Source organism: Hirundo rustica, chromosome W, assembly GCF_015227805.2.
Source record: "Hirundo rustica isolate bHirRus1 chromosome W, bHirRus1.pri.v3, whole genome shotgun sequence".
NCBI classification, from domain to species: domain Eukaryota; kingdom Metazoa; phylum Chordata; class Aves; order Passeriformes; family Hirundinidae; genus Hirundo; species Hirundo rustica.
This window is the reverse complement of record NC_053487.1, coordinates 30,699,924-30,768,572: the sequence shown is the minus strand read 5'-3', so window position 1 is coordinate 30,768,572 and position 68,649 is coordinate 30,699,924. Positions and strand designations below refer to the sequence as shown.

The 68,649-nt window shown below is 49.2% G+C and overlaps 4 protein-coding genes across 9 annotated transcripts; 1 reads left to right on the top strand and 3 right to left on the bottom strand.

Annotated features, from left to right (window-relative positions):
• Window positions 1-3,471: 3,471 nt before the first annotated feature.
• LOC120764956 (uncharacterized) lies at window positions 3,472-14,916 on the top strand. Of its 2 annotated transcripts, XM_058423954.1 has the most exons (7): window positions 3,472-3,615; window positions 4,068-4,124; window positions 4,378-4,476; window positions 4,562-4,622; window positions 6,174-6,717; window positions 9,948-10,996; window positions 11,950-14,916. In XM_058423954.1, exons 6-7 carry the CDS (start codon window positions 10,012-10,014, stop codon window positions 12,063-12,065), a joined length of 1,101 nt encoding a protein of 366 aa, XP_058279937.1. In that variant the 5' UTR covers window positions 3,472-3,615; window positions 4,068-4,124; window positions 4,378-4,476; window positions 4,562-4,622; window positions 6,174-6,717; window positions 9,948-10,011; the 3' UTR covers window positions 12,066-14,916. The 2 variants fall into 2 exon arrangements, with proteins under 2 accessions (XP_058279937.1, XP_058279936.1); XM_058423953.1 differs by having other exon boundaries at window positions 9,948-14,916.
• Window positions 14,917-18,161: 3,245 nt separating this feature from the next.
• On the bottom strand, window positions 18,162-35,799 carry RAB41 (RAB41, member RAS oncogene family). 3 transcript variants are annotated; one of them, XM_040088933.2, is made up of 9 exons: window positions 35,632-35,772; window positions 34,216-34,274; window positions 32,515-32,568; window positions 29,810-29,909; window positions 26,160-26,268; window positions 25,771-25,882; window positions 22,719-22,812; window positions 21,011-21,077; window positions 18,162-20,192 (listed from the first exon to the last, which is right to left on the bottom strand). In XM_040088933.2, exons 2-9 carry the CDS (start codon window positions 34,239-34,241, stop codon window positions 20,128-20,130), a joined length of 627 nt encoding a protein of 208 aa, XP_039944867.1. In that variant the 5' UTR covers window positions 34,242-34,274; window positions 35,632-35,772; the 3' UTR covers window positions 18,162-20,127. The 3 variants fall into 3 exon arrangements, with proteins under 3 accessions (XP_039944867.1, XP_039944868.1, XP_039944866.1); XM_040088934.2 differs by having other exon boundaries at window positions 26,160-26,265; XM_040088932.2 differs by lacking the exon at window positions 29,810-29,909 and having other exon boundaries at window positions 26,160-26,265; window positions 35,632-35,799.
• Window positions 35,800-36,328: 529 nt separating this feature from the next.
• Window positions 36,329-44,102, bottom strand: ARR3 (arrestin 3). Of its 2 annotated transcripts, XM_040088930.1 has the most exons (18): window positions 43,973-44,102; window positions 42,683-42,732; window positions 42,256-42,286; window positions 41,868-41,928; window positions 41,465-41,509; window positions 40,973-41,172; window positions 40,804-40,863; window positions 40,490-40,557; window positions 40,055-40,190; window positions 39,888-39,972; window positions 39,708-39,780; window positions 39,060-39,197; window positions 38,544-38,627; window positions 38,264-38,287; window positions 38,134-38,186; window positions 37,737-37,746; window positions 36,915-36,917; window positions 36,329-36,623 (listed from the first exon to the last, which is right to left on the bottom strand). In XM_040088930.1, exons 2-18 carry the CDS (start codon window positions 42,697-42,699, stop codon window positions 36,524-36,526), a joined length of 1,188 nt encoding a protein of 395 aa, XP_039944864.1. In that variant the 5' UTR covers window positions 42,700-42,732; window positions 43,973-44,102; the 3' UTR covers window positions 36,329-36,523. The 2 variants fall into 2 exon arrangements, with proteins under 2 accessions (XP_039944864.1, XP_039944863.1); XM_040088929.1 differs by lacking the exons at window positions 36,915-36,917; window positions 37,737-37,746.
• Window positions 44,103-50,458: 6,356 nt separating this feature from the next.
• IGBP1 (immunoglobulin binding protein 1) lies at window positions 50,459-60,662 on the bottom strand. 2 transcript variants are annotated; one of them, XM_040088989.2, is made up of 6 exons: window positions 60,469-60,662; window positions 59,641-59,940; window positions 58,284-58,479; window positions 57,320-57,405; window positions 56,566-56,669; window positions 50,459-56,228 (listed from the first exon to the last, which is right to left on the bottom strand). In XM_040088989.2, exons 1-6 carry the CDS (start codon window positions 60,657-60,659, stop codon window positions 56,086-56,088), a joined length of 1,020 nt encoding a protein of 339 aa, XP_039944923.1. In that variant the 5' UTR covers window positions 60,660-60,662; the 3' UTR covers window positions 50,459-56,085. The 2 variants fall into 2 exon arrangements, with proteins under 2 accessions (XP_039944923.1, XP_039944924.2); XM_040088990.2 differs by having other exon boundaries at window positions 50,459-56,225; window positions 60,469-60,658.
• Between the last annotated feature and the right edge of the window lie 7,987 nt (window positions 60,663-68,649).

The following is a 68,649-nucleotide window of genomic DNA, read 5'->3' as shown; positions in this document are numbered from 1 at the left end:
CGCAGTCCCGCCCTCCACTACCGACTCAATCGGGACTTGCTGTTCTCCCGGCGCCCCCCCCCGCTCCCTCCTCCCCCCGCCCGAACTGTTCCTGCGCGGAATAGGAAAGGAGCGGTGGGGTGCTGCTGCGCGGTGACTGTGGGGGGGTGAAGGGACTCCAAGGTGGACTTTGTGTCGGACCTGTCTCCCCCCCCTCTTGGGATAAAGGCGTTGTGTCCTCGGGAACTGTTTCAGAATAAAGCATGTCCAGCTCCTCCTGGTCACTGGGATGGATTAAAAGTTTCCTCTTTCCTGGGACTGGCATTTGATCGGGTTTTGGGGATTTTGACAAACTTTTTTGTGGCGAACCCTGGGAGAGCTGAGGGCTCTCCCCTCCCCCATCTCCCAGAGGTGGTATTAAACCTGGGGAAAGTAGCTGTCTGTCCCCTCCCTCTGACTGGTCGACAGATAAAGCGCTACTTTCTCCCCCTCTGCTACTTGGCACCTGCCCAATTTTGGGACTTCCATCGGTATTCTCCAATATAGCTTCTAACATAATTCTACCTGCGGACAAGAGCTTAGCAGCTATCTTGTCCTTCTTTGTGGCTCTATCATACAACTCCCTATTTGCTTCCTGCCAAAACCCTGGCTCAAATAGGACATGGGTCTCACAATGAGGATAATTACAACGGACCCAGAGCATCAACGCCTGAAGCTCTTTTTCCTTGAGAGCCACACCGTGTGTTGAAATCACCCCCCTTAGGGCAGATAAAATAGAGATTTGTTCCTGGGAAATGGCTCCCCCTGTAACGGGTTAATGCTTTGTTCATTGAACTTGCAAACACAGGATGACTCATGACTTTTAAGAGAACCTTTAAACTTGCAAACACAGGATGACTCATGACTTTTAAAACTTGCAAACACAGGATGACTCAGGACTTTTTAGACACATGTGCTATTGCTTAACAAGGCTTTTGAGTTCCAGGAGAAGGAACTGTAACTGTTTTCAGAAGATAGAAGACGGTCTCCTAACAACAAGATAAACCGACCGATAACAGAAGAAAAGAACTGTATAAAACAGAACTGAAAGACCGTAACCGCGCGGCAGTTGGCGGAGTGCAGACCCCCTGTTGCCCAGCGCTGTATTTGCTTATGCCCCGCTTGCTGTAATTAATAAAATTCTAATTGGGACTAAATCTTGAGTCATGCAATTTATAACACCCCCATGATCTGGATCCAACTGTTCTTACCAAAGCTCAAAGGCTTGGGTGCAGCTGTTGTCGAATTCGCCTCAGAGGTGTCCTGATCGCTGACCAGCAGGTTTCAGGGTGACGGATTCCAGGGCCCTTGGAGATCTGTCGGTCTGGGACGAATTTGAGATTAGCTGCTCTGGCCAGAAGTGTTCCTCTTATCTTCTCCTGAGCTGACCATCTGGCTTTTTATCTTCAGAGGGCTTGTGGTGTTCACTGCAGAAGGTTCACTGTGACCCTTTCGGTGCCCCTTTCCAGGGGCCCACCCAGGGACGCCAGTTCTTGGTTTCTCTTCTGAGATTCAGGTGGTTTTAGAGTCTTTTTGCCTTCTGCAAAGCCCTGAGCCAGACGCAAGAAAGAGACGGAGTCTTCAGGTTCTGATTTTTCAAGGTTGCACGCTCTGTTTATTGTTTCTTATCTTACAATTCTCTCAGTGCCCAACTAAGGTCTGTGCAGCTGCTCGGGCATCTGGTGACTCCTCCACACTGGGCTGTGGCATTATCTTTTATACTAATTGTTACATGTTCTTTATTTATCATTATTTGCCAATACGTATCACTTATACTAAACAGGTTATCCCTACTTTGACCCAATCTCCTTAAACTATTTTGTGCCACCGTCACTACAGAAAATGGAGTGAAGGAAGAAGAAGGAAGAAGCAGGAGACAACGCCCCAAATCCTCCATCTTGCTCCCATTCACTTCCATATTAAAAACCCAAACCTACTTTTTTTCACCCTGTGATAAGCTAAACTACTATTGTGAAAAACGCCAATCACTTGTTTTAAAATTTTGAAAGTTTAATAGTAAATAACATGGCTATAAAAATAGAATTAGAATAAAAAATTTGAACAATTAGTGTTAGGACAATATGAGACAATAAAAACAAAGTCACAGATATCTGGGTGCCTTCCCGAGCAAAAAGCTCCGAAGAAGGACCCCCGTTAACAAAGGATTATCTCTTAAAAGCAATAGCCTGTTGAATATTCATACATTTCATACATGATGCATAAATTCCATTCAAACAAAGAATTGTCTCTGGTTAGTATCACTTTTTTCCTTTAATCTCTATGGCGTCTTCAGGGCTGAGCAAGGCAGGAGAAGTTGGTCTCTTCTGATAAGGAAGTAGTAAATTCTTTTTCTCTGAAAGATTTACGTTTTCCTGTGGTTGGTATATAAAAATTACATTTTAACTACAAAACTACATTTACCATACTATCAAAATATTAATACAACATTAACAATCAATACAACATAATACATATAGTAAATATCTTGCGTAGAGCCATATAATATGCACTTTTCACACTATCTTTCACACTCTTGTGGCCTGCAATCCATCCCGCAGTGCAGGAAGCCTTTCCCATGGACTGGGATCAAAGTCAGTGTCCCTCTGGGCTCTGTGCCAGGGTCCCAGACCCCCCTGTCCAGGTCTCTGACCCTCCAGGGCAGCCAAAGGAATGCCCTGGACTCCAACAGACACGAGCGCCGTGAGGCGAGCTGGGACACAAGAGCGAGGGTGGCGCGGGAACTGCTGCGGCCCTGCCCGGGATGGGGGTGGAGCGGGTGTTAAGCAGCTCTGCCGGAGCTCTGGGCTGGAGCGGGGGCAGAGGGGGCAGAGGGGGCAGAGGGGGCAGAGGGGGCAGAGCAGGCAGAGCGGGCGGAGCGGGCGGAGCGGGCGGAGCCTGGGCCTCCCGGGGTTGCGGGGCGACCACAGGACTAACCTGGAACCGCTACTACCTATTCCAATAGCGGCGCCGCAACGGCCGCGATTCAAACCGGGCCGTGTGCCGCCACGGCAAATCACCGAGCGGTGCGTCAGGCTGGGCGGAGCCGCGACCAATCGCGGGGCCGTGCGTCACCGAGAGGTGGGGCTGCAGCCAATTGCAGAGTGGTGCGTCAGGTGGGGGCGGGGTCGACCGAGGGTGGAGGTGGGACAGCACGAAGGGCGGGGCGGAACTAATTGCGTGTGTGTTCGTCAGGTGGGGGGCGGGGCGAGGGTTGGGTCGAAGCCAATTGCAGCCTATCACAGCCCATCACAGCCGGGTGTGTCATGCGCGGGGCGCGTCCCGGGCTGCGGTGGAGCGGCAGCATGGAGGGCCGGATAGCCTAGGGCAATTTCCCAGTGGCTTTCCTGTCGCCCTACGAGAGCCCGCCCACCTGGGCCCCGCCGCACGAGGTCAGCCCGGGACGAGGGGGACGGCCCGGGGACAGCGGCGGCCGCAGCCGCGGGGTCCCACCGGGTAGGGGAGCCCAGCCCAGCCCGGCCCGGCCCTGGCTGAGCCGCCGCGCATCCCCCGCAGCGCGTGTATCACCCCGACTACAACAACGAGCTCACGCAGTTCCTGCCCCGCATCATCGTGCTCAAGAAGCCGCCCGGGGCGCAGGTGAGGCAGGCGGCGCCGGCCCGGCGCTGCCTGGGCACGGTGTCGCGTTCCTGGACGCAGTTCCCAGAGCGTTTCCTGGTAGAAAAGGCGCTGGATTGCGATATTCCCGACTGGCAGCGTCCTGGCACAGAACTGCTGTGACAGGTGTGGGGCAGGCAGGGTGGCAGATTCCAGGGCTGTGGGCAAGGGGAAGGTTTGTTCCCGATGTGGTATCTTGGGATGTGGAGCTGCTGGAGGATGGGAGCGGGGGCCCCTCAGGTATTCCTGGTGGCGGGAATTAGGAGAGAGGGTGAGCAGTGCAGCACCCAAACCTTGGATCCATCCGGGAGACAGAGCAGGGTTCTGGGGAATTGGAAGGGCCCTAGACAGGGAGAAGAGTCGGGGAATGGAAAGAGAACTTGCCCAAGGGAAGGGTCCTGGTGACTGCATTTCCCTGCTGGTTTTTCCTACAGCTGGGCTTCAACATCCGGGGAGGAAAAGCCTCGCAGTTAGGAATCTTCATCTCCAAGGTGTGTCCGTCCTTGGGCCATTCCCACCTGGATCCTGCCTGTGCTGGTGGGAGCAGCTGAGCTGGCCGGGTGTGCAGGGAGGCTCTGGCTGCCTCACACCCCCTGAGCTCGGGGCTGGGATTTGCCACAAAGTCCTCAGAACATCCTGCACCCCTTCCTGATCTCTTCCCAGCCCCTGGAATTGCTCCCTGGGGTGGTGTGGGAGGGGAGCTGTGCGAGATCCACTGCTGCCATCCCTGCTCTCCCTTCCCAGGTGATTCCCAACTCGGATGCTCACAGGGCCGGGCTGCAGGAGGGGGACCAGGTGCTCTCAGTGAATGATGTGGATTTCCAGGACATTGAACACAGCAAGGTGAGCACTGGGATGGGGAATCCACCTCCTTCCAGCCTCTCAGCCCAGCACAGAACCTATGGAATGCCATTTCCTTGTTTTCTAGGCAGTGGAGATCCTGAAGACAGCACAGGAGTTTATGATGTATGTCCAGTACTTCCCCTACAGTAAGTGCCCAGTCCTGGAATGTTCCTTGGGAAACAAACTTCCATAAATCCCTGCCCATTCCACCCAAGTTTAGCAGCCCAAGGTCACTGACTCTTGATTTGGGATCAGGCACCACATCAGGATAATGAGGCCTGGCCTCATCTGCCAACGTAAGAAAACTCAGAGAGCAGGAAGGTGGGATGGTTGGGGAATGGAAAAGTTATTTTAGAGCTCATAAATTTAAGCTAATTATCCTTGAATAATATAGGAATGAGCTCTGGCACAAGTGCCAATGGTGGATATCCCTCCCTAAAGATGTTTGAACTATGAGTGAAGGGAAGGATTGGCTTCACTCCCAATTTCTGCTTCTGCACCCATAAAGTTCCAGGATTTAAGGGATAAAAAAGGGGAGAAGTCAAGCTAAACAAGGATTCTTCATAAAATGGAAAGTGGCCATGAAGAAGAAGAAAAAAGGAGTAGGGGAAGAGGGGGTTTCAAACAATTTTGTCCTAAATGCCCTAAAATCACTTGAAATGACTGGTGGGGGTGCACTTTTAAAGCCAGAGGGTCTCAAACACTGCCTCCACTTGGGAATGTGTTTTCCTGAACATTTTAGGTAATTCCCCCTGGCCATCCTCTCTTTGTCCCTCCCTCCCAGATTACCAGCAGCAGAAAGAACGGACAGTTCACTAACAGGGAGCTTCATCCTGCCAAAACATCTCCACTTCTTTTTCCCAACATCTGAGATGACTCCTTATGTTTCAGCTTTCAGTGGAGGCACCACTGTCCTGCACAGGATCAGCTCTTTCCCACATGGAGAGATGCCAAGGGGCCTATTTGGCTGGAAGATTGATGGGGATTGAGGCTGTGCTCCTGGGAATGGATGTTGGGAAAAGCTGGTGTGAAGTGGGTCCTGGGGGGTAGCTGCTCCAGCAGGATCCAGATTTTAGCAAGACTTAAATTAAGTGAGTTCTGGGCTGGTTCTGGATCCCTTGATCCTGGATCCCTGGTTGTTGAGCATTCCTGAGCAGAGCACAGGCATTGTCTTCCAGGAAATTCACCTGTTCCACCCTCTTGTGCCATGGAATTATTTCCTTTTCTGTCCCACCTCTGCTCTGCATTGCTGGGTTTGCTGGGAACTCCAGGAGTAAAATCCAGCCCCAGTCCATGCACAGCTCTGGCTGTTGGTGGCTTTTTGCTGATAAAACCCCCACAATATAGGGCTGGGATGTTTGGAAATGTTAATTACCAAGGAAACATTAATTATCAGCAAATCCAAGGGCAAATGCCTGGTGGGATCATGTTGTAATGGCTTCAGAATAGCCCTGGCTCTAGTGAGACAGAGAAAATAAAGCAAGGGTGCCTGGCATTTGGCCAAGAGCACACTGTATTAACAGAGAACTGTTCCTTAAAAGCACCAGTCTGTTACATATTAGTTTCAAAATCCCCCAGCAAATCAATCTTCTCTCTCTGGCCCCAATGGCTCTCCTAAATTCCTTCTTTGGGGCTCTGGTCACTGTTATGCTCACCTGGTACTGATTATCTACTCCTTCTTTGGGCCCCAAAACCAGGAAACACGATATCAAAGTTTGGAAGATGGCCAAAAGAACAAAAGAGCATGCGCAAGGAGACGAGGTGAAAAGTTCAGCTCAGAGGATGACTATGTGCTTCATCCCCAAAGACCCCCGACGACCACCAGAGTGATCAATAAGGAGCAGTGCGCAGCCGCAGATAGCCGTGGAACTAATTTTAATACGAAGCGGGGACAGGCGGGGTTAGGAAATAAATATGTATTAGGCGTATCGTATAACCCGAGTTTGTAGAGATAAAAAGGGAGAAACAAAGCTCCCAGGGGTGCATGTCTTTGAGGAGTTATCCCCATGCACCTCAGCGCTGAATAAATTCATACCTACTCTCAGAACCACTCTGTGAGTTATAGAGTCTTCTCTCCACACATCATTTTGGTGAGCCAGCCAGGAGGATCTCTGTCCGGCTGTGGGAGCGGCCGAGGAGCGGATTCCCTGGCGCGCCCCCAGGACCTTCCCAGGAGGGACCCCGGACCTCGGCTCGCTCACCGCGGGGACAGACAACGACCTGCTGGCCTTGCGGATAAAGGTATGAATTAAATATCGGGGAAGGGGCAGCTGATAAGTCGTGCAGAGACGTCTGACGCGCAGCACAGTCCCGGTGGGCTTGCAAGCAGCCGGCCAGGGAGAAGCCGGACACAGAGGGGGAGGGATCGACCCCCGGCTGATAGCGCGGCCGATGAGAAGGGGTCTCACTGAGCTGATAGAGCAGCCCGCTAGCGACTCAGGGGGTGAGTCGAGTGAACCCTTGTTTTGCTGCTATTTTGTGTGAATGCTAAGTCCGGACACGTTGAGTCATTGAGCATGATCAGTGAGTGAGTGAGTGAGTGAGTGAGACGCACCAGAGGTGCGGAGCGATTGTGGAGCTCTATCCACGTTTCCGACCTCGGGCGACTGAGGCGGCCGGAGAAAGGCGAAGCGACTGGAGTCAGTGTGGGGCAAACCCGAGTGTGAACGAGGGGCGTTATGTTTGAGTGGGAAGCGGTTAACATTTGTTCCAACCGTGGACAGACAAATTGATGGAGTCTCTCCTCAGCAGTGGTTTGGGCTTGATCCCTGGGAATCGATTGATCCAGTGAATTATTGGCTAGAGAGAGGGAATGAACGGGTCTATCTAGAAAGAATATACAGAACTTCTGCAGGGAGATTGGTGGCCTTGGACTGGGAACAACCTGCAGTACAGACCCTAAGTATTCCAGGGGAGGTGAATGGGATAGCCTGTTCTTGTGGGAGACTTAGAGCTGTCAGAGAATCAGGACATTGGCATCTGGCATGGATATTATTGCAGTGTAGAGATTGTGAAAAACGTTGGTATTGTTACTCTAGTAACCAGTAGGGCATATGCCCCCTGTGTAAACTGAAATATTATCTTAATCAGGTTGATGTTGAACCTAAAACTCTGAAGGTTGTGTGTGGAAAGTCACATTGTGTGCCTGCAAATTGGGGCTGTGTGTGGGAAGAGAATTGGGAAGTGACTCTGAAATTGTGTGAGGAAAAGTTTGGGCGAAAATGGGACGGAACAAGAAGGAGGAGATAATGGGTATTGAACAAACCAAAGCAAGTCTGCTAGGTTGTATTATTGCACATTGGAAAAATTGCTGGACGTGGGGGAACTGAGAACAAGAGAGATCTTAGATTTTGCAGAGATTGGTGGCCACTCTATAAATTGGATGATGGAGCGAGGTGGCCACCTAGCGGAAGTTTGGATTATAACACGCTATTGCAACTCGTGCTATTTCTCAGGAGAGAAGGCAAGTGGACGGAGGTGTCGCATGCCGATATGTTTTTCTCCCTTTGAAATCACCCCGAATGGCAGAGGGATTGTGGGATCAGGGCTCCATCTGACCCTCTGGTGTTAGCCCTGGAGAAAGAGAATAAGACTAAGAGAGGAGGGCTTAAACAGTGTTGTTCAGCATGTAGCATAGGGCAAAGATGTACAAAATCAGACAAGGTTTACCAAACTGTGGCCCAGGAACAAGAGCTGGTGGATGATTTGCTTAAGAGATGCTATGTGTCGTCACACATCACTGGACCCTGGGTCTGAAGTAGGGATACAGCAGCTAGTTAATCTATTCCTAGGGCAGTCTACAGGTGACATAAGGCATAAACTTCAAAAGCTTCGGGGAACAGATGGGAGGAACTTAGAGACTTTGTTGGATGAGGTGTGGAGAGTCTTTAGTAACCGGGAAGAAGGATATAAACAAGGAATGAGGAAGCTTGTAGCTAAGTGAGAGAGAGAGGGGAAAACGTGGGCAGAGACCACCTAGGCAAGGCCCGTCCCGGCTGGGCAGAGACCAGTGTGCGATCTGTAAGAAATATGGTCACTGGAAAAATTAATGCCCAGAACAAAGACGGGGTGGCTTTCAGGACAAGGGAAACCGAGAGAAAGGAAAGGTGACTGCATATGTGGAAGAAGACTGAAGAGGACCGGTAGATCTCACCCCAGAAGATCCACTGGTTATAAAATTGGAACTGGGGGAAAAAGGGAAAGAAGTAGAATTCCTGGTTGACACAGGAGCAACATATTCAGCCTTAAATAAGACTTTGGCACCTGTGGGGAAGAATTATGTTACAGTGATAGGAGGAACTGGCCAACCTGAAAAAGCATATTTTTGTAAACCATTAAAGTATAAGCTTGGAAAGCAATGGGGCATTCATAAATTCCTATATCTGCCCAGCTCCCCGAGACACCTTTTGGGGAAGAGCCTTGCTAGAACAATTACAAGTAACCATTAAATTTATAAATGGGGAGGTCATTCTGGAGGTAAATGATGAACAATATATAGAGGCATTAAGTTTAATGTTGACAACCGTTCAAACAGAGGGGGAAATTAGCGAAGAAATAATAAATCAAGTGTTTCCTGGAGTATGGACCTCCAATGTACTAGGGAGAGCGAAAAATGCACTTCCTATATTAATCAAACTTAAGGAAGGGAAACAACCAGTTGGAATTAAACAGTACCCCCTGAAAAAGGAAGATAGGGAAGGAATTAGTCCCATAATTGAAAACTTTTTGCAATTAGGGTTGTTAAAAGAGTGCCTGTCTGAGTTCAACACTCCCATTTTGCCAGTCCGAAAACATGATGGATCATACCGGATAGTACAAGATTTAAGGGCTGTTAACAAAATAACTGAGGACCTCTATCCTGTGGTAGCAAATCCATACACTCTGTTAACATGCCTGACACCTGAGCTAACTTGGTTTACTGTTTTAGACTTGAAAGATGCCTTCTTTTGCTTCCCTATCCATGAGGACAGCCAGAAAATTTTTGCATTTGAATGGGAAAACCCCAAAAGCGGGCGCAAATCCCAGCTCACATGGTCAGTTCTACCTCAAGGTTTCAAGAACTCTCCCACTCTGTTTGGGGAGCAACTTGCCAAAGATCTGGAATCCTGGGAGGCTCCCCCGGAAGAGGGAAAGTTACTGCAGTATGTGGACAATATCCTCATAGCTACCCGGACGAAAGAGGCATGTGTAGCCTGGACAGTAAGCCTTCTAAATTTCCTGGGACTACAGGGATACAGGGTATCAAAGAAAAAGGCCCAGGTTGTGAAGCAAAAGGTAATCTACCTGGGTTATGAAATCAGTGCAGGACAGTGGACCCTAGGGCAAGATCGCAAAGAAGCGATATGCCAAACCCCGAGGCCTCAAACGGTAAAGGAACTGCGAACATTCTTAGGAATGACGGGATGGTGTAGGCTCTGGATACACAGCTATGGGTTGCTTGTGAAACCTCTGTATGCACTCATTACAAATAGGAACAGAAACCTCCAGTGGACAAAAGAGGCCACGCAAGCCTTTCATCAACTGAAGAATGCTCTAATGTCAGCCCCGGCTCTCGGACTCCCGAATGTAAGTAAACCGTTTTTCCTGTTCTCCCATGAAAAGCAGGGAATCGCCCTGGGGATACTGGCCCAGGACCTGGGTCCATACCGGAGAGCAGTTGCTTACTTCTCCAAGCAACTAGACACAACAGCCAAGGGATGGCCAGGATGTCTCAGAGCTGTTGCAGCTGTGGTGCTGAATATTCAAGAGGCACGCAAATTCACTCTGGGCCAGAAAATGACCGTATTTGTGTCTCACGCAGTGTCTGCAGTCCTGGAAGTAAAGGGCGGGCACTGGCTTTCCCCACAAAGGTTCCTGAAGTATCAAGCCATCATGGTAGAACAAGACGATGTAGAGATAGTTGTAACTAACATTATCAACCCAGCTTCTTTCCTCAGTGGGAATCAAGGGGAGCCAGTACACCACGACTGCTTGGAGACCATCGAAACCTCCTACTCCAGCCACCCAGATCTGAAGGACACCCCTTTGGATGACGCAGAAACCTGGTTCACTGATGGGAGCAGCTATGTCATCAGTGGAAAGCGACATGCTGGGTATGCAGTTACCACCTGCAGAGAGGTAATAGAATCTGGACCCTTGCCAACAGATACCTCTGCACAAAAGGCTGAGATAATCGCTCTAACCCGTGCTCTAGAGATCGCGAAAGGAAAGAAAGTAAACATTTATACAGACTCGAGATATGCATTTGGGGTTGTACACGCACATGGAGCCATTTGGAAAGAAAGGGGACTGTTAAACTCACAAGGGAAAAACATCAAGCATTCTCAGGAAATATTGCGGCTACTGGAAGCAGTCCAGCTACCTGAGCAGGTAGCAATTATGCATATCAAGGCACACCAGAAGGTGAGCTCTGAATTGGAGGAAGGAAACGAGCTGGCGGACAGAGAGGCAAAAGAAGCAGCAAAAGGTGAGATAACGATCGAGGGAGCCTTAATTCCTGATGGACAGGTCTCCCTGGAAGGTAAGCCAGTATATACCAGAAAAGATAGAAAATTAATTCAGGATCAAGGAGGAAAGTATAACCAAGAGGGATGGGCTATTACTGCAGGTGGGACAATAGTCATCCCTTCTCATTTGTTATGGTCTCTAGTAAGAGAAGAGCATCAGAAAACACACTGGGGAATAGAAGCCCTGTATAACTATCTAATTGAAAAGATTACTGCCAGGAATTTATATTCTACTGTCATCCAGGTAACCCGGCAGTGTGATATTTGCCTCCAGACCAAACCCAAAAATACTCCCAAACCAAAACTAGGTCAAATTGGAAAAGGCCACGGGCCTGGACAACAGTGGCAAATTGACTTTTCAGAACTCCCAAGAAAAGGGGGGTATCGATACTTGCTGGTTTTAACAGATACCTTTTCAGGGTGGCCAGAGGCTTTTCCCACCAGAACTGCCAAAGCCCGGGAGGTAACCAAAGTATTACTACAAGAGGTAATACCACGCTTTGGAGTTCCAGCCACAATATCTTCAGATAGGGGGCCACACTTTATTTCAAAAATAGTACAGCAAATCAGTCATCACCTGGGCATAGACTGGGAGCTCCATACCCCTTATCGCCCCCAATCAAGTGGCCAAGTGGAAAAAATGAACCATTTAATAAAACAGCAAATTGTTAGGCTGGGACAAGAAGCTAATTTACCCTGGCCTCAATCTCTCCCACTGGCATTGCTGCGGATCCGAACCAAGCCTAGAGCTAAAGAAAAATTAAGTCCCTTTGAAATGCTTTACGGGAGACCATATGGCGTGCAAAAGGGATTGTCCACCCAGGTAGGGGAGGAGAGGCTGACTGCCTATATGATAGCCTTAAGCAAACAGCTCAAAGCAATTGAGAAACATGGGGCTGGAACTCGGAGCAGAGGGCTGGATGGGCCAGTGCATGACATACAGCCTGGAGATTATGTGTATGTTAAGTCTTGCAGAAAAAACTTTGGAGCCACAGTGGGAAGGACCGTTCCAGGTGCTTCTCACCACCTTCACTGCAGTTAAAATCAAGGAACAGAGCACCTGGATTCACCATTCTCGAGTGAAGAAGGCTCCAGAAACTCCTTGGAAAGTAATCCCAGGTGACAATGAACTGAAATTAAAACTTACTCAGGCATAATGAATACACTGTGGTTGAGAATATTCCATAATTTAGCATGCAGGAATCCAATCAATAGAATTGTTTTGTTTGTTTTGCCTGTAGCTATAAGTGCAACCCAAGAACTGGAAAGCGTCTCTAACCAGAAAAATGCTGAATGGCCTTGGTCCCAAGCTTTCACTCAGTATACTGGAAATTTCCAAAATACTACCGAAGGGGAAAGAAGCTGGGGACCAGGACCATAAGCTAATAATAAACACACTAAATATAGCCCAAAACAATGTGTCGTTAGCCCTCAGCTGCATACAGGCACAATTATGGATACAATCAATCATTGCTCTAGTAATAAGGGAGGGAAATGAAGGTGCTTTTCCAATTGAAATTCGGAAAACTGTCTGGGACAATGCAAACAACCTAGAAAGAAAACTTCAGTCTTGGTAGACTCTGGTAAATTTTACCTATGACCCTACCACCGAAATAGCTACTACTTTTGTACTGACTATACGCAATGCCACAATTTATAATATCCACCCTATTACTGCATTAGGATTAAATCATGAAAGAGCAGTGCTCTACCCCTCAGAACATAGAGCATGGGCCCAGATAATGAATGAAAAGTGGCAAACTGTGAATTTGGAATCGTGTGTTACCCGGGAACAAGGGTTCATCTGTGACACTAACATGATTGATGTACAAGATATATGCCTAGACACTGAGCAAAACATTTGCCACTTTGAGATTCATCCAGATACTAGTCAAAAGACTATGCTTGTATATATTGGCCTAGGCTGTGTATGTTTAAGAACTGCATGTGTTTCTGTAGAAATAGATGATAACAATGTAATCTTGACTACTAGGAACTATTCCAATTTTTGTATTTGTAATTTTGTTAAGATTGTAGGGTGTGATTTTTCATATTTAGCACCGGTTACATCCCACCAGTTGATAAGATCCAATTACACAATGTACCATCAGTTATCACCAGCACCCATTGGAATGAACCTTACATTAGTGAGACAACTAATGAACCACCAAGACCTGACAGAAATCCTGAAAGAGATTCAGGAAAAAGGGCAAAAGACTCTGGTTACTGTCTATCATGATGTAAAAGAAATAAGCAAAGTATTACAAAGGGTAAACCGAGACACAAATCACCACTGGTGGGATGCACTCTTTGGATGGTCGCCGACTGCAACTGGAATTTTGAACACACTTTGCCACCCCATCATTGTCATACTGACATTAGTAGGTATAAGCCTGGTGTTATCAATTGCAATGCTTGTTTGGAATGGGAGAATGTTAAAACGGATAGCTGTACTGACTTCCCTAGCAGTAGCCTATGGTAATGCAATGAGGGATATGTATCGAGATGGGCGAGCTGCGGAGGTAGATTGGGAAAGGAAAAGGCATCAGTATTGCTAAGTAAAAGAATTTACTGATTTTCTAGAAAAGGGGGGATTGAGACAGAGAAAATAAAGCAAGGGTGCCTGGCATTCGGCCAAGAGCACACTGTATTAACAGAGAACTGTTCCTTAAAAGCACCAGTCTGTTACATATTAGTTTCAAAATCCCCCAGCAAATCAATCTTCTCTCTCTGGCCCCAATGGCTCTCCTAAATTCCTTCTTTGGGGCTCTGGTCACTGTTATGCTCACCTGGTACTGATTATCCTCTCATACTTCGGGCCTCAAAACTGGGAAACACGATATCGAAGTTTGGAAGATGGCCAGAAGAACAAAAGAGCATGCGCAAGGAGACGAGGTGAAAAGTTCAGCTCAGAGGATGACTGTGATATATGTCCTAAAGTTAATTCGTGTTGATAGATAAAAAATGTAATATCATCTCAATAAATGTAAGTTTTGTTTTAATCCAACAAACTATGAGTCAACTCAAAGGAAAGCAGCTCAGAAAAGGTGCAGGAATTTCTCTCGCTTGAAAGGACAAGGGAGGGGGAAGCACGAGACATAACATGATTAAGAATTACCAGGAGAGAGACACAAACATGCTTTGGCTACAAATCGTTAAAAAGGAATGTAACATCTGCTCTGAAGTTACTTCATGTTAATAGAATATAAATTGTAATACTGAATGTATGATTATAAGTCCTGTATAAACTAGCATGTTAGAAGTTAGGTTTTGTTTTAGCATTTTGTGGGTTAACTTGGGAAGAAGGGGATTTAATAGAATACAAAAATGTCCCTAGCCTGAAAAGGTTTGGGAGGGACACGGAAAGAGCTTGATTGGAATTACCAGAAAGGAGGACAGAAGACTGTCACTGCCAGGAATCGCTGAAAGGAAACAAAGGGCAATGGAACACAGAGATGATAGCCCGGAGAACCTGATGATAGTTTCAGATCCGTATCTAGATGGTCTCCGGCCAAAATTAGCATGTCTACACCACACCTGGAACCGACCATCGACAGCATTGTCCTCCTCCGATGATCCATTCAGACTCTTAGAACTGAAACTTGCATACTTAATGAAGCTGCCTCGGATGGAGGACTTTCGACATCTCAGGCCTCTCTCCGCGATCCAGTGTATAAAAAGAGGCTGCTGCAAACCACAGATGTGAACTTGGGGATAACAGACTGGCAGAGTGTGTTATCGTTGTTCACCCGGCGCCGACCCCGGGCTTGACGCTGTCCTTTTAATTGTGGCTGTCCGAGACTGTCATTTTGTCTCTCAATAAAATTCCAAATTTTGATTTATCGAATTTGGCCTTCTCATTTATAACAATGACTATGTGCTTCATCCCCAAAGACCCCCGACGACCACCAGAGTGATCAATAAGGAGCAGTGCGCAGCTTCAAATAGGCGTGGAACTAATTTTAATACGAAGCGGGGGCAGGCGGGGTTAGAAAATGAGTATGTTTTAGGCATATCATATAACCTTAGTTTGTAGAGATAAAAAGGGAGAAACAAAGCTCCCAGGTGTGCATGTCTTTGAGGAGTTATCCTCATGCACCTCAGCGCTGAATAAATTCATACCTACTCTCATAACCACTCTGTGAGTTATAGAGTCTTCTCTCTGCACGTCACTAGCCTTCTCTTCCTTGTGGTCTTTTCCACTTTTTCTGTAAAAACGATCAATAAATCAAGTACAGCAACCTGAATTCAGCTTATTCCCACTCAGGAAGTCTGTGGAGGTTGGGATGTACCCACCATGAGCACCTGTATTGGATTATGTAACCTAGAAATGTGTATTCTACTTCATCTGTTGAAGGCTGGGGTTTTTTTGGGAGATGTTTTGTCCTTCTCTTGTCCCTCCAGGGGGGAAGGAGGAGGATGCCTCCTGATAATGGCCCAGCCATTAAAACCAAGTAGGGCAGTGTTTCTTATCTCTTTCACCACCCCTCCATCCTCCAGGGGGACATCTTCTCATAATGGGCCATTAGGCCCCACCAATGACATGACACATTCCATCATCCCATTGTGAGATGCTGCACCCAGTGGGGGGGGAGCCAGCTGTTCCTAGCTAGATAAAAACTGGGACTGAAGGACACAAGGTATCCTGTTTTTCCACTGGATTCCCAGAGGAAGATTGGACCCATCTTGTCGCCACTGGACTTTCTACAGGACCATCTCTACTCTACAGAACCACATCTGTTACTCCAGGAGGACTTATTTGGACTGCTTCCAACACCCTGATCACCAGGGTGTCAGGTCATATCCCTGACTCTGTCAGGGTTTTTTCCAGGATCTTTGTTTGCTTCCCTGCTTGTTTTTTTGTACTACTACATTTGTATTTTCCTTTTTTTTTTTTTTTTAAATATTCCTAGTAAAGAACTGTTACTCCTATTCCCATATATTTGCCTGAAAGCCCCTAATTGCAAAATTATAATAATTTGGAGGGAAGGGGGTTTTCATTCTTCATTCCAAGCGAGGTTCTAGCTTTCCTTGGCAGACAACTGTCTTTCAAAACCAATACAGATTTGCACCATTCTAAGGAAATGCTGGGACAAGGCTCAGCTCCAGTCACCCTTGCAGCCTGCAGGAGCAAATTTGGGATCTGCAGCTGTTTCAGGGGCTTTTTCCACTGGCTCTGCTGGAAATCAGCCCCTGATTAACCTGGAGTGTATTCCAGCACTGCTGGGAAGGAGCAAGGCAGGATTTTGGCTGTGGTGGCACCAACACAACTCCAGGAGCAGGGCAGGACACTGAGCCAGGCTGGGAGCGAGGAAAAGACACTGGAAAAGCAGTTTTCACTCAGAATTAAAAATTAGCTTTTCCACCAGGGGAATGAACATCCTTTGAAGCCCCTGCAACACCCTGTGAAGGGGAAGGAGACCTTTTGTATCACCTCTCTGGTCTTACACTGGTTTCCCAGAATCTCTGTGTTCCATAGGGAAAGAGGAGTTCTCTCCACAGGGAGCTGCAGATACAATTTTGATGTCGATTTTGTCCCTCCTGCTTCAGAGCATTCCCTGGCAGGAGCTCCAGGAAGGTCTCCCCTGCCCTGGGCAGTTCTTCCCAGGGAATGACTCAGGTGTTTTCCTGCTGACCTGGCTGACAGGAAAGTGGATTGTCTCCCAAGGTACATTCACGTCTTGGGTATGTTAATTAGCAAAGCATTAAGACCACCAGAGTTGAGCAGTTACTGATTCTTGGTGGGAAAACAACACCTCCAGCAACACTGGATCTTTTTAGCAACTGACAAAACTGAGAGGCACAAATTTATAAAATAATGGAATGGTTTGGGTGGGAAGGACCTTAAGGATCATCCAATGCCACCCTCTGCCATGGGCAGGGACACTTCCCACTATCCCAGGTTGCTCCAAGCCCTGTCCAACCAGGCCTTGGAGACTTGCAGGGATGAAGGAATCACTGCCAGGGGGGTCAGGCTGCAGGGAAGCAGCACTGACAGAGGTCCTGCAGATCCTTCTGGAACAGCAGGATCAGTCCCAGGTGTGTTGCAGGGCAGACCTCACCTGAGGACTCCAGGAGCCACGTGCTCCTGGCTCCATTGAGAGTCATGTTTGGATCCACAGGGTCCTGTTATCCCAAAATAGGGATCCTTCTTCCCAAGCTTTGGTAACCTCCCCCAGGGCTGAGATCATTGAAGCATGTCCAGCCCTAACCCTCAATGAGGCAATTCCACCCACAAGTCACTTGTCCTTCCAACATCTGGACATCATTTCCAGCTGCTCAATTTCTTGGATTAAATCTCATTTTTTTGCTGATTAGGGTTGAAAGTAACAAAGATCAAATGTCAAAGAGACTGCCTGAGAAAACTGTTACATATTCCATGTTTTGCAACAATGTCAGCAGTCTCTTTTTCCTCTGTCCTTCCCCCTCCTCCTCCATCCTTTTTCCCTCCCTCTTCCCTCTTTCTCATTCTGTCCCTCCTGCTCCATTCTTCCTCCCTCCTCTGTCCCTCCTCCTCCCATCCTTCTTCCTCATTCATCCTTCCTCTTCTATTCCTCCTCTTCCTCCTTCATGCCTCCTGCTCTATCCTTCTTCCTCCTCTTCCTCCTTCTCCTCCATTCTTCCTCCTCCTCTGTTGCAATGTATTTGAACAGCTTGGGCCAGAATGTGCCCCAGCCAAACCACCTGGAGTTATTGTTATCAGAACCCTCAGGAGTTTGTCAAGGTTACTGAGAAAAAACAGGGCTAAAATAAGAGCCTGATAAACAGAATACCAAGAATGCAAAACCTAGGTAAAGGAGGCTCACAGAGCAATAACCTGGGACCAATGTTTCCTGGAGGGTGCGTGCTGGACATGTGGACAAGATGGAGGAACCAATCAAATAATGCATGATCATGTGAACAAGCAGCCTTAGAATCTATAACTGTAGCTTAATGTAAACAATAAATGGCTTCTGCTGAAATCATATTGGTTCTGTCATTCAGAGATCCTGAGCTCCTGCACTCCTCTGTCCTTCCTTTCTCCTCCATCCCTCCTCATACTCCTCCTCCATCCTTCCTCCTCCTCTGTTCCTTCCTCCACTCCTCCTCCTCCATCCCTACTCAGGACAGGAATGTCACACCTCGGAGCAAACCATTTTTAGCCCCCCAGCCCCCATGTGGCAGCAGGAGAGCACAGCATTGGTGAAATAATTATTTATTTTGTGATACACTGTGGCTGTGTCACACAGTCCTTACTCAGTTACAGTCACACTTAGTCGCTACAGCTACAAGACAGCAGGGCCGGACACACGGCAGGAACACATCCAGAAAAACAGTGGGAAGGGAACTATTTGGATTCCACTAATTACCCCCCACCCCGTAATTGGGGTGTCCCCCCCTCCCGCCCCGGTCCGTGACTCGAACAACATGAAGGGACAGCAGGGCTGCCTGTGAGGAGGGACAGCAACACCTGTTCTACAGACACGGACACCGACACCGGCAATTCCCACAATGGGCTATGTACAGGGAATGGGATCAGCTTCCCGAGGGGCGGGGAACGGGGAGTCACATCCCAGCTTCCTCCTGCAGCCAGCTCGCCCGGAGGGGAAGGGACTCTGGGGACCTCAGTGACCTGCTGCCAGGCCAGGGTTGCCACATTTCAGCCCAGGGCTGTCCCTTCCTGCCCCCAGGTGCACACACAGTGTCAGGGACTGAGGGACACCCTGCCAGAGAAGGGGAGGGAGTGTCACTGACATCCCCCAGCATGGTCACACTGTGACCACTGTCCTACCACAGCATCCTCTGTGTCACACAGGCCAGGTGGGGAAAGGACAGTGGAATTCTCCTCTCTTCCAACTAACAAACCAACTTTTTGTGGACCCAAAACCCCAGGAAATCTCTGAAAAGCTCTATGAAATGATTCAAAACCAGGGGCTGGGGGAAAGGAAGCAGTTCCCAATCTCTAAGGTTGGGGAGTGACACCAGAATTCCCTTCAGCAGCGTCCAACCATCCAATCCTTCACCCACTGTGACAGGAATTCCCTGCCACTGCTCCCCTCAGCTTTGGCAAAGGTTAAAACTCCCCCACGAGTCAAACAGCTGCTGGTCCCACCCAGAGCTCTGCTCCAAGGGCAGAGGCAATGGGAATGATTCCATCAAGCAGCAACCTGGCAATGAGAGTGGAATGTTGCCCTTCCCTCTGCTTTGGCTGTCCTGCTCTGCATGAAGCAGCTCCTGTGATGAGGAACAGGAAAATGGCGATCAGAGAAGGAGCCTGAGGAGCATCCATGACTCTCAGGGCAGGTATTGCCCCTGCAGTGATGGATTCCATGTCACTGTTTGCTTCTAGAATCCCTGAGGATCTCTCCCCACCCAGCCTCAGGCTGCAAAGCCTCTGTTCTCTCCTCCTCCCCCATGTCTGCAGCCAACACTCACCAACATCCTCTGGATGGGAAGAGAGTCCAGCTAAGGGGAACAGGCTCTGGGATGTCCTTGCTACACAAATGGGAGCAACAAGGCCAAAGCTCTCAGAGTTTGGGGTTTTCCAGGGCCCTGTGTGACACGAGGGGCAAAACTGGGAAGTTGTGAGCAAGTTAGCCAGGATCATCCACAGAAAGGCGAAACCAGGGAACTCATGGGGCGTGTGCCCTGCGGGAAGCAAAGCCTGGGAACAGGGAACCTGCAGAGTCCAAAAAGGCAAGTCCAAGTGACTGGTTTAGGTTCAAGGAGCAGCCTTTTACCAGAGGAAGTGGGGATGCAGGATGGGGCTGGAGAGGGCAGGGGGAGGATGCAAAGCAGGAGGGAAGGTGGAAACCCCCCCCCCAACCCTTCATTTTTGTCTTCCCTAACTCAGCAGCTTTTCCATGGCATTCACAAGATACATCTGAGCAGGGAGGCTCCAGGTGGGAACAGGGGGAGAAAGGGAAGAGAGAGAGAGAGGGGAAGAGAGTGTGAAGGGCACCATGGTGCCAAAGTGCAACAACATAAAAAATAAACTCAAAGGACAGGACACTCATTCTGCAGTGAGTGGGGCAGCCGGGACTGCTCCCCACCAGTACACAGGGATTCGCTCGCTTAGGAATGGTTTTCCAGCCCCAGAGGGGTGGCAATGAGCAGGATGTTCTCCGGGAGCCCGGCCGAGCGGGGATACTGCTGGCAGGGGCTGTTAGCAGGAGCACCCACTCTCCGTGACTGGCTGCTCGGGGGGCTTCTCTAGTTTGATGTCAATCACTGCAGGGACAGTCAAGGAATCACCTAGAACAGGATCTGAAAGGGTTGTTTGGTGTCTCTCCATGGCCTGCCTGCACAGGGTAACTGCAAAGACAGGGACATGGTGAGACCTTTCAGAGGATGGACAAAAAGAGTAACAAACTCTGGCATTTTAAAGCAGTGGAAATTCCAGCCTCAGTTCAAGTGGAGAAGGAAAACTTGTGCTGGCCATTAGTTGTGTACATTTATATCTGGCCCACAAACAGGGTCATACAATCCCAGGATGACTTGGGTTGGAGGGATCTTAAAGATCACAATGCCACCCCCTGCCATGGGCATGGACACCTTCTACTAGTCCAGGTTGCTCCAAGCCCCATCCAACCTGGTCTTGGACACTTCCAGGGATCCAGGGGCAGCCACAGCTTCTCTGGGCACCCTGTGCTAGGGCCTCCCCACCCTCACAGGGAAGGATTCCTTCCCAATATCCCATCTAACCCTGCCCTCTGGTAGCAGGAAGCCATTCCCCCTTGTCCTGTCACTCCAAGCCATTGTAAATGTCCCCTTTCCATTTTTCTTTTTGGCTTCTTCAGGTCCTGAAGGCCTGAATTAGGTCACCCCAAAGCTTCTCTTCTCCAGCCTGAACAATTCCAATTCTCCCAACCTTTCCTCATGGCAGAGCTGCTCCATCCCTCTGCTCACACTCCAACAGCTCCATGCCCTGTTTCAGCTAAATCCCTGCAAAAGCCCAGTAAGGTCTGTCCCCACAAGGTGCCAAAGAAAGTCAGTAAGCCCATCTTAACATCAGATAATTGCCCAATTCCATGGTAAAACAAGGATACTGTCTTCTTTGCTCTTCTCTGATGTGCCGTCCATCCCAGGTAAGGCAGCAGCCACACGGCGGAAAAGCTGGAAAGCAGCAAGAGAGAAGCTCAAGGGTTGTCAGAAAAAAGTTCCTGTTAAAAAGATTGTTTTACAGCAGGACTCGGAGTCTGAGTTGTACGAACTCATTAAGTGGGTACTTTAGCAGGCAGAGCAGTGATCAAAAATGCCATGAGAATTTTATGTAGGAAATTTAACAGGTTTTAAAGAACTTATATTAAAGAACTACAAAAAAACAGTTTTATTTTACCTGTTCCTGCTTGAAGAGAACATGGAATTAATTAATAACATTCTTCCAGGGATTCATGGAACTCCCTCCTGCACTCACCAAACATCATTTACCATGTCCAGCCTCTGCTTGTGCACACAGGGTGCACATTTGGGGATTTCTGATCACTCAGCTGGCACTGAATATTCCTCTGTGGAATAACTGAGCTTTTAGAGCCTGGCCCTTCAGGTCAGTCCTGCTGCCAAACAGCCATTCCTCAGCAGAAGTGCTGCTTCCAGGGAGCTGCAGTTACACTGGGAAGGATGTGCTGGAGCTGGGAAGGGCTGTGATATCCCCAGAAAACCCGGTAAATGGGTTTGCATCATTCCTTGGTCAATGTTCAGAGCTCACCCTGCTGCCCTCACACAGCGCAGACACTGACAGGCTGCTGAACTATGCTGCACCAAACACCAGAGCAATCTCTGCTGATGATGATTTCCCTCCGAGCAGCTCCCCAGCCACCCCTCCAAAGGGTGTTCCTTGCAAAACCAAGGTCCCAGTGAGCTGCTGGATTTTGCAGCCTTCAAATCCCAGCTCTCCCTATGAATACCCGCTGGGCAAAGAAGGCAACACGAGTCAAAATCAAACACTAAAGTGGGTTCAATCCAGAACAGCCACAAAAACTGAGCCCAAAGCCTCCTAATTCCACTGTGAGGTTGTACCAAGCTGCTGGTGTGCAGCAAACTCCTGAGGATGTTTCCCAATTTCCTCCAGAGCTCACAGCTCTTTATTCCAAGCTCTGTCATATCCAGAACAATCCCTGAACCAGTGGAGAGGGGACTCACAAGCACAAGGCAAAGGGCACAAGCAGAAATCTGAGAAATTCTGCTTAAAACAAAAATTTAAAGGTTATTTTGCTGTTTGGTTGATCAAACACGTACCTGGACAGTCCCTATCCTTTCAGAGATTCCAAACTCAGCTGGAGTCAGCTCTGGGCAGCCTGCTCTGAGCATGAGGGTTGGAAGGGGTGATTTCCAGAGATCCCTTCCAACCTCAATTCCCCTAAAATATTTCAAGATTCTCTGGCTGGCAAACAGAAGGAGGAACTTCTACTCCAGTGCATCAGCAGAAACAATTCTCCCCACTGATATCAGCAGTGATTTCAGCAAACAGTGCATTGACTGAACCAAACCAAATTCCAGCTGACTAGCTGCACAAAACAATGATTTTTTTTCCCCTTTCCCATCCCTCAGCACATTCTGGAGTGAGTTCTCCTTTGTTTCAAGGTTTAGCTTTGACAGGGAATCAACAGGAAAGGAGCTTGCACTACATAAACCAGGAAACATCATAGGGGTTGGCATTAAACAAGAGGAAATTCCTGCAAGATCACAGAGCCACCCTGGAGCAGAGCCTGAGCAGTGAGGGACAGATTCCTGACTGAGAACACAGCCTGGACTTACCTGTTTCACGTTGTAGCCAGTCTTTGCACTGGTCTCAATGAACATCACATTCAGCTCTTTGGCTCTCTGTTCCCCTTCCTCTGTGGTAATTTGCCTGCACAAAGGTGGAAAAGAGACACAAGGAACAGAAGGAAGAGTTAGAGATGGCTGGGAATGAGTTGCTGCTCGCCCTCCAAGAGGGTACAGCCCACCTCAGGACCCTCAAGGCTTCACCACCCCCAGGTCTTTCAGTTTGGAGTGAAACCACCTCAGGGAAGCTCCCCAGGGAACACCTGGAGTTGTGGCAGATGAGCAGCACAGGATGAAGCTTGTGCAGAACATCTGAGTCTCATCCACAGCATTCCAGGGAAGGAAAAATCCCCACACCCAGACAGGGAGTTTCCCAAATCTAACAGAGGGAATGTTGTGAGGTGACACAAAGACTCCAGAAAGGCTTCAGCAGCAGGGACAGTGCAGCAGCTTGGGGACAAGCACCTGGAATTGCCCCTCTGAGCACCACCCTGTGTACTATTAAGTCCTGCTTTAGCACTGCTTTCAAACACACAGCACATTCAGCTCTTGGGCTTTTTCCTCACCCTCCTCTACAGAAACCTGTCTCCAGTAATGAAAACAAATCACAGAGCAGAAAGACCAAACCAAAGCAAAAGAGTCCAAAAATGAGAGAAAGAAAGCTGCAGGGAGAAAAAACAAACAAACAAACAAACAAACAAACCAAACCAACAACAACAAAAAAACCCAAACAAACAAACAAAACAAAACAACAAAAAAAAAAAAAAAAAAAAACAAACAAAAAACCCCCCAAAAAACAAAACAAAACAAAACAAAACAAAAAAAAAAAAAAAAACCAAACCCAGCCACCAACTGAAGCAACATTGAGTGGAATGAAAAACTTACCAGGCTGCACTGAACAGGAACAGGGCTATTTTTAGTGCTGCTTTTTGGCCTCAGAACTTGCCTCATCCCTGGTTTTTATCAGAGGATGAATGGCTTCCCTGTATTCTGCCTCAAAAATGTCACCTTTGTGACACCAAAGGTGGCTTTGTCCAGCCTTACAGGCTCAGAATTTCAGCCTCACACAAATCCAACTTCCTTTGAAAAGAAAGACAAGGCAGCTCCTGTTACTGACACCTGGATATTCCCTTCCTCATCATTCCAAATTTCAGCCCACACCAGGACATTCAGCTCCAAAACAAGAATTTCCAGTGCTGCATGAACTTCACCTGTAGCTGCTTCAGTTTTCTGGTATTTTTAATTCTTCCACCAGTGCCAAGCCAGCTGTTGTGCACCATCAGGAAATACTCCAAGGCTGAAATGATCCCATTGGGCTTTCTAGTTTCACATGAAACTAGATTTTGAGAGGAATTAGAAATGCCAGGTTAGTCAGTCAGGGAGCTGCAGTTATTCCCAGCTCCCAGGAAGGCATGGGAGAGGCTCAGTGGTCAAAATCCAGAGCTGGCTCAGGGAAAAAAACATCTTGGATTTTGTCTTTGTGAACAATTTCAGGGACAGACCATGAGTTCATCACACATGGAATTCTTAAGCAAAATGAACTGTACATATTTTTATTGTATTCCCAAAGCTCTGAGCACCAAGTTTTAGGAATATTTCCAAAGTGCAAGGCACAGGACACCTCAAAATGCTGCTCAGTGAAGTGGGAAAAGCCAAGTAGAATTATTCCTGCTTTTCCTGCTGGACATGAAAACTAAAACCCTGCAGGGCAAACAGCCAGGGATGCTGGGGATGTTGGGACACAAACCCACCAGAATCACAGGAGAAAATCCATATCACAACGCATCCTGAAGGAATGTGTAATTGCAGGAGTGAGTAAAGCAGGGGTAAAAATTTAAAATGTGGGAATGTCCCACAATGGAACACTCAGATAACTCTGCCCATCATCCCAAGAAATAGAGTGAACAATGATATTCAAATAAAAGCCAAGATTTTGCTGAGAAAACATTAATTTCATCTATAAATTGTTCTCCTTTGATCAGGAAAATCTTGCAAACAGCCAAAGTACAAGAATTTTATTTTTTTAAGACTCTTTTGCTGTGAGATACAGGTGGTTGCCAGTTCTACCTTCCTGAGGTGATTTTCTGTGCATCAGATCAAAATCCCCCCATGGTTTCAAGCCCTCACACATTCCCTGACACCCAACGCCCACATTTCTGGGGTGTGTGAGGATGTTTCAGTTGGAAGGACTGGAACTGCCTGGTTCACTCCATCTTCCCTTTGCCAACTGCTTCTGGCACCACCCATTAAAATAAAAACCTTCCCTTACCTACACTGCTCCTGATACCTTCCTAAGGAACAAAAATCTCTGAAAATATTCAACAAAATTATTGTTGAATCAACAATCCAGAGAAGGATTTGAAATAGGAACACAAAGTAAAGCCTGTGCTCTTCTAAGAACCAATTACATTGGTTATTTTGGTTGATGTGCTGTAGAATTAAGAGTTTTAAAGCAAAATGCTTTATGGTATCTCCCAAAACATTAAGTCTGTGTCATTTTAGGAGTCTAATTAAAGTTTTGGGTCTCTCTTTGGGGGAAGTTTGGGTTTTGCTGATCTGCTTTCCTTTCACACATCCACAAGCTCAGTGTCTGTTATGTATGACATGAAATTTACACTCAGAGAAATTCATACTTTTAGATCAATCCTACAAAAGTTTGTGCTGCATCTTAATGAGAAATTGTGCCATGAACTTCCAGCTGCATGTGCACAGAGTGTGAGAGAAACTGGTGGAAAATAGTGAAAATCAGCTGATTTCCCTGCTTTTACAGGCAGCTTTTAGCCTTTACCTCAATGTGAAAAGGAAAATCAGACAAAATATCACACTGAGAAAGCAGTGCAGAGCTACTTAAGTAATTTTTTTAGGTGGGTTTGTTTTAAACTATTTGTTGGACAGCAAAGGGGATAACTTTTGCTGAAACCAGAAATGAGAATTTCCTGACAAGCAAACAATGTGTTTAAAACCAAGCCTTGTTTTAAGCCCAGATTGGCCCCAGTCCTTGGTGGCTCTGGGCAGGACATCAGGGCCCAGTTTCTTCCGTTACCTCTTGTCTGCCAGGTCGGTTTTGTTCCCCACCAACATGATGATGACATCACTGCCTCGCTCTGTCCTGACATCATCGATCCACTTGGAAGTTTGCTGGAAAGAATTCAAGTCTGCAGGGAAGAATGAAATAGCAAAGCTGAGGGTAAAACTCCTTTATAACAGGGAAAATGCTTCACTTGGACTCAGGTGCTTCTCCAAACTCACCATCCCACATCAATTATTTCCCACCCAGAAAAGAAAACAAGGAAGGGGGGAAAACATTTCTGATTTTAATGATGTTTTTTCAGAACTTGTGGTTGTAACTTCTCAGTTCTGCTTCTGTGGGGTGTTTCTAACAAGGACACAGCAGAGCACCACCCCCCTGCACTGTCACCAGGCCCCACTCACTTGTGATGTCATAGACCACGACGGCGATGGTGGAGTCACGGATGTAGCTGGGGATGAGGCTGCGGAACCGCTCCTGCCCCGCTGTGTCCCAAAGCTGCAGCCGGACCTGCTGGGGCCAGCCCGGCCCACCAGGGAGAGGAGAGAGAGCAGGAAAACCCTTTAGGGAAAAGGCCACTTCCACACCCAGCTGCAGCAGCTGAGGTGACTTTGTCATCTCGCCCCAAATCCAACCACAGCAGAGCTGTTTCCTGGATCTGTTTGTAAAGTGCTTTAATTCCCTCCTTTGCTCACCCAGAGATCCTGCTACTCCCAAACCTCTCTAGGATTTGGCTCCCACCTCATTACTGGGGATAGCCAACAGTACAGCACTCATCCCCCAGGATTATGGACACACAGGACTCATAGCCTGGAGCATCTCTGATCAAAGCTTTTGGGGCAACTCCCACAGGGCAGACAGCAGGCAAGAAAACAGCATCCAGCCTCCAGCACAGAGCATCCATGTGATGGCAGTGGGGATCTTCAGTGACATTGAAGCAACGATTAACTTAAAATCCAGCAGAAAGGAAAGCAAATGTCACACACTGCAGGGTTCAGGTGGTGCAAAGGACATGGGGTTCTCCCTTCCAGAGCAGCACAGGAGTCACAAAAATGCTGGGCCAGGTAGAGTTTGAACCCAAACTGTTATTATTATATATTATTATATATTATTATATATTATTATATATTATTATATATTATTATATATGACAGCTCCAAGGTCTGGGACAGGCTTGGCTGAACCAGCACTGCTCAAAAACTCCCCAAACACCCCAAATAAAAAGCTTTCCACGCTGGGAGTGCCTCCTTTTCCTTCGCCCCACAGTGCCTGAAAATAGGATTGCTCCTCATTCCCAACAGTTTTATGGAGGCACCCACTGGTTCCCAGTTTACAGCCACAAATAATCCTAGCAGGAAGGCAGAGCACCAGTTAATGAGGAAGCTCATCAAGGAAAAATCAGCTTCCTCAGGACCAATCATTGCTTGCTTAGAAGAGGAAGAGAAGCTGATAAAGCACAGGGCTGCAGTCAGATTCAAAACAACATCATATCTACATCAGGGAATGGCGAGCTGATGCCCTGGGGCTTAAGGAAGATTAGGGTTTATAGTTAAGGCAATTAGCTCTTGCTTCATTTTGAAGGCAGACTTGATTACATGAGCAGAAGTCTGTGATTGGGATACGCAAAGCAATCACATGTAGACGAGAAATTTCGCAGGGCAGAGTTGTTCCTCTGAGAGAGCTCAAGGCTGAGCCAAGGCAGAGAACAAGGCGGAGAGCCCTCTGCCTGTTTATTTCTTACTTTTTATACATTTGTGGGTCTGGCTGAAGATTGGCTTTTGGAGTTTTCACCTCTCAGCCAACTGTCCAGACCAGCCGTCAGTTACAATTGTTTTCAGGTTAGAAATATGCAAACAAAGGACAGAGAATGAAAAACAAAGGATTTGTTTATGTTACATATGTGGGAAAAAGATAGAAACTGCTCCTAATATTGTACAGTAGCTAAAAGGTCTGACTCCATTTTTATGAACAATCAAAAGGCTTTAAAAAACTCAGAAAAACCAGGGTGACAGAAGTCAGGGCTCTTCTCTATCTCAGGAAACTCAAGGTGACAAACTGGGAGCACCTGGGCAGTGTCACAGCAGAGCTGGAAGATCAGACTAATGCCAACAGCTCCTGGACTTCCCAAGCTTCCACAGCCTCCCTGGACAGTGCTGTTACACTGGAATATTCACCATGAACATTCACCCAGGTGGTGACTGAGCCACCCCAAACCTTCAGACTCACAGGCAAAAGGCAACTGGAGGAAGCACCACAGAGCTGACCCAGGTAATTTGTTTAATTTGTTAAATTCATTAAATTAGTTTAATTTGTTATTTGTGCAGGGTAATGCTCTTTGAGGGAAGGTCTCCAGTGAGCAGGTACCACACAGACACCCCTGAAGTGGCCCAGGTTTGTTGCATTTCCACAAGTCCAGGTTTGTGTGCACCCATTTTAGAAGGAAAAATATAAATAACCACTGTGGGACACCAGGAATGAGCTCAGCCTCTCTTAGGAACAACCTTCAGGAGGGGCCTGAGCTGAGTATGGACTCTCCTCATGGATCTCTCCACCTACATTTTGGGATGTCCAGCACATCAACAATAACTAAACAATTTCATTGTGCTCCCAGAAGTACCCGAGCATGTCCCTTCTGCAACACAAGAAAACTTTAAACCTCTCAGTCACTAAGAACAAAATTAAATTATATGCAAAGATCAGCCCGTTACTGAAGAATGATGAGATCAGCTGTTACTTAATTTCTTCTGACATGGCTGGGAGCTGTTAAGAACAACCTGGACTGGCAAAATGTTTCCAGCTGCCTGGATAAACAGCATCCTGGACTTGTACAGTGGGAAAAATTATGCCAAGGTGTGCATCCTGCCCCGCTGCCTCAGCCAGGAGAATTCCCCAGCACAGGCCACCACCTGCACATCACTGTGCTCCCCAAATAGGTCAGTTTGACATCATTTGCACCAAACCAGGAATTCCCTCAGAATTCTCTCCAGGACTGGGAGAAATACCAGGAAATTATTTGCCCTGAATAGTGAGGATAAATCACAGCCTATTATTTGTTAAGCACTTTGGCCTAGCAGAGTAAAACAAACGCCTGGTTGTTGCCCTGAGTTTCAGCCTTCTGATTGTTAGAATTTTTGTAGTGGGGTTTCTCACAGATTGTAACATAAACAAAGTGATTGTTTTCGTATTCCTCTCCGAGGAGGGACAATTGATGGACTTCTAGTCTGGCCAGTGGGGTGGAGAGGTGGCAACCTTATTCTCCAATCCCTGGTCATTGTCCAGAATCTATATAAGCGAAGTCAAGTAAATAAACTTCCCTTCTTTTTGCTCTGGCGACTTACTGTGAGTATCATTCTTTTCATGTCCTCTAGCAACACCTGGTCCTCACTATAAACTTGTTTGTAACATTATAAACCTGGGCCAGAGCTTTTCCACCTGTGCTGTTTACTGAAATATATATAAATCCTGATACTGTAGATTAACAAAACCCCCACCTGATCAAGTGGAATCAATAACAAGGAGCTAAACTGAAATAATTCTCTTCATAACTTCCTATCTTGTATTAAAACGTTCATGTCAAGAGTTAGAGAATTTCCCTCTAAGCTTGTTTGTTCTTTAGAAATTGTGGTTGTTGCATCTCTCCTCTTTCAAAAGCTTTCTCATGAGTCTTCAGGTCTCTTTTCCAACAAAATGGGAATATTGAATCCTCCTAAGTCACTCCACAGCTTCTGTTTAAAAGGGTCTTGTCTTGTTTTACCTACTTTGATAACATTCCTCTGCTTTGGCACCTGAAGCTATAACTTGTATAACCTCTCTCCTTACCCAGAAATGAAAAAGAAAAATAATTTTGAAGTTAGAAAAATAAAAAAACCAGAAAAACAGTAAAGCTTTCCAAAGGCTACCAACAACCAGCACAGACACTGGAATTTCCAATCCCTGCCAACACCCACAGGTGGCTGATGGGCTATTTTAGCTCTTTTTGGGTACCACCACCACTTCCAGAGTAATGATAAGTGTTAAAAGCAAGGTCCCTGCAGACCCTGGGCTCAATACCTACTTGTGATGTCAAAGACAATGAGAGCCACAGCAGAGTCATGGATGGAGCTGGGAATGAGGAACCTCTCCTGGCCAGCTGTGTCCCACAGCTGCAGCCTGATCTGGGAAATGGAAAAGTGTAGGGGAAGGGGAACAGCAAGAAAATGGAGAACAAAACCAAAACTCAAATTAAATCAAAATAAATAAATAAAAATAAGTTGCAAAGCAAAACTAAGGCAACAAAAGGAAAGTTCAAATGGAACAGAAATGTGAAACGAGGCAGCGACACTTCCCGAGGTCTGGGAACACCCCTCCCTCTACACACCCAGGAATATCACACACGTGTCAACACCAGAAACCAGAAGAGCTCTAAATCCCTCCTCACTGCACCAGCTGACAAGGGAAATGCACAGCCAGACCTCAGGGATCCTGCCAGAACAGCCATACAAGCAGCTGGCCAGATGTGGGACTCCTGCCCCTAAGGACCACCTCAGCCCAGCCTGGATAATCCCACTGGAAAACTAGAGCAACCACCCTCCAGGCTGGCTTCTCCTGCACTGCGATCCAACAAGGCTGGGAAGGTATAGACACACAAAGGAGGAAGAACTGCTCAGTCTGTTAGGAATGAGGGGAACTGGCACATGAATGCGGCTCCTGACAGCCAGGACTGAGGATGGGGCTTCTGGTGGCTCCAGCTCACTTAATGCCACACATCCCAATGCTGGGAATGTTACACTGCTGCCCTTCCTGGGAGATGGTTTTAAAGAAACAAATTCCACATGTATTTCATGGAATCCCAGAATGGTTTAGGTTGGATAGGATCTTAAAGCTCATCTCATTCCACCCCTGCCATGGGTAGGGACATCTTCCACTGGACCAAGATGCTCCAAGCCCTGTCCAACCTGGTCTTGGACACTTCCAGGGATGAGGATCTCTTCTGCTAGCTTGTCCAGGTCATGTTTAGAGCTGAGTGATGGAGCACAGTGTTGCCGTGTATTATTTGGGTTTATATTGTATTTCATTTTTATATTGGGTTTTGTAATGGTTTCTTCTGTACCCCCATGTTCCCCTGGAAAATGTATCATCCCGAGGTTTGTCCCTGACCCTTTTCCCCGCCCATTCTCCCACACTGGAATGTAATCCAACTCTGTTCCACTCCCACCTTATCCCTGATTGGGTAGTGGCTTGTCCCCACGTGTAACCCCTTCCCTGGATATAAGCCAGAAAAGCATGTGGAAACTTCCTCTTGGCTGGGGGACAGGGACCAGGCTCCTGACCCAGGCAGGGGCAGGACCACAGGAGAAAGACTGAATAAAGCCATGATTCCCCCTGGATCAAGTGCAGACCTTCCTTTGCCATCGACGGGAACCTGATCTCTCTAAAGGAAAAGGTTCACAGCTACTCCTGGGATCTTTAGGGCCCTGAGGAAAAATCCTTCCAACTGTGGTTTGTCTCTCAAGCTAGCTGAGGCAAAAACAGAGCCAGGGCTCCGAGAGAGAGACAGCCACAGCACAGGTACAATTTCAGGATACATTATTTGCTGTAAGGCCATATCAAATCCACCAAAGCACACATCCCAGCTGGAGACTCAGCATTCCTTGTTTCTAGCCCAGAAATCAAAGCCTATTGCAAAATCCAGCATTAACCATATCTGAGAAACTATTCCAGTGTCTGAATTTTCCCAGCTTGTTTGCTTGTATTTGACCCTCCTCTTATCCACACTCCACACCTCTGTTATTTGAACAGGCTTGATGGGATCTGTGGACCACATACATAATCAGGAAAGCTCATAGCATTCCAACATTGGGAGGAAAATGGGATTTTCTGGATAGCAGGGCAGCAGGTGAATAACATCCTGACTTACACAACCATGAGAAACCCACACCACTATAACAGTACACAGGCATCCGCAGGTGTCAAGCAGCATTCCCAGGATCTTTGCCTTAAACAAAGGTTAAGGAAGGGCTTTTCTAAGAGGGAATCATTGGTAAAACGGTAGAGAAACTCTCAGGAAACTCAGCACACACACTGGGAAGAGACTTCTTTGTTAGCAGCAGGCCCAAAGCTCCACACAAGAGTGTTCCCTGCTCCCCACAGCTCTGTCACACTCCTCACACAGCAGCAAAATGGGAAAAAGGAAAATATTGGCAAAACATGAGCAAACCCACAAATATGAGAGGAAATCCAGGTAAAGGGAGTGAGAGGTCCCTGTGCAAACAGGAATCTCATGCAGGCTAAATCCCAAGTTGCTTTATTGCAGTAGGTGAGAGCTATGTTACTACAGGAGCTTCCTAGGAGGAGGAACAAGGTCTAATCATGAAGGACTTCAAGACTTGGAACACCAACTCCTTGGCTTTTTATTGGCTTCAGGAGCTGCACTGGATGAGCCATGTGGGTCCTTTCCAGCTCAGGATATTCTGTGATACCTGAGATCTGCTCAGCCCTTTTCACCCTGACAATCCCAGAGGCAGAGCTGCAAATTCAGGGAGCAAACTGCACCTAAAGCAGGTCCACACAACAGGGAACACATTCCCTGGGATGTGGCCATTATCCAGCCCCAATTTTCCATGGAAGATTTTGACTTCCTGATAAGGTATCAGATCTTGTACCAGTGATGGGATTCAACCAAGGTTGGTTCTCTGGAGGCTGCTGGGGGTTTCCAGCAGCTGCTGGAGGAAGGGCCAGGGGGAAGAGCCCTCCCAGCCACCCCACCCCTGCCCCACTCACCGTGCGGTCCTCCAGGTACATTGTTTTGGACAGAAAATCAATTCCAATGGTTGCCTGGAAAGAGGAGAAGCATTAGGAGCTGTGACTTGCCTTCCTGCATCCCCTTTCTGCACAAACTCTCAGAAATGTTCACAAACTTGTTATGACGCTGGTGAAGTGATTTGCCTTCAATTGCCTTCAACTGAGGTGATAAAAACAAAGCAATCTGGGGATCTGCACCAGCTGCATTTCACTGCATCCTTCAACACTTCTCAGCTTCACAAGAACCCCTGAGTCTAGATTTTAACCTCAGAGATTCCTGTATCTCCACACGGATCATATCTGAGCTGGCAGCTCCTTCTGGCCTGCTCCAATTCAGTTTGGTAAGAATTATCTTGTTAGAAATACCCAAAAGGTAGAACAAACGAGATCTATAAAATATGGGCAACTGAAAGCTAAAAAGCCATGTTTATCCAGGCCTTTCCACTTCAGAATGTGCTTCCCTTCCAGTGACATTCAGCAGCTTCATTTCCCAGGCAGGTCTGCATCCACTCCCGTTCCCATTGCTATGGCAATCCCAGCATAAAGGCATTTAAAATAATGCACTAAGTTAGGTGCATTCCCAGGCACTTCAAGCAAGCTGTCCCAGCCCATCAAAACCCCAGGAAAAGAGGAGAGAGCTCCTGATGTAACAGATTGGAGTGTTTTAGGCAAATTGTCCCCACTCTTAAACAGCTGAATGTGTACCACTGGATAATTGGAAAAGAGCAACAGAGTCAGTTTTGGGAGGGAGAATTTATTTCTGGGAGGTCTATTTTCCACCCAGGCCATGATTTATAACAACTACAATAAGCAATAAATAAATCTATGAGAGCATCTTACAAGAGTCAGAAAAAGAAAGGAAGCACAGGAGAAGAAAAAACACAGGAAGCACAAGAGGATCCAGTTCTAGCAAGTGACTTGTCCTCAACTTCAAATCACCCCAATCTAAACCAGTAACTTTTCCAGGCTGAATTAAAAGAAAAAGCCCTAATCTCATCTGCTCTACAGATATTTGATATTCCCATGAAATACTTCTGAATGCCTTTCATGCAATTAATTCTTCCCCAAACCTTCAGGCCTCTTACACATCTTCTTTTCACCTGCAGCCTCTTCATCCCCATTCCCCTCTTTGCCTGCCAAGATTTCCCTAGCTTTTCCTATCTTTAGTCCTTTAGTCAAAAAATAGTAATAAAAAATTTGAGAGACAAAATATACCAAGCTGACTTCTGGCAGATCCATCTACACACTCCAGACTCAATTATTCCGACTGAAATGGAAGCTCTAAAGATAACAGAGACTAAGAATGTTAGATGATGTTGGGTTTTTATTCATTCTCCATTTCCTGAGGCTCCCATATCCATCACCAGAAATCCTGGCCAGCATCTTCCCATAAAAGAATGTTCTCCCCATTTTCCTCAAGGCTTCTCACAGAATCTACCCCACATCCAAAGGGGATCTAAACCTTGCTGCCTTTTTGGACACTGCACTTCCTGACATCACACTGGATGCTTTGATTTAATCATGAAGCTTCATCTCCATCTTACAGCACATTTTAACCTCTTACCTGATCTTGAACTGACATCTCATGGAGATATGGGCTCCCAGGCATCTATCTGAACAGCAGGGCATAGATTTATCCATAAATATGTATTTAAAAAGCAAATAAATAGTATCACATACCTGGTAAGTATTGTCAAAACTGTCATACATAAACCTGGTGATCAGGGAGGTCTTCCCAACTACAAGAGAAGAGAAAAATTACTTTCAAGCAGCAGTGGAAAAAACAATTATCACTGCTTTGGGAGTGGCACTGATCTGACAGCAGCTGCCAATCTCAGGGCATTCCCATTCCAGCTACACCTTCCTGGGAAATAGCCAGCCAGAAATTTCAGTCCCAACATGACAGAGGCAGATCAATCTCTGCAGGTCCAAAATGAATCATGGTGATAATCTGTCTCTCAAATCAGGTGTGTTGATAACAAAGAACTGGTTGTTTGCTTTGGGCAAGCAATAAATCTGCTTTGTTACCCTGTTCTGCTCCTTATGTAATCCCCAAGTCTGGGACATAAACATCAAAACAAAGCAGGTGATATCCCAGATGCTGTTCTGCTGCCTCTGGCTGCATGGAAAAGCAACATTCCACACTCCCATCCTTCCTTCGTAGCAGGATTTCAGATACAGAGCAAACTCTGGTGGTTTGTTTCAAAACTTTAAATTTTCATCTCCAAATATCATCAAGAGACAAAGTGCATAACTGACAAGAAGTGAAAGACAAAGCTCCAATTCTGGCTCAGGAAGCTGGAGGAAGCCAAGAAAAATTCAAAGGATATGGATAGAAGAGGAAAGAGGAATAAATTGCCTAAAAAGGTTGTGAAATGAAGAACATTGGAGAGAGTTAAAGACAGATTAGACAAATGTCTATCAGCAGCAATGTCAATCCTGCATTGAAAAGGCTGGGAAATTAGAAAACTTCTGGAAATCCCTCCAAGACCTCCAGTTCTGGGCTCGAGGAGAAGGTGAGGAGTAATAACCCCACGATGGTTTGGGATGGAAGGGACCTTAAAGCTCATGCTGTTCCACCCCTGTCGTGGGCAGGGACACCTTCGACAGTCCAGGTGGCTCCAAGCCCTGTCCAACGGGCCTTAGACACTCCCAGCGAGAAAACAGCACGATTGCAAGGAAACACACAACTCGTCCTATTCCCAGGGAAGGGGCACAAAAGGGAGGCCATTTGAGGCAAAACGAAACCTCCGCGGCTGGGAGGGAGGCCGCGGCCAGGGGGGGCAGCGCAGCCGCCGGGAGCCCCCGCAGCTCTGGGGCCCCCTCCCCGCACGGGCTGCGGGCGCACTGCGGGCCCGGGAGGGCGGAACGGAGCCCCGGTCGATGGGAAAGACGAAATGGAGCCCCGATCCCCTCCAGCCCCGCCCGCGGAGGCCTCAGGCCGGGCCGCCCCTCCCCGGGCCCGGCGGGCCCCGCCAGGCCCGAACCGCGTCCCCCACCCCGGGCACAGCGTGGCCTCGGCCTCGCACGGCCCCGGGCGCTGTCCCCGCCCCGCCGGCCCCTCCAGGTTCCGCCCGGGCCCGGCCCGGCTCTCACCGCTCTGCTCGCCCAGGAAGACCAGCTTGAACTTCCTGAGCGGGTTCCCGAAGTCGCCGCCGCTGCCGGGCGCGGACATGGCGGCGCGGGGGGACCGAGCGGGAGCCGTGATGGGGACAAGGAGACAGCGCCGAGCGCCCCGGTACCAGCGCCCCGCGCGTCACCTCCGCCGCGTCACCGCCGGCCCGCCCCGCGGGGAGGTGCGGTGCCGTGGCGACGGGAGGGGGGCGCGACCATGGCGAGGGTGGGGGCCGTGCTGCCGGGGAGGGCGGTTGCTATGGCGACAGGAAGGGGTTGCCGTGGCGACCGTGCAGCCTCCAGGGAGACGATGCTGCGGCTTGTAGCGGGATATGCCCGGGCTGTAGCGGGGATATTGTAGCGGGATTGGACCCAGCTGTCGCAGGCTGTATCTAGCCGTACCTTGGATGGGCCCGGCTGTACCAGGGATGGGCCCGACCGGGACTGGCTGCACCAGCTCCTGCATCACCTCATCCCCCCCTGCACGAAGGCACCATCTGCTCTGCCCCAGCACAACACAGAGCCTGCACCGGGCCACCGGGGGTGTTTATTGGTATCAATGTCACAGAGCTGTGCACAGCATGGGCAGGTGATAGCCACGCTGGTGACACACTCGGCCAGGGCTATTGCACCCACCCTGTCCCAGCACCCATGGGAACAGGGAGCACCATGGGGCTTTCTAGCATGGTGGTCCTAGGAGGAGCTGCAGCAGCTCTCACCACCACTACCAGGACTTGGAGTGGGTGCTGGAAGCCTGGGGAGGAAGAGGGACATATGAGGACTGTGAGGGGCTGAGGGGGCTGTGCCAGGTATGGCACAGTGAGGACACTACAGGTGGCTGCTTCCCAAACTAGGGCATTGGGGCCCCCACAGCTTAGCTCTCCCCTTTCTCAACTTCCTCCTTCTCATCTTCATCATCCTTCTCTCCCTTGAGCTTGTGGCGAGCAAATTCCTCAATGACAACGTCCTCCTCGCTGGAAGAGGGAGCAGAGCACAGTGAGCCCACAGGAGGAGGGGAAATCCATGCTGAGCCCAAACTCTGCTCCTAATGGGGACAGTGCAGTGGTCACCCCGGCCCTGTTACCCCACTCAGAACACTCAGGCCACTGTGAGGCACAGCCTGGCCCCAGCACACAAACCCAGGCCCCATCACTGCGTGCCTGCATGACCCAAGGAGCTGGGCCTGCAGCTTCTGGTGTTTTTTTACACAATAGTTTTGCATTTACAAGGGAAAACAAGGAAAGGAAAACAAAGAGCTAAGTTACCTCCTTGAGAAAGGTGAGCAGCAAGTAACAGCAAGGGAGAGCACAAAGTGAAAATAGGGGAGAAAACAGAAAAAAAGAGTCAGCAAAAGAGATTCCAAAAGCTTGAGAATGTGAAATGATTTGGCAAAACCTACATGGAGCCATGGTGGGTACAGACCAAGAGATTTCCTATTTGGAAGTTTAAATGTTCTCACTGAGCTGGGATGGTGCGGAAGGGATAAGTATGAAAGCCTGGAGTTGCAGCCTGGTTTTCCAGGCCCCAAATCCCAGTCCTCAAATCCTGTTGCAGAGTGTAACCAGACACAAAACCTTTCTCAGGGCTATGGCTGTCAGGAATGGATTTGGCACTGCAGCTTCCCAGAGAGAAGCAGCCCCAGCTGTGGCTTCATCTGGAATAAGCTGATTTGAGAGGAGAAGAGGCCTCTGGTGCTGGGGAACATGCAGGGACACAGGGATGTGGCTTCAAGCAGCCCAGGGATATCTGTGTAGGGGCCATGACCATGAAGACATTTTGTCCAGTGATGGCACTTGTGGCTGGAAGACACTGCCAGCTGCTTCTGAGGGACAGGGCAAGGCCTGGGCTTGCAGCTGCTATGTCTGCAGCAAGGGGAGTTGTCAAATAAGCCCTGGAAATTTGCAGAACACATCCCAATCCCAGGATTTGATCTTTCCTGCTGCCTCTGGGAGTGGCTGCTATGACACAGGCTCAGGGCTTTGAGACCTGGGTGGTTTAACCCAAGGGGATGTGACCTCAAGCTGGGATGTCACATCCATCTGTGATGGATCTATGTGGTTTGTGTGTTAGAGGAAACATCTCTTTACCTTGGCTTAGCTGTATTCCAGTGATAAGCACAGTGAAAAAGGGATGGGGAGAGAAAAGATGTGCAGGTTAATACAGAAAGGACATTTCAACTGACAGCTCTCCTCAGTGCTTGGGTGTTTTCCTGGAAAGAGGGACAGTGGGAAGGATGACATGGGGAGGACATCTCCCACCCTGCTCCAGGACACAGGGTGGGTGCAGCACAGCTGGACAGCTGTGCCCATCCCATGGGAAAACTGCTCCCACCCTGCTCTGGGACAGCTGTGCCCATCCCTCAGAGGGCAAAGCAGGACCCTTGGCACTGGGGCAGCTGCACCAGAGTTGTTTTTACCAACTCCCCTCTGAACCAGAAGTGCCTCTTCCCTGCTGATTTTCGGCAGCACCCCACACACAACTCACAGTCATCAGGCTTCGGGTGCATGAGGATGACAGGCATCTCCACCCCAACATCACTGGAAGGAAAAGCAGTTCTCTCAAGAATCCGGCCCAGCATAGCCCCACGCTCAGCCCCACAGGCAGCTCCCCTTACCTGGCAGTGAGATCCCCCAGGATGCTGTGGCAGCAGGAGAGAAGGGACAGAAATGAGCCAAGGCAGAGGAGGGGAGGTGTTAGACTGTGCTTTATACTGAGGTGGAAGATGGTTGATAATAGGGGTGGTGAGGGTCAGAGAGCAGCCCAGTAACTCCAGGGGAGCAGGGCAGGGATGAGGGGGCCCATGTTATGAGTGCCCTCTCATATCCCCAGGGTACAAAATTCCCCAGCACAGCCCAAGCTGATGATCCCTGATTCCCATGCCCACAGAGCCTCACCCTCCTCGGGATACCACCAGGTTGACCTTCACTTTGTAGGACACCAAGATGCCCAACACCTCCTTGTCCATGCCGGGTCTCAGGCTAGGAAAAAGGCAGAGGGGGGACAGTGGGAGGGCAGTGCTGCCTGCAGACGCCATCCCCTCCCCCATGGCAGTTCCCAGGGTTTATCTGTGTCCTGCAACATGTGAGATGCACTGGGGTTTAGCAGGAGAGCAAAACAGAAGAGAGGAGAGGGCAATTGGGTGAAGCCACAAAGCAGCTTCTGGAGGCCCCTTCCAAGACAAGGCACAGCCCTGAAAAGGGATCCAGGAGCTTTGAGCAGCATTGGTACTGGGAAGCTATATCTCTCCTATGGGATGGAGAGGTAGGTCTGTGACAATGTCACAAAATCCCTACATTTTCCAGCTGGATGGGGTGTGTTCAGGGGCCCTTGGTGGGAGCCCAGAGCTTCCTGAGCAGGGGGAAGTGGAGGAAGGCAAGGTGGGGAGCAGGGGGACCCCACACAGCTCTTACATGGTGGTGGAGGCCAGGTTGGTGTCCTCGTGCTTGAGTTTGCCATCAAGAGCGAGGCCCCGCTTCTGGCGGTTGGACGAGAGCAGGGGGGTCACCGAGTACGTTTTGGAGAAAGTGGAATTGGCAGCCACAGTATCACTGGAAGGGTGGGAGAGATGAGGTCAGAGCCAGCCACAGCCTAGGGGTGCTCAGCATCACTGCAGACACCTGTGCAGAGCCAGCCCTGCCCCCCCCCCCCCGCCCCTCCCCCCCATGCAGCTGCTGGGACATTTCCTTTTGTTCCCTCCTCTCCTTCCCCTCTACAACCATTTCTTTTTTCTCCCCCCACCTTTGCTCCCTCCCTCCTCATTCTCAGTGGGCAGAGGCTGTGTCTGGCCTCAAAAATGGAAAGTGGGGAGATGAAGAAGCCTGGGAGCAGCTGTGCACCTTCCCCAGGGACCTTCCCAGCCACTACCAGCTTGTGCTGGTGGAACACTGTCCACTGCCTTCCCTGTCCTCTGCTTCCTCTGCCCCTGCTCTTCTAACCCAGAGATTTTTTTGCTGCTTGGTGTAAAACAGTCACATCCTCTCTCCCCATCACTCTCCCATCCTCCTCCTCGTTTCTCTTCCTCCCTCTTGGAAATGCCACATCACCTCCAGGTCCCTTACTTTATCTCCTCAGTGCAGACAGTCTTCGTGTATTTATCCAGGGAATACAGGACCACATCTGTGATTTGATCCACTGGGGACACACAAGGGGGAGCCATGTTGGTGACATGGCAGGGGCTCACGGTCCCCATCTCTGGCAGTGATGGGTGCAGGGACACATCCCTTCTGCCCCTCTCTCACCTGAGATCTTAATCTTTTTCACAACCTTGTTGGTTGTGTTGTTGATGTTGACAGTCACATAGATGGGGTCTCCGTGGTAGTAGATCTGCAATGGGAAGAGGCTCAGTGATGTGACCAGAAATCTTGGTCCACGTCCCTGGGTGGGGGGGAACAGTGTCCCTACTGACCTCCCTATCCAGTAAAGCTTCAAGGTGCAGAGGCTTGTCTGACATCATGAACTGCCGGGTGGTCTCGGCTCTTGGGGCCGGCCCCGTCTGTGCCGGGGCGAACTGGACCTTGCGGATGATGAGGCGCACCGAGTTCCTGTGGGGACAGAGGTGACACCCCCAGTGTCCCCCACAGCATCAACAAGGCCTTCGAGGGGCTGCAGGGACTCTTTGGGATCATCACAGCGGCTCCAGCCAGAGGGTGAAGGTTTCACCTGGCTCTTAGGATGTGACACAGGGACCGCTGCCTCAGTTTGGGGCAGAGCTCCCCACCCAAGGGTGGCACAGGCTGACAGAAGGTCCTCAGCCTGACCCCTAAGCTGGCCACCCCAAAAAGATCCAATGTGGTTTAGTTTTAGGGCCAAAAGTGGGGGGAAAGGGATCCCCTGAAAATACCTCTTGTGAATTTTCTCCTCCAGATTTTCAGCACAAAATCCTTTGACCTCGAAGTCCACGCCACAGGCCTGGGGGAACATATATGGTTACTGAGCAGGAGGGGTTCAGAGCTGCTTGAGCTTTAGGCTCCTTTACTTCCTTCCTTCCTTCCCCCACCGCATTCCCAGAGATTCTGGCGCTGACTCCAGCCATCCTCCCTTCCCACCCCTCACTCCATGAGCTGTGAGAATCAATTCTCATTTTTAGCACCCCACAGCTCAACCCCCTGCCAGGGAGGATGGTCCAGGGGACACAGGTTGGGGACAGCAGCTCACCTTTCCCACATCATCTGGCCCAGGCTGGAGGGTGATGGAGCAGGGCAGGTTGGTGGCAATCTGGGCAGAGCAGGGAAAGAGAGAAAAAAGGGAATAAAGGGCATGTTCAGGGCTGAGCCCTGATGACACCATGGAGCTGCTTGGCTGGGAGGGGCTGAGCAGCCCCTACCTCAAAGGTAAAGGGGTAGGCATTCTCCCCAAGCTTCTTCATCAGCTTCTCCTGCAGAGGAGTGAGGGTTTTGGGGGCCTGGTCTGGCACGGGTGGGTACAGCTGGGTGGTCACCACGTAGATGTCCTTCCTGAAGCTTAGGCCAATCACGTCAAGGTCATCGCGGCCATAGCGGAAGGCGCAGGTCAGCGTCACATATACTGAGCCAGGCAGGAGAGGGACGAGGGGAAGGGTGGCAGGGAGGCAAGGCACAGGGTGTTAATAAAGAGGCAAGAAAAACAATTTAAAAACTCTTCAGCAGAAACAAGACTTCTCAGGACCTCAGATACTAAATATGAACAGGATTCCTCACGTCCTTTGCTGCCATGGTCCCAATGGACAATGAGCTGTAAGTGACACAGAGCAGCTTTAACCTGAGCACAGTCCCAGGTTGCTGCTGAGCTCTGAGCTGGTTCCATCCCCTCCCCTCGTGCTGTATTTCTGTATCAATACCTTTCCTGTCCTTTAAGTACTCCGGGTCGACCAGGCAGATACCATCTGCAAACAAGCAAAAGGAGTACTGGTAAGCTCCGCTGCCTGGGAAGATCTTTGCTAAAACACAGCTTTTTAAACCCAAATAATCCACTTTGCAACTGGAAGGTGACTGAGAGGAGCTGCTACCAAGGGGGATGGTGATGCCTCCTCCAGTGTCTCCACCAACACTGTGGCTGGGTTGTTTTGCAAAGAGACTTTGTCCCTTTTCCCACTTTTTTTCCTAAGGATATTTGCAGGAAAACATGGCATTTGCTCCTCCAGAGCTGCTCCTGCTCTACCAGCAGCCTGAAACACTGGGACTGGTCTCCCCAGCCTCTCCTGCCTGTACTTCCTGCTCAGTGCTGGGCACAGCCCCACTCACCTACAGATTCCACTGAATCCACATTATCCACATAGTCTCTCTTCCCCAGGTAGAGGGAAAGCTGGAAGTAGCAGATGGGGAAAGAGAGGAAGAAAGCAAGTTAATTATTGCCATAGAATTGGCCCAAATTTTGAAGCCGAGTTGTGTCGTGGGGTTTGTCACCAGGCTGGACCAGAATCACCTTTAAGGGGTCATATCAGGGTATTTTTTAATTTCTATTTTGAAAAGCCAGCCCTGCAGTAGCATTGTGGCAGGTCCAGGAATCAATCAGATTTCAAAGGGAAGGCAGACCCAGCCTGGATCCTGTGGCCAGATCCAGTCCAGAGGGACCCCAGCACAACCTAAACCTTGGGCTGGCCACATGAGGGGACAGGGCACAGAGACTCACCTTGCTGTTGGGGCTGGTCTTCTTGAATACCCTGTGGGGAAAACAGAGACAGATGTTTGGGAATGCCTTGGACAAGGCTGGATGGGGAGATGATGGGCTGCCCTACAAATGTGGTACATCACCAAGAGCTACACCAGGGTGTCCTGTCCCTGGGAAATTCCACATCCTGCAAATTCAAGGCCAAGCCCAACCTCTGTGGCTACCCCAGATGTGCTCCTGAGCTCAGGGTGACCATGAAGGAGTGGGTAGATTTTGTGTCTTAAGGACAAGTGAGAAAGACCAACACAGAACTCCATGAGAGCTCACATTCCAGCCCCTAGGAGCAGCAGTTGGGTCAAGCTGGGGTCTCACTTTCCCCCTCTGCTCCTGCCCTGTAGTGCCCTGCTCCACCCCAATTCCAGATAAATAAATCAATAAAGATACTTACTTTGATCCCTCTGCCATTTTAAGTCAGTGCAGGAATCTCCAGGTGGAAATCTGTGGGGAGAAACAGGGAAAGTACTGGATGAGGTGCTGGGGAAGAGGCAACCCCAGCCATGGACACCATCCAACATCCTGCACATCCCAACAAACTGCAGAGCCCTTGGGATATGGCGTTGCCACCTTTGCAAAGCTCGGGAGTGCTAGGTTTGGCTTTGGGGTGGCACATGGGAGCTGAGCCAGCTCCTTGTTCCTGGCCAAAAAGGTGATGAAGTGGGAGAGAGAAAGGGGGAGTGTTGCTCCAGAAAAGAATAAGCACAGGGGTGATTCCCAGTGGAGCAGGTTTAAGACCGGGAAAGGCAAGAAAATGAACAAAAGGCCTTATAGAGTCTCAATTTTAATAGTTTTTGCTGTCTGCTGGAAATTGGCTCTCACAGCTCAGTGGTAGGAACAGGCTCATTTTGTCCTGTCACTCACAGGAAGGTGAGGAAAACACAGGGAGTAAGCTCAAGGGAAGCTCAACTGCCCCATGGAAAGAGGGGTCTCGGGGCACAGGGTCCCTCCAGCCCAATCCCTTTATGCTGGGATTGGGGCTGGAGCTTCCCAGCCCTGCCCAAGCTCTACTGGCTCAAGCCCATGTCCAGAAGGAAGCCGTAAAGATCCCACTGATCACCAGCTGATTCTCCGGGATATTAACTGGGATAAGCTCAGCCTCTTAGGGATGGAGAGCTCTGACACGAGCACGTCGTAAGCCTAGGTAGGATTTTAATCCCCAAGGGCACGTGGACGGGGTTGCCTCTAAACACAGCCTCAGGAAAGCTGGTGAGAGAGAAGAAATGGTCACGGGGTGAGGAGATGATTCTCTTCCGGGCAGGAAGATGTGAATGTAGTCCCGAGCTCAAAATCTCTGAGGCCCTTGGGAGCTGTGGGATGTGAAGTTTGGGAACCCTTGGAGGGTGAGAAGGTGCAAAGGGAGTGGGAGCAGAGTTTGGCTCCATCCAGACGTAAGGGACTGGGGGTGAGGCAATGAAAGGTGGCAGAGAGAAGAGCTGAACTCCTGCTCTGCATCTCCCAAGCCCTAAAGAAGGGACTCAGATGTCCTATGCCACTACCTGACCTCTCCACTGTGTCCTTTGGCCACACTGGTATAATTTGTGTCCACATTTTCCTCATTTTTCAACTGCAAACAACCCTCCTTCCAGCCACAACCCAGCACCAGTGTCCCTGTCCTATTTTCCAAACCCTCAGAACCCCAAAGCCCAGGCAGGGCCCAAGCAGCAGAGCAGGTTGCACTCACCTGGCAGGTGGATGGACAGACAGATATTCTCCTCTTCTACTCCCAGTCACTATGGGTGCTCCCAGTCCTGCAACTTCTTATATCCCCCCCCGTTGTCCCTCCCCTGGCATCTGATCTCAACCACTCAGCCTTGGCTGGGGCTGCAGGGGGTGTGTGTCTGAGTGAGTGCTCCGGGGAGAGGGACGTGCGGGAAGAATCCTATTAGTCGATTAACTGGGGAGATGCTTTGTGAGTAGGAGTGGGCTATAAATACATCTCTTGCTGGAGCCCTGGGAAAGCAGCTTAGAGGGATTGATAAAGGGGGCTTAGGACAAGGTGATGGTAATTGAGGTAGAAGCTCTGTTCCTGGTGGGAAGGGCTGTGGATTCCCACAGGGGCTCTCTGCAGCTGTTCCCATGGCAAGGGGAGATGGGCTGGACATGGGCATGGGGCTGGATGGAGGTGGCAGAGAAGGAGGGACCAACCTGGAGTTCTCCCTCCCTCACCTTCCTGTCTAGATAACAGGATGGAGGCACAGGCAGCTTCCTGCATGGCCAATGTGCCCATGTGGTTGCTCACCTAGAGGGGAGCTGCCATGGCCCAGGGCACACAGGACACCCTTCCCATGTGGACACTGCTGTACAAGATGATGGGGTGAAGACAGGATTCACCCTCCCCAAACCATGAGGGAAGGACCAGCCACCCCTAGGGGGTGGGACATAGAGCTACCATTGTCCCCAACACAGCCTGCTCGGCCCAGCATCATTTCATAACTCCCAGGCTGTCCTCACCTGACCCAATTAGCACATCATTAACTCCAGGTTTGCTGCAGCAAAGAGAAGACTGTGGAAAGCCCAAAGTGGCTCTACTTTATGGCTGCCAGGCAAGCAGAATTCCCACTGCAACCCTGTCCCAGCCACAGCTGTTGTGTGGGAAACCCTCCTGTGGGAATGGCTGTGGGACTGGATCTAGGGATGGGGCATAAGGACAGCCCAGGGCAGCTACAAACTGCTCCAGCAAGGCCCCACTCATCCTCCTCACCTCCACCATCACTCAAGCTCTTCCTGTGAGGCTGCACTTGGTTCTGGCTCAACCCCCAGAGCTGAGCACTGGGATTAGGATATCCCTGCAGGAGCTGTACCTCCTCCCAGGACCCTGCATCAGCTCAACAACATTTATCACCTGGGTACCAACTCCTCCCAAACACAGCTCACCTGTTCCCCTATGGCCACTGGGAGCTGCCATGCCTAGCAGCCCTACTGGCAGGGCTTTAGCTGCCAGCACACGTTCCCCAGGGCTGGGACTTGTGATCTCTTTAATTGCACATGGGAGAGCTGCTTAGGTTCCAGATTAACAGGCGCTATTTCTGCCACAGTCAGGGGGACACGTGAACTGTGACCTTCACACTGGCAGGTGAAAGAGGAGGAGGAGGAGGAAAAGGAGGAGGAGGAGGCAGCCCCACTTGGACATCCTCAGCCTGGCCAGGGCCCCCAGCACTGTGCCTGGGACACCTAATCCTGAGCTTTGTGGCTCTTTGTTATGCTCTTAATGAGGGTCCTGTGACTAGGGCCACTCGCTGGCTCTGCGTGGTCTGCAGAATGTGGTGAGGTGGAGAGCAGGACTCATCTTGGGTCTCTTCAGCTCAGCCTAATCCCAACTGGGTGGATTCAGCCTTGCCCAAGTTGGGGAGCAGATAATTCCCCTCCCCAAAACAGTGGGGAGATGGACAGAGCCTACATCTCTTCCCATGCTCACACTGTGCTCCAAACCAAGCACCAGGGAAGGAAGCAGAGTTCAAAATAACAGGGAAATAAAAGAGGCCACCTTCTTTTTTCCTGTGTAATGAATGGCCAGAGGTTCTTCTCATCTCCTCATCCCACCATCCCTCTGGGTCCATGCACTGTGTAAAGTACAGCTCAAACAGCCACTTCCAGAGGGGCAGGACACCAGTGGATGTGGGGCTGGTGGAGTGTTGTGGGACCTGGCTTCATCCCTCTGTCCCAATGGACAATGCCCTGGAGCATCCTGCCTTCCCAGGGAAGGGCCATGGGGCTTCCTGCATCCACAGGCTCTGGAGGGAGCCTTGGTACAGCCAGAGCCCCCAGCAGTCTGGCCCCGGTGAAGCCACATTGCCCTCCCACCCTCACCTGTGCCCAGGTGCTGGCAGAGCTTCCAGGCGCCTCTGGCACGGTCCCAACTCTGTCACTGCACACCACAGCCACCTTATATAAATACTCACAGCAGGCACCGCTGATTTCCCAAAGCCCCTCAGAGCTCCAGGTCTTCCTCCCCTGATCCAGATTAAGCAGCATGGATGGCATTTATTGGGAGACAGGCACCTCCACGCCTGCCAGGAATTACTGCCGTGCTGTTAAGTAACGGGAGGGAGCAGCACTGGTGGGACGGGGGCTCCAGCAGGATGGGTGTCTCCAGCCCCACACAAACCTGACACCTCCATGTGTCCCCATGGCAGGTGCTGCACAGAGCTGCACCTGCTGCTGTGTGACCAGAACACCAGCCCAAAATCAACTGGGTGGCCCAACTTCTCACTGGCCTGGCCACAGGTTCCTCTTGAGGCTGGGAACCCAGGAGGAAGCCTTGCAGGGGGTTTTGGTACATCTGTGCTGGAGGGCTGGGGCAGGAGGTGGGGAGAACAGTCCCTTAGCGTTGGCCCAGGGCTGCAAGGATGTCTAGTGGTGCCAAGGGTTGGGAACAGTCAGGACCGTAGCTTGGCAGAGCGCTCCATCCTCATCCTCATCCTCATCTTCATTCAGCAGGAATCTGCTTCTCCATCTATCCCCTGAGCAGCCCTGGAGCTGCCAGGCATTTGGACAGCAGACGGTGGCTGCTGCTCATCTGTAATTAATTGCTGCTAATCACCCTGGCAGCTCAAGCCACCACACGCTTGTGGGCCCGCTCCCTCCCGGCCACGAAACATAAAACCTCTGGGACTGCACCCAGGACCTGCGGTGCTGTCCGAACCCTGTCCCGCTGGGAAACGTCTCCCTCCTTCCCGAACCCTTCCCGGGAGCCCCTGAACCCAAATTCCCTTCCAATTGCAGGCAGGGCACACACAGGTGTGGTGACATGAGAACTACTGTGGGTGCCCGGTGTCCGCAGCAGCTCAGTCTCTCTCTGCCAAGGGCAGAGCTCGGCCCCAACGCGGGCAGCAGCTCCCCAGGAGTGAGCAGCTCAAGCCCTGCCCACCGCCCCAAACATATTTCAGGGGCTTTTTGCCATCCTGCGCCACTGGCAGCACCTTCTCCCAGTGTTTTGCCTCATCCCTGAGGGGGATGCGGAGGGGGCGGCTGGAGGCAGAGCGCGCTGCGGGAGTGTCCCCGCTGTCCCCACCGTGCCGAGCCCCCATGGCCGCTGCCTTGCCCCGGTAGCGGGGCTGGAGGAGGAGCGAGGAGGCGCTCCCGGGGCTGGGGAGAGCAGGGCGCACAGAAGGAGGAAGAGGGCGGCCGCCGCGGTGCCGAGCGAGCAGCGCAGCGGCACCGAGCGGGGGCGGGGGGGGGCGGCCCATGAGACGGGAACCGAGGGCATGGCGGTGGGCACTGCGCGACCCCGAGCTGCCGCCCCGATGGGCAGCGTGGCGGGCAGGGGGCTGGTGTGACCCACTGGGGGAAGCCCAAAAGCTCAGCTCGCTACCCACAGCACCCCGCAAGAGCCACGGGAGTCCCGCACGGCGTCTGTGAGGGACGGTGAGTCTGTCGGGTGAGGTCGGACCCCTGGGTGCCACCAGCATGGCCTGTCCTCGCCGTGCACCACGGCAGGATTGTTATAAATGAAAAACGCTCCAATTTATTTATTGAAGGAAATTTATTAAAATATAGGTCCAAATAGAATTTTAGAGAGCAACGACAAAAAAAAAAAAAAAAAAACACACTATCAAAAAAGAAAAAAAGTCAGTGCCGAGCCCGGGTGTCGGCCCTGGGTGAGACACAGGTTTGACCGCTGCAGCAGAGGGTCTCCTGTGCTCCACCCCGACTGTCCTGTCTGAGCGATTCTTTATACGTTTTTTTTTTTTGCCTGAGGCTGAGTCCCTTTTCTTCTGTTTCGGACTACACGTATTCATGAGGAGTTCTTTCTCTGTAGCAAGTTGAACAAAACATATCCGGAGAATGATGAGCACCCGTGATCGTGTTCCCGGAATCGGGCATTGAGATGTATCTCTCTGATGGCCCTGGTTAACTCAATCTCCGGATATTTATCACATATTCATCACCCGGGCGTTCCTCGGATCACCTTGATGGATGGTCCATCTCCGAGCTGGCCACACTTATTGTAAATTAAGTCCTCCCTCCTTTGTCCAGGTGTTTTTGACATTATGTTGCAGTCTCTGGCTTGTGAGTTTTAAAGTTTATAAGAGTATATTTTAACAGTACATAAAATATATATATGACAATTTTATTTGCATGAATTATCATTGTCCTGGGGTGACTGTGTATCCCCAATCGTCTGTTGGGTGCAGGGGGGAGGGCAAGTGCGGTTTGTTTTTCCCCAGGAAAACTCTGCTCATCGGAGTGACCTTGAAGTGGGGGAGCTGGAACACGGCAAGACGAAAGAAGCTCTGTTGTTTTTTCCCCGGCAGTTAGTTTGTTTAGTGCTAGCGTAGTTAGACACTGTAGAATAGCTGAAGCTTTTTGCCTTTTTTTTCTTTTTCTTTTTTTGTCCTTTTTTTTCCTTCCTTTTTGCTTTTTTTGCCCTCTCCTCGGAACTGTTCCAACCTCTCCGGACTAAGGACCTGGGGAAGCACCGGGGGCCTCCACAGGGGACCCACCCCACCAAGACCAGCCCTGCACATCTCCTTTTCTCCCAACGTCAGCGGAGACAGAGTGGTGGAACACAGTGACGATCTTCAAGAGGAGACTGAGACGTTAATTTTGAGGAACTAAGGATTTTTTAGGAAAGTTAAGGTAATAAGTTGCTGAATTAGCTGAAGTAGATAGGTAATCTTTGTTCGCAGTTAACAGAAGCCGGATCTTAGATAAGCTACCCCGGATCTTGTAACTCATTTCTTGTCAGGTTTATGTTTATGTAGTTGTCCTTGTCATGAAAAACAGAATGTGGTAAATAAGACATAAGATAGCTGCAGATTTCCTGCTTAAAGGACCCATTGAACACAGGAAACTGTAAGTTCTACCAAGGAATCATTTGTCACGAATGCATTGAAAAGGTAGAAAGGTCAGGACGAGGAAGACTCATCTTACTTCCTCATTTTAGGTGACCCCTCCCCAAAATAGACCCCCGACTCATTTTAAGAAACAAAGTACGCATGCTTAATAGCCTTTTTGCCAATTAGCATACGAAGCGAGGAATGGGAGGTGACAGGGGTATGAATATGCATTTGTATTTTGGATATTCAACACTTTTGTAAATAAAAGACTTTGTAATTACCTGTGAATTTCGCAGTGTGAATTAGGGAAATATCCCGCGTGCTGCCCGGCCGTAATAAACATACACTTTCTAACTTTAAACTGTTAGAGAGTTTTTGTCCGTCACAGTTGGGTATCGATACTAGATCAATACCCATATTTCTTTAATAAGTCAAGACTTTCTTTAAGTTTGTTATCCCTCCGTAAGCGGCACAAAGCTCTTGTCATCGGGTATTGTGCTGGGAGTGCTTTGCCTGTTTAATAAACAGGATTTTTCCACTTCTCTCTGAGGAAGTCTTTTTCCCGAACCGGTTGGAGGAGGGGAGGGGGGCCCCGTGGGAGGGTTTCTCCCAAAATCTGCCTGAAACATACACATATAACAATCCCTCCCCTTCTACGTAAACATATTAATTCATGCTTTCTGTACCTTCTACAACTGGTTTTTACTGATGCTTGATACGAATTATCTCATTTCTCAACCTTTAGTTACTTTAAGGCTCATTATCCCAATCTTTCTCTGGAATTCCCCGAGACAATCTGTAGGCCTCTCCTTCCCCTTTTATCTGTTCCTCGAATCTGGCTAAGGCATCTGCTGCTCTATGGTGTACCTTTTCCTCTCCCAGTTTCATTATTTTTGATACCTGATTAGTTTTTCCCCTAGCACATTCTGGGTCTCTGGGCATGGCTGCTATTTGCATGCCTTGCACTACAGAATGTATCAGCCTAATAAAACAAGGTATCAGGCAGGGTAGAAATATGATCCCGGCTAGTGAACACAATATAAAAAATATTACCTTCTTCCACCATGCTCCGTCGAACACCTGATCCTACTAGGAGGCTTGGACTATGGAGTTCCATTTTTGTACTGGAACATGTGCTACCCTTTTAATTTCTGTTGCTAGGCTACTGATGGTTTCCCCATAGTCGTCAATCTCTATACAACATTCTGATTCATTAAATTTCCCACAGACCCCTCCCTCTTCTGCTAATAAATAGTCGAGGGCTATTCTGTTTTGATATACAAAGGCCCTCATCTGGGAGTGTTGTCTAGATAGCAGCTCGAGAGCATCAGAGGCGTGATTAGAAACTGTCACTGAGACACGCAAAGCAATCACGCGTAGACGAGAAATTTCGCAGGGCAGAGAGTTCCTCCATGCCAGCTCAAGCTGAGACAGGGCGGAGAGAGACCTCCTTGTTTATTTCTTACTTCTTATACATTTGTGGGTCTGGCTAAAGATTGGCTTCTGGGGTTAAACACCCCTCAGCCTCAGTGGCTAGACCAACTGTCAGTTACAATTGTTTTCAGGTTAGAAATATGCAAACAAAGGACAGAGAATGAAAAACAAAGGATTTGTTTATGTTACATATGTGGGAAAAAGGTAGAAACTGCTCATAATATTGTACAGTAACTAAAGATCTGACTCCATTTTATGAAAATTCAAAAGGCTATAAAAAACTCAGAAAAACCAGGGTAACAAGAAACAACCTCCACCACTGCCTGAAGTCTTATTGTGATATATGACCTAAAGTTAATTCGTGTTAGGTAATGTGATATGTAATTAATTCACGGTGAAATGTAGTGATATGCAATATAAAATTGATCTGTGTTCGGTCTGATTTAAGATCTGTAAACCTAAAGTGTGTTTAGGGTTAACAAAGACTAAAAGTGCAAGAAGGGGACACGGGGGTTGGGGAAAGAAAGAATTTCTGCCAGGAAAAACCTCGGGACAACCAACAAAACTAAAAGAATAGAAAGATGGGGAGATTGGCCATGCCTTCCCTGAAGATGGGCACGCTAACAATCAAACGATTTGGAGAAAATCAGTATCTTATGTGTTCTGGCCCGATTTAACATTTCCAAACCTTCTCCGGACCTGGCAATCATGGCATTGTTCCACTCTGAGAATCTATTCAACTGACCCAGGACCTGAACATGAATACCTAATGAAGCTACCACGAAGCAAGAGTTCTACGGTCGCTGTCCACTCTCAGCAAAAGACTGTATAAAAACCAGCAGTGCTGGGCACAATTTGTGAACAGAGGGGGTTACGGAGCGATAGAGTCCATTACCATGTTCACCCAGTGCCGAAACCCCGGGGTTCGACGCTGTTCCTTTTAATTGTAGCTGTTAGAGACTAAATTTAAGTCTCGAAATAAAATTCTAAATTTTGATTTACAGAATTTAGCGTGTCGATTTGTTACGGCTCCCATCCGTTTTTCATATTGCCAGGATGGGTGTGTTATGTCAGGACATGCATGGTTCCAGGATCCCCTTTGCTATTAAATCCTCTATTATGGGCTTTAATCCTCGCCTCCCCTCCAGGGAGATAGGGTAATGCTTCACCCTCATGGGGTCCTCTGGTCTCTCGATTTCGATCGAGATAGGTTCCATTTCCAGTCTCCCTGCCTCCCTTCCAGTGTGCCACACCTTGGGGTTAATTTCCCTCTCATCCTCGAGGGTCAATTTATATAAACTCACTATCAATTTGGAATCTTTCACTTAGCTCGGGCCCTTTTCCCACCAGTTGAATATGATTTCTTTGAGCATAAATGGACTCAGTTGGCAGTCAGAGCGGTGGAACGGAATAGGACACTGGGTCCAGGTGATCCTAGGCATATGGTTAATACCGATATGCTACTGGGAACAGGCAATTATACCAGGGCCGAAGGGCAGGCTGGTTTTGAGCCCTTGGTCCAGGAGCAGTGACAGCAGACAGGCATGGCAGCCCTGGTTCAGACCATACAGCTGGCTACTCCACAGCAGTCCTTTGTAACGGTCGTCCAGGGAGCTGATGAGCCCTTCCTGTGCTTTGCAGGACGGCTGACTGCTGCAGTTGAGAAGCAGGTGAGTGATCCTGCGGCAAGGAAGCTCATGCTTCAGTTCCTTGCTCGAAGCAACTGCAATGCTGTTTGCAAGAGGATAATTGAGGCGCTTCCTGGGGAACCACCCATGTTGCAGATGGTTGAGGCCTGTGCAAAGGTAACCCCTTCCAGCCAACAGATGGTTGCCGTAGCTATGGCTGTACAGCCAGCCATGGCTACGGTTGTCCAACCAACGGTGACTACGGCGGTCCAGCCGGCCGTGCCTGCGGCCGTGCAACCAGCTGTGGCTGCTGCTGTGCAGCCTGCTTGGGTCGTTCCCCAGGGGGTGCACCAGCAGCAATGGGGTGCTCGGACCAGGAAGAAACAGGGTGGAAAGGCACAGAAGCCTATGGCTGTCTTGTTTCATTGTGCATGATGCGGAAGGCCGAATCACGCTGCGAATGTGTGTAAGGCGACAGTGCATGTGAATGGTCAGCCATTGGGCAGTTCGGGAAACGCAACGCGGAGCGCGAAGGCGAGACGTGTGCCGACACAAATGTCTCTGCCTCAGCCCCAACCAATGGAGATCTGCTCAGCAGGCTTGCAGCCAGCACCCGCGGTTCAGCAGGTGTTGATGTCTGCACAGCCGAGTCTGTCGTGATTGATTTGGACAAAATACACAAGGTTCCCCTGGATGCCTTTGGTCCCTTGGGTGATGGCATGAGTGCTTTCTTGATGGGGAGATCCAGTGCCACCATTCAAGGTATCATGGTGCACCTGGACTGATTGATGCGGATTTTTCGGGACAGATTCATGCAATGGTCTCCACACCCACCCCTCCTCTGACTATCCCAAAATGCACATGAATTGCTCAACTTGTTCCTTTTAAGTCTTGTTTCCAGAACCAAGGACCAGTCGCGAGGAGACGGTGGCTTTGGCTCTACAGGGCCACCTCAAGTGCGTTGGACTGCTGTCCTGACCAAAGACCGTCCTGAGACGCTGTGTACCGTGTCCATGGTTGGTGCCACGCCATCGAAGATTCACCTTCGTGGTCTCCTAGAGACCGGGGCCGACGTGAGCATTCTCTCCCTGGCCGCTTGGCCCCCGCAGTGGCCTTTGAGCCTGGCAAAGACATCGATCTCGGGCTTAGGAGGAACGAAGCAATGCTACGTGAGCCAGAATCCCGTGGCCATCACGAACCCGGAGGGACAGACGGCCATAATTTGGCCTCATGTTGCTGAGATTGCTCAGAACCTCTGAGGGAGGGATGATTTGGCCGCATGGGGGGTGCGATTGGGAACGGATTTTTGATTGGGGTCACTGTGATGAAGGGCACAGAGTGTCCCACGCCTCCTTTATGGTGGCTGGTGGACAGACCCATCTGGGAGAACCAGTGGCCCCTCCCTCATGACAAGTTAATCGCCCTTCGTGAACTCGTACAGGAGCAGTTGGATCAGGGGCATTTGGAACCATCTACCAGTCCCTGGAACACTCCTGTCTTTTGTATCAAAAAGAAGTCTGGGAAATGGAGGTTGCTACAAGACCTCCGAAAGATCAATGCCGTGATGGAAGGCATGGGGACATTGCAGGCAGGCATGCCATCGCCTACCATGCTTCCTGCAGACTGGCTGGTCCTCATCGTGGATCTGAAGGATTGTTTTTTTATGATCCCTCTGCATCCCGATGACAGACCAAAATTTGCCTTCACGGTACCAACAATAAATAATGCCGAGCCCGCACCGCGGTATCAATGGAAAGTTTTGCCTCAGGGCATGCGAAATTCGCCGGTGTTATGCCAATGGTATGTGGCCTGTGCCTTGTCTGGAGTTCGCAAGCGGTTTCCTGATGCTCACATCTGTCATTATATGGACGACATTTTGGTGGCTGCGCCCACCCAGTATGAGCTGCTGAGGCTACAGCCTCAGTTGTTGGATGCTCTGCATTCACATGGACTGCAGGTGGCTCCAGAAAAGGTACAACAACAACCTCCCTGGAAATATTTGGAGGTCAAAATTCTGGAACGGACAATCCGTCAGCAGGAGGTGCAATTTGTGCAATCGGTGAAGACACTGAATGATGCTCAGAAGCTGGTAGGTGTCATCACTTGGTTACGTCCTTACTTGGGACTGACCACAGCACAACTGTCTCCCTTGTTTGAATTGTTGAAAGGGGATACTTATTTAAAGTCACCTCGTGAATTGACCCCTGAGGCACGCAAAGTGCTGGAGGAGGTTCAGCAAGCTGTTTCGGCTCGCCAGGTGTACCGCATTGAACCTTCCATTGATGTCACTGTGTTCATCACCACTCCTGATTTACATCCTACAGGTATCATCGGCCAATGGAATGATGATTGGACTGATCCTCTGCACATCTTGGAATGGGTCTTCCTGCCTCATCAGCCGCATAAGACGGCGACGGTGCTGTTTGAATTGATTGTGCCCTTGATAATCAAGTGCCGGCAACGCTGTTTGCAATTGATGGGTGCAGATCCATCAAAGATCATACTCCCGGTTCAGAGGGAGGAATTTGATTGGAGCTATGCAAACAATGTTTCGCTGCAAAGTGCTCTCGAGGGTTTTTCAGGGCAGATCACTTATCATCTGCCTAGCCACAAGCTATTGCAAGTGGCGAAAAATACTCAATTTCCTCTACGACCCAAAAATAGCCAAGAGCCAGTGCAAGGACCCACCGTCTTCACTGACGGTTCGGGCAAAACAGGAAAAGCCATTGTTACCTGGCAGGATGGATCTGAGTGGCAGGTTTTGGAAAGCCCTGAGGATGGGTCAGCCCAACTGGTTGAACTAAAGGCTGCTGTCATGGCATTTGAGAAATTTTCCCAGGAATGTTTCAATTTGATCACGGATTCAGCCTATGTTGCCGACATCGCACAGCGATTGGGTTATTCAGTTTTGAAGGAGGTGAAAACCGACAATGGTCCTGCTTATGCCTCACAGCAGGTACGGCAGTTCCTACAGTCATGGGGTGTGTCACATAACTTTGGCATCCCTCATTCTCCAACGGGACAGGCGATTGTAGAACGCGCTCACGGTGCACTCAAGCGTGTTCTTCAAAAACAAAAACGGGGAATGCAGGGTGAAACCCCGCACAGTCGGTTGGCAAAGGCTTTGTACACCATCAATCACCTTACGGTGCCGCAGAACTCAAATAATCCTGTCATTTTGAACCATCATCTCTTGTTGCAGGCTTTGGACGGTGAGCAACAGCCTCGAGTGAAGGTACAGGTCTGAAATTTAGTCACCAAGCAATGGGAAGGACCCCATGACCTAATCGCTATGGGGCGAGGGTATGCGTGTGTGTCCACAGACACTGGGACACGCTGGCTACCTTCAAAGTGTGTCCGTCCTGACCTGCGACCACAGAGGCAGAATTCGGCCGACAGGCAAGGTGGAAGCCGTGATCAACTTGAAAGTCACCAAGTGGATGAATCCTCGAGTGATCACTCGGATGATTCCTCCACAGACAGTGACTGAACTTGTATATATTCCCTTTGTAAATTTGTTCATTTTTCTTGTTCTGTTTTTTCTTTTTTGTAAAGTTAAAAGGGTGAGATGTTACCCTGGTTTTTCTGAGTTTTTTATAGCCTTTTGATTTTCATAAATGGAGTCAGATCTTTTTAGTTATTGTACAATATTAAAAGCAGTTCTACCTTTTTCCCACAGATGTAACATAAACAAATCCTTTGTTTTTCATTCTCTGTCCTTTGTTTGCATATTTCTAACCTGAAAACAATTGTAACTGCCCCTCCAAGCTCTGGGGCTCCCCCAGCACAACCAGTGCCCCCAGTCTGACATGGAATGCGAAGGTGTCACGTGTCCTCCTGCCATCCTGCCCACCCAGGGAATTCCTGGATGCTCCACCTATGTACACTGTATTCCCTCCTCCCTCTCCAGACTGTTCTCCCAGGATCTCCAGGCCCTGCTGGCAGCCAGAGCATCAGCCCATGTTGTGCCTGTTGCCATAGCCCCAAGGGTGTGTGTCCTTCCAGTCATCCCAGTCCCGAGCTTTCTGAAGAGCTTCCTCATCCTCCTCCTCCGTCTCCTGCTGATGCTTTTGCAGCTCCTCATCACCTGCACCTGCTGGAGGGGAGGAACAGGGAGGAGATCCAGGTTCTCCAAAGCCCTGCTGGGAGCTGGGCTTGCCAGGCAGCAGGAGTGAGAACCGTGGAACAGGATGGGTTGGAAGGGATCTTAAAGCCCATCCAGTGCCACCAGGGACACCTCCCACAGTCCCAGGTTGTTCCAAGCCTTGTCCAACCTGACCTTGGACAGGCCAAGCACAGTCTAACCCAGCTGTTCTCCTAATAAAGCTGGGATTCTTCCACAGTCACAGGTGCTCCATACCCTGCACACATCCCTGTTCACCCACCCCCTCAAGAGGCTTCCCGAAACCCCTGTTTCCATTTCCATTCCATACCTGGAACCCTCTGTGGGGGGGACACAATTCCCTGCCTCCGGCGCTGCTCGTACCAGTCATCCACAGTCATGGTGGGCAGCCCGGGATAGCCAGCTCCAAACACCCTGCAGTGGGACAAACCAGCCAAAACCAGGCAGTGAAATCCCCTGGAATGAGCAGGAACAGAGGCAAGAGGCACAGGGCTATTCCATGATCCCATCTCTGCTAAGGATACAAGGATGTCACCAAGGCAGGCTTGAGGAAGGCTTTGGGGTGACCCAGTGTGGCCTTCCCATGCCCAAGGGAAAGATGGAGAGGGCCTGGAGTGGCAGGACACAGGGAATGGCTTCCCACTGCCAGAGGGCAGGGTTAGATGGGATATTGGGAAGGAATTCTCCCCTGTGAGGGTGGGGAGGCCCTGGCACAGGGGGCCCAGAGAAGCTGTGACTGCCCCTGGATCCCTGGAAGTGTCCAAGGCCAGGCTGGACAGGGCTTGGAGCAACCTGGAATAGGGGAAAGTGGCCCCGGGACACCCCTGGGAACTGAAGCAGATACATGGAAAGCTCAGCATAAATTATGTCCCAGGCATGACAGAAAATCTGGTTTCTATCCCATTCTGTGCATTAGGTGCTGAAATTCCTGCACAGATTTCAGGGTGCCACAAACTCAAGTGCAGACATGAAGGTACCACCTGGATTTCTGCACTTGATGGGATATTTTAGGTTTGACAGGAGAACACTGCCCCAAAGGGTGGTTGGATCATCTCAATCCATACCTGGCCTGTGCAGCATCCCGGGTGAGGATGAAAGGTTTCACCAGAGTTCTGGCTGGCCGGAAAGGGCCATGGGGACCTGCTGGAGCCTGGGGATGCAAACAACAGTCACCAGGGAATTGAGGGGATGAGAATTCCCCCTCTGCTTCCCATCCTGAAGTTATTAAAGGTCTTGGAGAGGAGAAACACCTCAGCTGTCAGAGCAACACCCAAGGATGGAGAATTCAGGCCTGAATTTGGTTTATATCAGGAATTGCAACTGTGCCTGTACAGGAATCACTTCCTGTGTTTCTGTGCCACCTGTTGGGGTCAAAGCAGAGCTGCCAAGGCTGAGCTCAGAGCAGAGCAGGAAATGTTGTTTATTGTTCCAGTGGAACATTCTGAACCCATCATTCCATGGCATCCCCAGGACACCTCGGAGGAGCTGAGTCCTGCAATGCCAAAAAATGACCCCCCCAAACCAGCCCAGCCAGGAGGCTGTGCCAGCACATCAGGAGCTGCTGTTCCCAGCAGACATCCCAGGTCACAGAAATCCTGGACACAACACTCTGCACAGGGATTGCAGGTCTGTGGGAATGTTCTGTCATTCCAAGTGGGCTGATAACACCTGGACACGCTGCAGACCAGGTATGGAGGCTTGACAGAAACCATAAGAGTCTTACTTTAATTTCCAAATCCAATTGTTCTTCAGAATTAGGTATCTGCAGAAAAGCCTTTGCACAGCCCAGTTCAGCTCCAATATTCCAAGCTCCAGCATTCTACAGGCTGGGATTGTGGGGAAGGCGTGGCAGCAGAGCCCAACCCAAAACTCAGAATTCAGAATGAAGAAAACTCCATCAGCTCATGCTGTGATTGAGCTCAATTCCAACTGGGAAGTCACTGAATAAAACTCTGTCACTGAATTCCTCTGGGATTCATCCCTCCATGCCCATCCCACAGCATCTGCATCCCAGGAGAGCTCCCTCACCGGCCTGGCTGCATCTCTGCTCCCCAGGATCACCAGCTCCTGGTCAATGCTCTCAATCTCCTCCAGGCTGGTGCCAATCCATTTCTGGATCTGGAGGGTGTAAAATTCCCGGATCTGATCCTCATCCGCTGTCCCGCTCTCCACGGAGCTGCTCATGGAGGCCAATTTGCTCTCCAGCTCCTTCTTCTGTTTGTATCTGGCTCAAACACAGCAAAATCAGATCATGGAATCATTTTTTTCCAGCCCAGGGGTCTTTATGACCCTAAGAGGATCAACCAAAATTAATGGAAGTTATGCTAATTCCTGTTGGAATTTCAGCCTCTCCTGTCTGTTAAAATCAGCTGTAAAATTACATTAAATTCAGAGGGGCCTCAATGATTTTATTCTTCTCCTAAACATTGAGGAATCCTTGGAAATTGAAGCCTTCCTGGTAAAATTAGGCAAGACTGGAAACATCAGTCTCCTGGAGAAAGCAGGACTGAGAAAATCAATGGAATGGCTAGTTTGAGTTGATTCCATGTCACACAAACACAATAAAACGCTTTTCCAACTTCTGTCTCAGGTGGTTTTGTGTGTGCAGGCATTTTTTTAAATACAATTTTGGCTTTTTGGACTTTTTGACCTATTCAGGAATTAGTTATTAAAGGGAAGAACTCCCTATATAATAAACTTCCAGGGTAAATTTATCTTTACTTTTTCAGGAATTATTTATTAAAGGGGAAATTACTCCTATGAAACACTTCCAAACTAAATCCTTGTGTCCTCCTTCCCTCAGTTATTGTCACCTGAAGAATGAACAATAAGAGCCAAGAAACCTTTGGGAGCTGAGAGGACAAGGAGCATAAAAGAGTAATTCTAAAAAGAAACCCTTCCCAATTAGAATATAAATAATATTTTTCTATGCTTTTGTACACAATTTAAGCAAGTCCAGCCCAGTTTGAACCTTCCAGTGCTGCCACAATGAGCAACTTGGTGACCAAAATCCCAACCAAAGCACCAAAGGCACCAACCACCTTTTTTCAAGCTTAATTGAACCCACTGGTAGGAAACTTCCAGTTTGGAAGTCTTTATGCTGCCAGCAGCGATTAAAGAACTAATTGTAAGATTAATTATGACAGATTAAAGAGCTGAGTTTAAGTTTTTGAGCAGTTTTTTTCTCAGAGACCAGAAACTGGAGACACAAATGTCCCTCCCCAGCTCTACCCATTAAACAGAGCTGCATCTCTTAAGATGAGCATTTTATTATCAAATTATTCCAATGCCCAGAGAAGCTCTTCCCTGTCCAACCCTGCACTGCCTCAGGCTCCCACTCCTCCCAGAGTGCTTCCCAGAGCCCTTCCCACTACACAGAGCCCACCTTTCAATTTTGGCTGTCCTGCTCATGGCCATGGCCACCAGGTTGGGCTGGGTGGGGTCCCAGGGGGCCGAGGGGCTCCTGGATTCCTCCTCGCCGGGGGTGCTGGAGGGCAGCTGGAAAGATCCCAGCCCGTAGTTCCTGCAGAGCTTGAGGAAGCGCAGGAAGTGCTCCCGGGCACTCTCCAGGTGTTCCCTTCTCCTGCTCAGGTCCACCTGCTTCAGCGTCAGGGCTCCCAGCAGCGCCGGCAGCAGCATGAACTTCAGGTCGGCTGAGGCGATTTCCTCCAGCTCCTCGTTCTCACTGCGAGAGAGAGAGCAGGGAGGCAGGAAATGGAAGAGAGATGGGAAAAGGGTTAGAGTCATCCTGCGAGGGGCGGCTGAGGGAGCTGGGAAAGGGGCTCAGCCTGGAGAAAAGGAGGCTCAGGAGGGACCTTGTGGCTCTGCACAACTCCCTGACAGGAGGGGACAGCCGGGGGGGATCGGGCTCTGCTGCCAGGGAACAGGGACAGGAGTACAGGGAACGGCCTCAAGCTGTGCCAGGATGGGTCCAGGTTGGACAGCAGCAGGAATTTCTACATGGAAAGGGCGGTCACACATTGGAAGGGGCTGCCCAGGGAGGTGGTGGAGTCTCTACCCATGGAGGTGTCCAAGGAACGCCCAGACGTGGCACTCAGTGCTCTGGGCTGGTGACAAAGTGGGGATCGGTTACAGGTTGGACTCGATGGTCTTGGAGATCTTGTTCAACCTCAGTGATTCTGGGATTCTGTCCCGCTCCCGCCCCACCTCTGCCCTGCCCGGGGACCCTTCCTGTCCCCACAGACGCGCTCACCTGAACAGCTCCAGCTGCGCCACCATGGCCGCCGCCCGCTGCAACGCGTCCAGCCCCTGCCGCACCTTCTCCTGCACGGCTGGGGCTCCCGAGGAGGGCTCGGTGCTGGCCTCCAGTTCGTCCCAGAGCCGCCTTCCCAACGCCAGCAGCTCCGCCAGCCGGGGGCCGCCCGCGCCCGCCTCCGCCATCATGGGCCGGGAACGGCGCCGCCGCCACTTCCGGCGCGGCCCGGCACAACCATACCTCACCCCGGCCGCCATCTTGGGGAGGTCACAGCTATAGCTACAACGGGCGCCATCTTGGGGAGGGCAAAGACACAGCCGGAGGGGGGGGGGGGGGGGGGGGGGGGGGGGTGCGTGCGCCGCCATGTTGGTGAGGGCAGGCTGAGGGGCAGTGGCCCCGGTGGGCGCCGTGATGGCCCCGCGCTCGTCCCGAGGCCGTGGAGATCCCGGAGCCCCCGCGGCGGGCGGGCACCGCGGGCAGGAGGGGCTCGGTGCGGCCGGGGGCGCTCAGAGGCCACCAGTGCTTCACACTTTTCCCTGCCCGGTCCTGCCTGGCGCACCGGCCCGCACGGGTCCTGGCAGGGATCGCTGGGTTTAGTCTGGGAAACTGGGAAAAATGTGGATAATTAGATAAAATCGCAGAAAACAACTGTTTTCCCGCTGTATAAAAGGGGTACACAGTGGAGATCCTCCATCGTGCAGTACTGGATTGAGACGTTAATTTTGAGGAACTAAGGATTTTTTAGGAAAGTTAAGATAATAAGTTGCTGAATTAGCTGAAGTAGATAGGTAATCTTTGTTCGCAGTTAACAGAAGCCGGATCTTAGATAAGCTACCCCGGATCTTGTAACTCATTTCTTGTCAGGTTTATGTTTATGTAGTTGTCCTTGTCATGAAAAACAGAATGTGGTAAATAAGACATAAGATAGCTGCAGATTTCCTGCTTAAAGGACCCATTGAACACAGGAAACTGTAAGTTCTACCAAGGAATCATTTGTCACGAATGCATTGAAAAGGTAGAAAGGTCAGGACGAGGAAGACTCATCTTACTTCCTCATTTTAGGTGACCCCTCCCCAAAATAGACCCCCGACTCATTTTAAGAAACAAAGTACGCATGCTTAATAGCCTTTTTGCCAATTAGCATATGAAGTGAGGAATGGGAGGTGACAGGGGTATGAATATGCATTTGTATTTTGGATATTCAACACTTTTGTAAATAAAAGACTTTGTAATTACCTGTGAATTTCGCAGTGCGAATTAGGGAAATATCCCGCGTGCTGCCCGGCCGTAATAAACATACACTTTCTAACTTTAAACTGTTAGAGAGTTTTTGTCCGTCGCAGTTGGGTATCGATACTAGATCAATACCCATATTTCTTTAATAAATCATTTTGGCGAGCCAGGCAGGAGACTGCTCTCTCTGGCCGTGGGGCCAGCGGGGTCCAGGACCCCTCTGGGCGCCCACCCGGAATTTTCTGGGAAGAGGGCTCCTGCGGTCCCGCTGACCACCCGGGGAAAGACCAGAACCTGCTGGAACTATGGACAAAAGGTATGTTTATATTTGAAAATAGGTACCTTGGTATAGGCAGTTGGTAAGACACTGAGAGACGTCTCGTGCACAACATACGCCTCTTGGGTTTGTTTGTAAAAGTTGTGACAGCTCTGCGGAGCTTGGTATCAGTGGTTTGGTAGTCCGTGTCCCGTAGTGGGGACAGCGGCAACCTGTCTTTGTTGTGTCATCTTGCAGTTTAAAGGTGCCTTGGTAGTCCGTGTCCCGTAGTGGGGACAGCGGTAACCGTTTTTTTGTTGTGTCATCTTGCAATTTAAAGATGACTTGGTAGTCCGTGTCCCGTGAGGGGGCAGCGGCGGCAGTGAAATAACCGGTGTTGTTGTTGTGTATTAGGAGCAGCGGTGGCTCCGGTTACAGTTTGTGGTTCAAAGGTACCTTGACAATCCGTAATCCGTGTGGCGAGCCCGTGCTGGGACGCGAAGGGTCCCGTTGTGGGTCCCGGAAAATCCCGATTGCGGCCCCGAGTGCACGGAGTGTGTGTGGTGTGAATGGATCCGTGTTCTGTGGTCTCGTGGTTTTGTGTGTTTGTGTCTTTAGGTGTGGAAGAATTATTGGTGCATGTATCGTGGTCTGTGGGAGTTTGTGTAAGCGTTTTGATTTGTGTGATTTTGGACTGTGTTACTAACGTGTGTAAATGGTTTTAGGAGTTTTGCAAGCTTGAAGTTGTAAAACCTTTTGAATTCCCCGCCTGATCAGTGGAGGGATACCTCTGTTTGAGAGATTGGAAGGATTTAAAGTGTTTGTGTTGTATCCTGATTGTGTGCTATAGGGGAATTAGACTGTGTGTGAGCTTGAACAGCGTGTGCTTTTGGCAACAAGATTTTGCTGACGTTTTGCTAGGTGGAAAAAAACAAAACAAAACAAACAAACAAAAAACAAACAAACAAAGAAAAAACAAAAAAAAACCCAAAAACATTTGTGTAAGTTTAAATTGTTTATTTTTGAACTAAAAGGAGCAAGCGGCGTAAGGAGGTTTGAAACCTGAGCCAGCCCCAGGAATTGGGAGGGGGTGATTTGTTTCCCTGGTAACCGCGGGGGAATCCAGGCTCTGCAGCCTCGGGCCGCATCTCTAAACTCCCTGTAAAACCCTAAGAAGTTCTTTTGGCGAGTGAGTGTTTTAGTTAAAGGGAAAAAGGTTTTGCTTGTTTGTGAGGCTTGCAGTTGCTAGAGTGTGTGGCAATATTTTAAAGTCCTGGTGGTGCAGTCCTTAACCACAGAGTGGAGAGGCAGCGTGGGATCAGGGTTACCCCCCCACCTCCTTCTCACGGCGGGATCTGTGTGTGGTGTCCCGGCCGAAATCGGTAGGATTTTTCGGCGAGACCTTGTTGAAACTTCTGGTGGAGTGTGTTTGGGGTCGTGAGGGACCCCTGGCTATTTTCTTTGCGAGCCTAAATCGGTTGGTGTTTGGAGTTGGGTCTCTCTAAGAAAAGGCTTTGATTGTGTGCAGAAAGCAGAGAGCCCAGAACTTATGCCCAGAGCTAGCAGAAATAGCCGATAAATTTTTGGTGCTGAGAAGGGCAATTGAAGTAGTCTACTTTGTGTTTTGTAACATCTCGGACCAAAAGGGATTCTAAACATGGGGGCAAATGAGAGCAAAGAGATTCCCAGAGGAAGCCCTTTAGGGTGTATCTTAACACACTGGAAGGAACTGGTGGGCTGTGGTGGTACCGAAACTAAGAGGGAGCTTGCTAAGCTTTGTACACAATGGTGGCCATTATATAAACTTGATGAAGGTGTGAAGTGGCCAGTAAACGGTACACTGGACTATGAGACATTATTACAATTGATGCTTTTCCTTCGGCGTGAACAAAAGTGGCAAGAAGTAGCTTATGCTGATATGTTTTTCACTCTCAGGAATCATCCCGAGTGGGAAAGGGATTGTGGAATGAGGTCACCATCTGATCCTTTAGTATTAGCCCTTGAAAAGGACAATAAAGCTACTAAAGGGAAGCCCAAACGGTGTTGTAGTACTGAGACGTTAATTTTGAGGAACTAAGGATTTTTTTAGGAAAGTTAAGATAATAAGTTGCTGAACTAGCTGAAGTAGATAGGTAATCTTTGTTCGCAGTTAACAGAAGCCGGATCTTAGATAAGCTACCCCGGATCTTGTAACTCATTTCTTGTCAGGTTTATGTTTATGTAGTTGTCCTTGTCATGAAAAACAGAATGTGGTAAATAAGACATAAGATAGCTGCAGATTTCCTGCTTAAAGGACCCATTGAACACAGGAAACTGTAAGTTCTACCAAGGAATCATTTGTCACGAATGCATTGAAAAGGTAGAAAGGTCAGGACGAGGAAGACTCATCTTACTTCCTCATTTTAGGTGACCCCTCCCCAAAATAGACCCCCGACTCATTTTAAGAAACAAAGTACGCATGCTTAATAGCCTTTTTGCCAATTAGCATACGAAGCGAGGAATGGGAGGTGACAGGGGTATGAATATGCATTTGTATTTTGGATATTCAACACTTTTGTAAATAAAAGACTTTGTAATTACCTGTGAATTTCGCAGTGCGAATTAGGGAAATATCCCGCGTGCTGCCCGGCCGTAATAAACATACACTTTCTAACTTTAAACTGTTAGAGAGTTTTTGTCCGTCACAGTTGGGTATCGATACTAGATCAATACCCATATTTCTTTAATAAATCATTTTGGCGAGCCAGGTAGGAGACTGCTCTCTCTGGCCGTGGGGCCAGCGGGGTCCAGGACCCCTCTGGGCGCCCACCCGGAATTTTCTGGGAAGAGGGCTCCTGCGGTCCCGCTGACCACCCGGGGAAAGACCAGAACCTGCTGGAACTACGGACAAAAGGTATGTTTATATTTGAAAATAGGTACCTTGGTATCGGCGGTTGGTAAGACACTGAGAGACGTCTCGTGCACAACATACGCCTCTTGGGTTTGTTTGTAAAAGTTGTGACAGCTCTGCGGAGCTTGGTATCAGTGGTTTGGTAGTCCGTGTCCCGTAGTGGGGACAGCGGCAACCTGTCTTTGTTGTGTCATCTTGCAGTTTAAAGGTGCCTTGGTAGTCCGTGTCCCGTAGTGGGGACAGCGGTAACCGGTTTTTTGTTGTGTCATCTTGCAATTTAAAGATGACTTGGTAGTCCGTGTCCCGTGAGGGGGCAGCGGCGGCAGTGAAATAACCGGTGTTGTTGTTGTGTATTAGGAGCAGCGGTGGCTCCGGTTACAGTTTGTGGTTCAAAGGTACCTTGACAATCCGTAATCCGTGTGGCGAACCCGTTCTGGGACGCGAAGGGTCCCGTTGTGGGTCCCGGAAAATCCCGATTGCGGCCCCGAGTGCACGGAGTGTGTGTGGTGTGAACGGATCCGTGTTCTGTGGTCTCGTGGTTTTGTGTGTTTGTGTCTTTAGGTGTGGAAGAATTATTGGTGCACCGTATGTATCGTGGTCTGTGGGAGTTTGTGTAAGCGTTTTGATTTGTGTGATTTTGGAGTGTGTTAGTAATCTGTGTAAATGGTTTTAGGAGTTTTGCAGGCTTGAAGTTGTAAAAGCCTTTTGAATTCCCCGCCTGATCAGTGGAGGGATACCTCTGTTTCCAAGAGCGGAAGGATTTAAAGTGTTTGTATTGTATCCAGATTGTGTGCTGGAGGGGAATTAGACTGTGTGAGAGCTTGAACAGCGAGTGCTTTTGGCAACAAAACTTTGCTTACGGTTTGTTAGGTGAAAAAAGTATTTGTGTAAGTTTAAATTGTTTGTTTTTGAACTAAAAGGAGCAAGCGGCGTAAGGAGGTTTGAAACCTGAGCCAGCCCCAGGAATTGGGAGGGGGTGATTTGTTTCCCCGGTAACCGCGGGGGAATCCAGGCTCTGCAGCCTCGGGCCGCATCTCTAAACTCCCTGTAAAACCCTAAGAAGTTCTTTTGGCGAGTGAGTGTTTTAGTTAAAGGGAAAAAGGTTTTGCTTGTTTGTGAGGCTTGCAGTTGCTAGAGTGTGTGTGGCAATATTCTAAAGTCCTGGTGGTGTAGTCCTTAACCACAGAGGAGTGGAGAGGCAGCGTGGGATCAGGGTTACCCCCCCACCTCCTTCTCACGGAGGGATTTGTGTGTGGTGTCCCGGCCGAAATCCGTAGGATTTTTCGGCGGGACCTTGTTGAAACTTCTGGTGGAGTGTGTTTGGGGTCGTGAGGGACCCCTGGCTATTTTCTTTGTGAACCTAAAACGGTTGGTGTTTGGAGTTGGGTCTCTCTAAGAAAAGGCTTTGATTGTGTGCAGAAAGCAGAGAGCCCAGAACTTATGCCCAGAGTTAGCAGAAATAGCCGATAAATTTTTGTGCTGAGAGGCGCAATTGAAGTAGTCTACTTTGTGTTTTGTAACATCTTGGACCAAAAGGGATTCTAAACATGGGGGCAAATGAGAGCAAAGAGATTCCCAGAGGAAGCCCTTTAGGGTGTATCTTAACACACTGGAAGGAACTGGTGGGCTGTGGTGGTACCGAAACTAAGAGGGAGCTTGCTAAGCTTTGTACACAATGGTGGCCATTATATAAACTTGATGAAGGTGTGAAGTGGCCAGTAAACGGTACACTGGACTATGAGACATTATTACAATTGATGCTTTTCCTTCGGCGTGAACAAAAGTGGCAAGAAGTAGCTTATGCTGATATGTTTTTCACTCTCAGGAATCATCCCGAGTGGCAAAGGGATTGTGGAAGGAGGTCACCATCTGATCCTTTAGTATTAGCCCTTGAAAAGGATAATAAAGCTACTAAAGGGAAGCCCAAACGGTGTTGTAGTACCTGCTCGATAAATCAGAGGTGCACCCATCCTGACAAAGTATACCAAGCAGAGGCTTTGGAACAAGAGACAGAAGACATACTTAAGCCAGCCCCTAGGAGGCAGGAAAGGAGGAGGGTGGTGGGGGACGCAAATTCAGAACCATCATTGACTCCAACCCCCCTCACTTCATCTTTAGCTTCATCTTCCGTTGGGAGGACAGCAACTGAGGTAGGGGTTTCTCCACCCACTCCTAAACCCCGGGATCCACCACTGCCTGGCAGTGACAGTGAGTGGGATGAACCTGAACCCCTCCCACCAGGTCCTAAGATTCCCTCACGAGGACCTATAGCATCAAGGACCCGAAAACAAACCAGAGTTGTCGTACAAGCACCTCTAAGACAAGCAATAACCTCTGATGGGGAAACAAAACTGATTAAAGTTCCCTTTTCCTCAATTGATTTAGAAATTTGGGAAAGGATTGCTAAGGGCTATCGAAGTGATCCTATAGGGGTTGCTAAGAAAATGAAGTTTATCGTTAAGCAGCATTCACCTGATTGGGCAGATCTGCAACTGCTACTTGATGCCTTAACAGAAACTGAGAAACAATTAGTTTTGAAAGTAGCTGGGGATCTGGCTGAAGATGATTGTAGGACAACACAGGAGGATGTTAAAGATGTATTTCCCCTTCAAGACCCAGGTTGGGATCCTAATGATGATGAGGAGTTAGGGCGGTTAAAGGGATACCAAGAACTAATAGTAAAAGGGCTAGAAAGAGCAATCCCCAAAACCATAAACTGGTCAGCCTTATATGCTATCAAACAGGGCCCCTCTCAAACACCTTCTGAATTTCTAGATCACCTGCGAGACGCAATGCGCCGACACACCACCCTGGATCCTGGATCTGATGAAGGAACGCAGCAATTAATAAATTTATTTTTAGGACAATCCACAGGAGACATCAGGCGGAAACTCCAGAAGATCCGGGGCCCAAACAGCCGGAATTTAGAAACTTTATTAGATGAGGCCTGGAGAGTTTTTAGTAACCGGGAAGAAGGGTATAAACAAGGGATGAAGAAACTAGCAGCAGTAGTAAAAGAAGGAGAAAAAGGGAAACATGGGCAAGGTCCACCAAAACAAGGACCACCCCGACTAGGAAAAGATCAATGTGCATTTTGTAAGAAATTTGGTCACTGGAAAAACCAGTGCCCAGAATTATGAAAGGGTAATGAACATAGAAAAGGTGATCAGAAAAAGGAAAAAGTAGTTGCTCATGTAAAAGAGGACTGAAGGGGACCGGAGGGCCCTACCCTAGGGGACCCTCTGGTTATAGTCAAACTGGGGAACAAAGAAAAAGAAGTGAAATTTTTGATAGATACAGGGGCAACATTTTCAGTGTTGAATAAGGCCCTAATACCTGTAACCAATGATTATGTTATGGTAAAGGGGGCAACTGGCCAATCTGAAAGAGCTTAGTTTTGTAAACCATTGAAGTATAAATTGGGAAAACAGTGGGGCATCCATCGATTTTTATACATGCCTAATGCTCCATCTGCACTTTTGGGCAGAGATTTGCTAGAGCAGCTGGAAGCAAGAATAATATTCAAAAATGGGGAAATTAGTTTGGAGGTAAAGGATCAACAATATGTAGAACTGTTAAGCTTAATGCTAATAACCAAAGAAATTGAAGTGGCAAGTGAAAAGGAAAATTTTAGGAAAATAATGGATCAAGTATTTCCAGGAGTGTGGGCCTCCAATATACCAGGTAGAGCAAAGAATGCACTACCAGTGCAAATCAGGCTTAAAGAAGGAGGACAGCCAGTAAGGGTTAAACAATACCCCCTAAAGAAAAGAAGATATAGAAGGGGTTAGCCCAATTA

Coding starts and splice junctions, on each gene's coding strand:
- ARR3 (XM_040088929.1), bottom strand. Junction 41,510..41,867: donor GGATTCAGTGGAATCTGTAG/GTGAGTGGGGCT, acceptor GCTTGTTTGCAG/ATGGTATCTGCCTGGTCGAC. Junction 41,173..41,464: donor GTACTTAAAGGACAGGAAAG/GTATTGATACAG, acceptor TGCCTGGCTCAG/TATATGTGACGCTGACCTGC.
- RAB41 (XM_040088932.2), bottom strand. CDS start 35,710: ATGTCCGCGCCCGGCAGCGGCGGCGACTTCGGGAACCCGCTCAGGAAG. Junction 21,078..22,718: donor CTGGCTACAACGTGAAACAG/GTAAGTCCAGGC, acceptor GCTGCTTTCCAG/CTTTTCCGCCGTGTGGCTGC. Junction 20,193..21,010: donor AGAGAAGAGCAAAGAAGACA/GTATCCTTGTTT, acceptor CTGTCCCTGCAG/TGATTGACATCAAACTAGAG.
- LOC120764956 (XM_058423953.1), top strand. CDS start 10,012: ATGTCAGCCCCGGCTCTCGGACTCCCGAATGTAAGTAAACCGTTTTTC.
- IGBP1 (XM_040088989.2), bottom strand. CDS start 60,659: ATGATGGCGGAGGCGGGCGCGGGCGGCCCCCGGCTGGCGGAGCTGCTG. Junction 58,480..59,640: donor AGGACAGCCAAAATTGAAAG/GTGGGCTCTGTG, acceptor TGTTTGAGCCAG/ATACAAACAGAAGAAGGAGC. Junction 56,229..56,565: donor CCCCCCACAGAGGGTTCCAG/GTATGGAATGGA, acceptor CCTCCCCTCCAG/CAGGTGCAGGTGATGAGGAG.